Here is a 72089-nt window from a genome sequence, read left to right as displayed (position 1 = left end):
TGTTACTACTAATAAGGTTTTCTTAAATCCTGTATCTGGTATGACAGCCTAATTTCAGACTTATTTTGTTGTTTGTGAAATATTCTCTACTAGAGAAAAATCAGAAATCCTAAAACTTACTTAAATTCCAACTGGGTAATTTTGGGATGAAGAATGTAAGCTTGGGATTCTGTTTCTTCATCTAGTGAATTCAAGATTGAATTAGAAGATTCCCAAGACTGCTTTCTACCCCTATTGTCATTCAATGTTAAAATAAAGCAGAAAATGAAAAAATCTGCATGATATATTAGGGCTAAAACTTTGTAGATATCAAAAAGACAATGAAATATAAATATCTGGAAGAAACTTTAGTTGTAGTCTCCACAACCTCTAAGTCATCTAATAATATCTTGTTTTTTATCGTCCTGAATTGCACTGTGGTTTAGACTATTGCGATACTCAAATGCTATGTGAGGTCACTACCATCAACCCCAACAACAGTAATAGCATTAATAGCACCTTTTATCTTGGGCTTTCAAATCACTTTATAAACATCAATTAAGTCTCCAAACTCCTCTGTGCTAGTATTACTGTGCCATTTAACAGGTAGAAAACCCAGCCATATTCTTCTTTAAGCCACAAACCAAAGCTTTCTCACTTTAAATCAGTAGACTTCTCTAAGTTAATAATTAGTATGTGAGCAGAGACCTGGTGTTGTATTTAATGGAGGAGAATTTCTCTATGTGGTGCTTGTCATGCCTGAAGGTTTATGGAGCTAGTGTGGTGTCTGTGAATGTGTGTGGGTGTATATATGGAGTACGGCTGGGTATGATTATGAGTGTGTATGGTCTGTGGGAAAAACTGCAAATGTTTTTATCTGAGTAAATATAAATTTACTCAGTGCTTTGTAGATGCTCAAGTTTTCTTCTTTTCCCAATTTTTATTTTATCTTTATTTTTTAATTTATAGCTGCTTTACAAAACTTTGGCATTTCCTTCACTATCTTTTATGTTCTTTTCCGGTTTCTCTCCCATTCCCAGCTTTCTCTGCCAACCTCAGTGTCCTGCTCTCGAACATTTATGCTCACTCTACATACTCTCTCTGGTGCTCTGTGCCCCTTGCCATGGTTTCTTTGGTTCTCTGTATGCTGATATTACATAAAGCTGTTCCTCATCTCCACTCTCTTCCCTAAGTATCTCCACTGGCTCATGGACATCCCTGTATTTAGATGTTCCACTACTATCTGAAATTGAGCAAGTCTGAGGGTGCACTCATCAGCTCTCTCACCACTTCTTCCCTGCACCCTAAACTTCTTTTCTTCCTACCATTTTCTGCAGAGATTAACAAACCAGAAGCTAAACACAGAAATCCAGAACTTAAACTCCATTCCCCATTTCCTTTACCTTTGACACTCATTTAGACAGTCCTACTTGTAAGGTAAGATTTTATTTACAGTTTCTTTGAGTTCTTAAGTTCCTTTAAAACCCCACCACCATATCTTTGGAAGAGACCATGTTATCTCCTACCTATATCATGACACAGGTCTTTAGTATATTCTGGAGACTGATATTGGAGTGAGTTTTGTAAAACATTCACTTGGTCATGTCTCTGTTGCATAAAGCCCTTCAATGTTGCCTATTACTATTAGAATCAAGTCCAAACTTCATGTGATTTTTTTAAGATCCTGTATCATCTGACTTCTGCATCCTATGACCATCACTTATTCTTTTTTCAAATTCTAACAGCCATTAATGTGTGTGTGTATGTGTGTATGTGTGTATGTGTGTGTGTGTGTTGAGAGAGAGAGATTTCCTTAAATGTGCATGTTTCTCCCATGCTAGATTTTCTTTACCTTTACCTTACTCACATATTTTTCTGGGTCTCAGGTCAAAAGTCTCTTCCTGTCAGGAAAACCTCCCTTGTTTTTCAAGGCAGTTGTCTATGTACTCTCAGAGTTCACTGTGTATTGTTTATCACACAGCACCATTATCTTTGTTTATATGATTTTTCCCCTAGATTTTAAGTTCAGAGATGGAAGAAATGGGGTTTATTCTTGAAAAGCTATATCCTCAGTGCTGGTACTGTTCCTGACATATAATAGATGCTTTGTAAATATTTATTGAATGGTTGAGTAACTCTATGTGTGACCACACTGAACTTGTATAAGTTGGTGAGGTCACTGTTTTAGGTGAAGCTTGTTGAAATAAGAAAGAAATAAGGAAGATGGGTCAGATGCATGTTTTTCTAAATAATCCAAGAGCAATAGATCACTTACTTTAAACAATATATTTTAGTAGAAAAAAAATATTTATTATGTCTTTAAATCTCCTCTTGTATACCAAGTATGACTGAAATAATGGGGATGATTGTGTATGTGTGTGTGTGTGTGTGTGTGTGTGTATATATATATATATATATATATATATATATACATACATACATACACATATATAGTGAGGAAAACATTAGCATGCTCAACATAGATGCAGGCTTAGACTTCCTAATCCAAGCAAACCAAGTGACCATTTCCTAAAGCTAGCAGATGCCTATTCTGGGATCTGTCTCCTTGGGGACGGCCTGGGTCACTTTTAGTTCTGCAAATTTACTGGGGAATAAATATTTGAGAGAGATGAGAATTGAGTACAGATGTGAAGGTTGTGGCTTCCTACTTCACGCCAATGTATCTCATAGCAGTGACCCAGGAAGGAAGAGAAGGGCAGACAGTGGGGGAGAGGTGCCCAGGGATGGAAGTCAGCTGTGGATTGCTAAGGGTCTGAGGATTCTATCATATTTGTATCTGGTCAACAGGTCATCTTAAGTATATTTGTGAAGTTGGGAAGATTTATTTAACTTAATAGTTTTTCAATGTGCTATGCAGCATTTTACTACCAAAACATACTATCCAGATGTCCAATTATACACTTACACAGGCCCATAATTATGGGGGGTTATCCTGGTATTAAAAATAGTTATTTTCTAAAAAGATTTTTACTTTTTTGTAGGTTAGTATGATACTAATTACTGATAATTAATAATGGTTCCTTTGGTTCTCTGTATGCTGATATTACACAAATCTGTTTAATATCAGAGCCCCTTAAGGTTTTGATAACTGGCAGTAATATTTTGTTCCAACAGTAAAATATATTTCAGTTACACCTCAGGGCAAATCATGCTTTTCATCATAACACCAAAAAACCAGTATTGCATAGGTTGTATCTGTCTCTTGACTTAATGGTAATGAGAGTACTCCAGGAAAGTCCCTGATGTTGACTTTAATGGTAGGAAGGAGATGGAAAATAATTTAAATCCTAACCTGTGTTTTCTTTTTTTAAAAATTCCTCCTTTTATTATAGGGTTGTCATGTTTCAAAACAGTTATTATTTGGCATAATTTTATGGGGTTTTTCATATAAGAATGTTATATATTTATTAGACAATAAATATTTTTAGAGTATAGAATCTTACAAATATTAACTAATTTAGGGCTTTGAACACTATGATATAGGTTTTATTATCATCTCTATTGTACAGATAAGAAAACATGGGCCAAAAGAGGTCAAACAACTTGCTCAAAGTCATACCATATTCCTAGGAAACAGTAAGGATTCTAGCATGAACAGTCTAATTTTAGTGATGCTTCTCCTACACACTCCTCTATTGCCTGCAAAAGTGTTTACTTCTTAAAGACATGGATCATAGGATTTTATTTAAAAATTAAGAATGAAAAAAAATGCAATTTTCACAATTAATAGTCATTAAAAGAGCAATTACTAACTTAAAGGAACTTGAGTTTTGCATTGCTCAATTTAGATTTTGAAATCTTATGACATAGTGTCTTCAAACTTTTCTGAATATTATACTTTACAACCAAAGAGACAATATGTGTTGGTCAAGAAAGAGTACATGCTATTATATTGACTTAATTTTTTAAGAAAACCACATGAGTTATATTTTTAAAAAATTCATGATAATATAGCATTTCTTCAGGATTTCCTTTCTTAAAAAGCTATGATTAGAGATATAATGTTTTAATTTACAAAAAGCAATAGTTATTAGTGCAGGCAACTGAAACTCATATTATATATATATATATATATATATATATATATATATATATATATAAATGAATAAATGAATTTCAATGTCCTTGATAAAATGTATATATTTAGCTCAAAAAACAAATTTGAATGGGGCAAATAATATTGACACATGTTATTTCATAACAGGTGTGTACATTTTTGTTAAAAATTGGGGTAGTCCAGATTTATCCTTAATAAGACTATCTGTGCTATGAAGTGAGTTGTGTGATTTTCATTTTAGCTGTCTATATAAATTACTTCACATTTCCACAAAGATTTAAAATGCATATTATACAACTTTTAAATATAATTGATTCTAAAGGAATAATATGTAAAGATATGTAACAGGATTTTACCTACTTGATTATACAAAAAATCCATTTCACATTATATGACCTCATTTTGCAATCCAATAGCTAAAGAAAATATGTTATGAATTTCCAATACAACATAAATGGCATTTTATAATCTATAGAGTAAGAACTGTTCTTGAATGTTAACATGGTTTCCATATTTTCTCTCAGGATAAACACATAAGAATATTATTTGGCCTAGATCAGTTCCTTTTATATAAATTAGACTGGAAAATTGCATCAACTTTATTTAGAAATATCCACAAGAGAGATACTCTGATTATTGAGGTCATTGCTGTGACTACAGTAGTGACTTAAAAATCAGTCTCACAGTTAGGAACTTTGTATAGAAAGTAATTAAACATATCCAAAATTAGGAGAAATTATAGATGAAGACTAAGAATCACTGTGTTTCTAAAATCAATACTTAAGATAAAAATGTTACATTTTCTTTGAAAATGATCTTTGAGTGATATAAATATTCTACCCATGAAAAAGAGAACTAACTTTTCCAACATTGAATGAGGTATATTCATACTTCCCTGCCCTTGCTTGGGAAAAACAGGACAGAACTAATTTAAATGCAGGTTGTTACTCACCCTATTCCCCTCTCTCTCTCTCTCTCTCTCTCTCTCTATATATATATATATATATATATATATATATATATATCCATATATATGAATATATGAATATCTATCTATATTAATATATATGAATATGTATATCTATATATGTAGATATATATATGTAGATATATACATATATGTGTAGATATGTACATGTATATCTAATCTATCTATTTATTGAGAGAGAGACAAATTTCCTGAGGCCTCTTATATTTTCAGGTTCAATTATAATGTTAAGAGATGAATTTTAAAGGGGTAATTTTAAACCAATGGATCTCAATAAAATAATATTTCATATATACACACACAAACACTCACATATATATACACACACATGCAGGTATGTGAGTATGCATGCATGCATATTTATAGTGGGTTGTTGTCTTTTAATTTTGCTTACTAAAACTATGAACAAACAAAAGACAGAGATTACAGAAATTAAATATTAAATTATCAATATAAGGATATTAAACACCAGTAAGAAGGCCATAACTAGACAAAACAAAAATCCTCTTTGTGTAGTTCTATGCTTTTGTAAATTAGTAAATAGTGTTCAATTTCCTATTCTAAAATAAAAATGCATTTATTCCTTCTTGCTTTAACTCCTGAACTCTCTGCTTTATTAACCTATTCATTCATGCTATCTGCAAAAAGTCATTAAACATTATTATGTGCCAGGACCTTTATTAGACAACAGGATCCATGAGGGAAAAGAGAGATAATATTTTTACTCATGAAGCTTGCTTTCAGTGGGATCTCTTAGAAAATCACATTGGTCGTGATTTTTATAGATATATACTACATAAATATACATTTCAAATATGTCTACTTCTCCATTTCTTGCTGCCATCATTGTCTCCCATTTGGTTTTTTGCAAAGTTCTCTTAACTTGTCTTCACATTTCTATTTTGCAGCCCCGCTATGGCCCAAGTCTGCTGTTCTCAAAGTAGTCAGAGACATCGTTTTAAAACCTGTATTAGACCATGTCTTTTCCATGCTTAAAACCTGTGTCGGTTCTCACTTTCTATAATTGTTATGGGTTGGATATAAGATGTCCCCTAAAAGTGCTTGTGTTAATGCAATAAAGTTTGGAGGTGAAATGATTAGACTGTGAGAGTTATAACCTAATCAGCTCATCCTAGTTTGAATGTACTGACTGGATGGTAATGGTAGGCAGGTGGGGCATGGCTGATGGGAATGTGGTCTGGAAGGGTGTATCTTCCCTGTAACCTCTTCACCCCTTATCTCTCTGTGTTTCCTGGCCTCAGTTTGGGCCCAGAGCAATGGAGTCAGTCCACCATGGACTAAATCTCTAAAACCATGAGCTAAAATAAGCTTTTTCCTTCTCTAAGTTATTTTTGTCAGGAGTTTTTTTCACAGCAACACAAAGTTGAATAACACAATGGCCTTCTCTTTCTGTAGCAGCATTGGAGGCAGTGGGTGCTGGATATCTCATTTTCTTTATTTTATTTTATTTTTTTTTTTGTGGTGCTGGGGATTGAACCCAGGGCCTTGTGCATGCAAGGCAAGCACTCTACCAACTGAGCTATAGCCCCAGCCCTCTCATTTTCTTTAAAATCAACCATAGTGCTTGCTTTTCTGTTATTTGTAAATTCCACACTTACTCTTATTTCAGGATCTGTGAATTAGGTTTTCACTGCCTTTTCTTGGGTGTGTAGGAAACAAACAAACAAAAATCTTACGAAAACTTTGCAGGAAAATAATTATTGCACATAAAAATATACTAAATAGAAGGGGTGTTCTGGGATGGCTACTTCAGTATCTCCTTACAGTAACTCTTGCAATTTATATTCTAGTGGGGAAAAAGAAACAAGAAAGTCAATAAGGGAATAAAATATATTTTTTTTTGCTAAATAGCAGTAGACTTATGGAGAGAAAAGAAACAAGATGGGGTAGATTAAAGGAGTGCGTTCAATTTTAAATACTGGTGTAGCTGTGCTATTATTATCTAGTATTGCTACAGACTTTGAACAAAAGAGAAGTCCATATTTTTCATCTCTCAGTCTCATCTCACCACTTTCCTCTATATTGTAATCAATAGTTGGAATAAGGTTGAAAATGAAAGGATACATACATATAGGGTATCAATCAGTGTCTCTCACACATTCCTCCATCACCTTACGCCAACAATGTCAGCAACTTGTCCAGAGTAATAAGCATCTTATTCCATTTTTGTCCATTCAAACTTGCCACATTTCTTCTTCTTTTTTATTTCCAGTGCACTAATAATTGCAATCATTTCATGGTATTCAAAAGTTATGAAAATATTTAAAATATGGAACAAAAATAAATAACAACAAAGGAAGATTACACTTGGCCATAAGTAAATTTTCTTTTTCACAAGTAAGTATTCATTAACAAAAAGTGGTGGATCTCCATGTGAACCAGCTTACAAAACATGCAATAAATTAAAATGTGAGAAATAAGTTTTAATTGACTAAAAAAATTGTTTGTCTATAATTCTTTAAGAACATATCAATTGCAAAACTTATAACCCTAAGTGAAAAAAAAATTGGTATAAAAAATTTTGGTACAGAAAAATATTGGGGGATTGAACCCAGGGGCACTTTACCACTAAGCTACACCCCCAGTCCCTGCACCCTTTTTAAAAACTTTGAGACAAGGTCTCATTAAGTTGCTAAGGCTGGTTTCAAACTTGAGATCCTACTCAGCCTCCTGAGTTGCTGAAATTACAGGTTTGCACCACCACACCTGGCTTCCTAAGTAAACTTGCAAAGAATTTATTTCATAGGATTGCTGTTGACCATCGAATCCCATTTGGTCTATAGCATGAAGTCAGTGCACAATAATCGTATTTCATATTAGACAATATACATCAATCATTGCTTTCTTCTTATACTTCTAAAGTAGACTGGCCAGATTTTGCAATTGTTAAGCCAAAGATTTTAGTTTTCCAAAACAATTATTTTCCCTCTTAACCTCCCTACAACTTTACTCAAACCCACAAAGGCAAATGTTTACAAAAATTTCCTCACACCCATTTACCTAATTTATTCAATAGACATTAAGAAACATTAACACAATTTGGATCTGCAGGGTTTCTGCATCTGGCATTAAGCTCTTTTTTAAAAATTTAATTTCTAAGCCTTGGAATTATTCAGTGGCAGTGAGACCCTTTTTCTCTTTATGAAGATCCTGTCTGGAAACCATTTTTAAAATCTAATATGATCTGACCATTTAAAAGTATGAATAAAAGTGTGAAATTTCCTGTGTTCTTGTATTTCCATTTTCTTCTTGAAAAGTTAAACTCCACTCTCCTATTCTTCCTACATTATGTTAAAATTAAATTTAAAAGCTGGCTTTCTTAAATACATCATTTGCAAAAGGATTTGAAGCAAAGTATAAATGAAAACTATAGAAAACCTTCTCACCTAATCTTAGATGTATGTTCTGGTCCATATACTATTGGGTATTTCCTGTCTATAATGTATTTTCTTCCTGTCTTCTTCAAATTTGTATTCAAAAACATTTTAATTATTTGAATGGTTCCATTTTAAATTTCTTTGGTTCTTTCAGATTGCTGCTTTTATTACCAGTCTCCTCAACCTCTCTTTTTAATGTCACATTTTAAAGTTCTGGCTGCTTTGCTTCTAAACAAGAATAAGGATGAAAGATAGTTCAGATTATGGTTTTCATTCTGAGGATATCCTTGCATCATTGCACATTGGATTTAATATGAAAATTGTATTTGGAGTTGTTTGAATTGCAAAAATAGCAAGCCTAAATGCTTCAGTTTCTGGTAATTAGTTTTCAACCCAGACAGTCTGGATAGCTATATATTTACTACCTTGTAAAGAACTATCATAACAAGCCCTTAAGCATTATTTGAAAATTAATAAACTAAAGTAGGAGGAAACCCTCTCCTTTCCCATAGCAACATGGACTGAGTTATATTATTTTATTGCGAAATTTCACTTTTCAATTATAGGTTTACTAAATTAAGAGGCTTGAAAAGCATAAAAAACAATTATTAGTTTCTTAACACTGCAGATGACTAATGCAATGAGTTCAATTCGCTGTAAAGAAAAAGCAAACCTTTTTTTTTCTTTTTTTTTTTAAAGAAAATTCTTTCCCTTAATTGCCTGAGAATAAATCCTGATTCACAAATAAAACCTGTTTCTATTGTATTAATAGAATGTGTTACCTATTTAATGGGGATTCTCTGAGGTAAAAATAAATCTTGTAAAAAAAAAATCTTAATCTCATTTCAAGTCTACATTTTCTGAAAATGAAACTTGCAAGTAGAGCAATTTAATTGCTAAAACTTGCAACTATACAAAAGATTCAGTAATCTGGATTTTCACTAAGTAACAATTGCTATTGATGATTTTGTTAGATTTAAAAGCCAAAATTATGTATGAATTAGGTTAATTGCTTAGAATAGAGGAAGACAAAAACTATTTAACCTACTTCTTGCCATCACAGGGTAATGGTGGAGCACCAACGTTAACACTCCCTGGCAGAGAGGTATGTCTGTCATCTCTTTACTACAAGATTAAAGACTATGTCTCTGGGTCAAGCGGACTCAATGTGTGGCTGACTCAATGTATGTGTGTGTGTGTGTGTGTGTATGTGTCTATTAGAGTCTGGACAAAGAGCAACAATCACACTCTTCAGAGACTCAGAAAGAGTAAAGTGAAGAAAAACCCATTTTTCCCTCACATTGCTACCCTCCTGACACAACTTTATTTAAGTTAACATATTTATTCTGTTATTTGTATTCTTCCATGTTGCATTTGTACTCTTTAAAGTACTTTTTAAAAATGTTTAATTGCCTAGGTCCTTAAGCCATTAATTTAGTGGTGATAAAAAGAGAAAAGGGCATAACTTTAAAAAAAAAGAGGGAAAAGAAAAGAAAAATGAATGGAGCATATGAATTGTTGAGTAGAGGACTCTTTTTAATTTTAGTACTTTTTACTTTCAAAGCACTGTCTTCGTGTAGTCATAAGATGCTAAATGTCAATCAAAGAGTGAGAGACCCGTGTATATGTTCCCATTTTACTAGGAAAACCTGCTAAAGGAATGGAAAGTGAACAATCAATCAATCAATTCGAAACACTTTACTAAGAATCATAAAAGAGTCAGTTTGAACCTCAGTGAAGGATATGTACTAAAGGGTAAAGGCACTGCTCCAGAAAAGTCAAGAACTGTGTAAACTCCTGTATAATCCTAGTTATTCTGTACACCATCAATACAATATGTGCTCAGCTAGTGTCTGGTAAGTGAATCAGATGCATGAATGTATATTTCCATGGCAGTCAGAACTGGGAACAAAGGTTAAAAAACTGGTGCCCAGAGAGACTAATTAGATTCCCGGGTGTGTTTTGGCTTAGTTTATACATCTCTGATCTAGAATTGCAAAGCTTTTTGGTTCCCTTGCAAGATTTCCTCAGAGCTTAAACCATCAAGGTTTTGTCTCTCTTTGATGAAAAAAGATGAAGACCTTTGAGTTAGTAACAGGGATTCTCATCCTAGGCACTAGTGACATTTTGGGTTAGAAAATGATTGTTGTAGGAGGCATCCTGGGTATAGCAACATCCCTGGCCTTTCCCCATAACATACTCCCTTTGCATTCATGTGACAACTAAAAACATTTTCAGGCACTGCTAACTATAACATGGGGGTCAAAATGTCCCCCAATCAAGAAACACTTAGTTAGATATCAAACTGAAGGGGTGTCGATACATATGTCAAAGACAATGCTGGATTAGAGAGATGTTGGCAAACTTGCAGATTGGAAATTGGACACAGCCTTGGCATTGCTTGGAATTACCCACTGATTTAACTTTACTTATTCAAACTTCAAAGGTTCAAACTTGTATGTGATGATAATACTATGGTTTTCTACAACCACTGATTTTTGATAGAGCCTATAAGGGTAAGGAAACAGTTTTAACAAAGTGAGGTCTTAAAATGCAGCTTTCTGCACACGGCGATACCTGGATAGTACTCATATGCTACTAGCTTATTTTGCTCCCTACTCACATGTTGTTCCTGACAAATTATTTTTAAGCATGACTAAATTATGCATTACCCAGGATCACCATTATTTATGTAAGTGAGGTTTACCACTAACATTCCAATATAGATTTTTTTTTGACTGGGGACTTCAATAAAGCTTCTAAGAATAGAAATATATTCCTAGAATTAAGTAACTAATATGGGGCACACCATAATGGTAGAAAAGTAGTACAGTGATTGAACCTTTAAACCTAAAGGGAGCCTTTAATAATAGTAAATTTGATGAAATAGTATTTACAATAATGACATGTACCGTTACATTTTGTGTATACCCCTCAGTTAGAATATCTTAAAAAGAGTCAAATGGATTAAGCTGCTAGACCTTGACAAATTTCCCCCAAAGGTTGTCTGCCTCATGTATTTTATTTAAATAAAAATTAGGTAGTACTATGTAAAAAGTATACAAGCATAAAATTAAGCATCATTCAAAATTTATGTTCATAGATTCAGAAAAATAAATACCATATAAGATGGTAATTTTAATCTATCTTTATTTTTCTCATACCTTCTCTCTACCCGTTCTGTCAATGAGAGTATATTCCCTGTAGCCTGTCCTCTGATGCTGTGTCCAATGTCAATTTAAATGACTTAAGTGATAACTTCAAGTACAGTACAATTCTTCCTTTGGGAAGCTATTCCATTGACTAATATTAAGTGGGTTACTTTCGGTATGTTAATTAGCTGCTTTACTCAGCATGGACTATTTATGTACAATGTACCCTTCATCCAGGAATTGACATCTGAGAAAAAGCCAAAGATGAAGTTTAGGAGTTTTTCACATTCTACCTGCTGAGTTTTGGTGACTACTTAAAATCTTTGCTTCCCACTCCCCACCCAGTTATATTTGTTTTAACATTGAAAGTTAATCATAATTTTCACCAATTTGATAGATAGGTTTTCAAGTAAAAACAACAACTAAAACTTCCCACTAAATATATATGTATTAACAATGAAGCCAGTTTTGACTTTGGAGAGCTAGAAGCACAAGAATAAAACATATACTATTGCTAAATTTTCTTTTTCCCTTTTTCTCAAGAGTTAGAAAATAATATTTAATAAAGAATCCATGGAAGACATAAGATATTTGGTCAGAAATGATAAAATGGCCACTCCTGAAAGAAATTATTTCTAAAGCTTATTTAAAAACATAAAAACAGTTTTCAACTCATCAACTTAGCGAGGCCCTAAGCAACTTAAGAGCCTATCTCAAAATAAAGAATTAAAAGGTCTGGGATGTAGCTTAGTGTTTGAGTGTCCCTGGATTCAATCCCTGGTACCAAACATACAAACAAAAAGAAAAACAACCAACCAAACAAACATCAAAACAGTTCTCCACACTAGGGAAGCTCTTCACTTTGAGGTTAATAAAAAATATGTTTAATATTTAATGCTAAAATTGGTTCTAATCAAAAACCTCAGACCTGCACGTAACTCAAGTCAACTGTTGCAGTAGTTTCCTTACAAATAGAGTAGGTAAGCCAGAATATTCACCTTTCTTATCTCACTGTAGGAATATACTTTCTTTCAGGCTTTCTTTTAGAAAGTGTTATTTAAGTTGAAATATAATTTCAAACCATAGTAAGCTCAACTATGGAAATCAGTTTTGGGTAAATAGTCACCCAAGTAGTCTCAAGATAGTTTTTGACTACAATATGAAGTGATTCAACTATAAAATTAATGTTCATAGATGCTTTCTATTTAATGGTAAGTATTATATTTATTGACACAAGGTCAATGTATTATGATATAATTTTTGTTTTTTGCATCAAACAAGTAATGAAAAAGGAATTAACTGTGTTTGGTTTATAACAATTACTGTAGAAAAAACAATTAAATTTGATCTTACAGTACCTGGTAATCAAATCTGCACTTTCAATACCATACATTTGCTCTTAGATGTCCCAAAACTGTCCACCTAAGCATGCACTAGATAGACTAGAGAAGGCTGAGCCATGTGGCAAATAGCCACTTAAGAGGTGCTATTTGAATACTGAGGGGAAGGTATGGTAGATCTGAGCATGGAGGGTGCCCAGAAACCAGATTGCTGAAGATGCAAAGAGATGAACCAGAAAACTGACTTTACAACAAGCAGCAGGAATCTAAATCAGACTATAGAGAGAAGACTATAAGGGAGAACAAGTGACCTGGGATCTCATGCTCAATAGCTATCATCACATGATGGCTAATTTTACATTTCCCTCAGTAGTTAATTTCAGATAGAACAACTGAAGACAAATCTTGACCAATCAATTTCACATTTCAGATCCAACAACTTTAAATTGGTTTAAACTGGGATAAGTGCAAGTAGCCTCTATGTAATAGAGAAATAGCACAATATAAATGCAATTTCTGGAAGAAAAGCCAGAGATACGTCAGTCCATTTCATTATGAACCAAGCTTGGGAAAGAAAGTGATGTGTGAGCTAACGAACTCACAAATAATTACACTGGACATTTTTATGCTGCCACCAGACCTTTTGTAAGGCTATATAAACTGATCTTAATTTTGTTATACTGACCCCTAAAGGCACTTCCTATTGTAAAATAGTCTATTAAGGATTGGTCTATATTTTGGAAAGCAATAATAATAAGTTCATTACGGCTTTTTGCAGTTCAGGCACTAATTTAGATTGTGTAATCCTCTTAAGATTTTAATGGGTAAAAGCTATTTTAAGAATTTTTGCAAGCAAACTATATAGGTATGCTTCAAAAGGTACTTCTCTTTCAGGCCTTTTAAAATATAAATAAGATATTTATGTTAAATTGATTCATGTTAAAAATGTAACACACCCAGTCAGAAAGCTTTAACAAGACAGAAGCCTGTGTAAGGTAGAGATATTACCCAACCTTAGCTCCATGGTCTTGAATTTAAAAGCCAAATATAGACTATCTCTTATAAATATATAACATTAATATTATTAAAGAAAGTGATATTTACTGTGAAAATAAATAAAAGGGATTAAAAATCTCTATACCTTTGTAATAAAATCTTATTGAATTCATTTTTTTTTTTTTTTGGTTCCAGGGATAGAAACCATGAGAGCTTAACCACTTAGTAACATCACAAGCCTTTTAATTTTTTTTTTTTTGATAGATGGTCTCACTAAGTTGCTAAGGGCCTTGCTAAGTTGCTGAGACTGGCTTTGAATTTGCAATCTTCCTGCCTCAGCCTCCCAAGCCACTGGGAATTATAGGTGTGTCTGTCTAAATGCATATTTTTGAGCATAATTTTAATATGACAATATGTACTGTCATATATTATAAAAACATTTTCAAACTGACTAGCATTATGTTGTAAGGATGCCTTGATTCATTTAACCCATATGCTATTTTTGAACATTTTTTATAATTTTCTTTTGCTGTTAATAATGAATGTTTCAAGGAACATTCTTGCATCCTTGGTGGAAAGAAGAATATATGAGGACAAGCTCTAGCTTCAAATCAATCATGAAGCATGAGTTCCAGGAGCCCCTTAAATTATAACTATGTATGATTTTTAGGTTTGGCTAATTTGGAAGTGGAAATTCTATCTAATTTCTTAAACTTCAAATTCAATTACTAAAGAGGTACTTTTCTCATACGGTTGTTTATGCTCTTTTACAAATTGCCAGTGTAAATCCTAGATCTTTATTTTATTGAGCTCATCTTTTTTTTCATACTGATTTGCTTTACTTCTTTATAAGTTAAAGAATATGTATAGAACATACATTTATATATTTAAGCTCCAGGAAGGCAAGCATTGTTGTTTCTTTTGTAATTTGCTATCTCCCCACATCCCAAAACAGTGCCTAGTATATGTTAACTATTTACTAAAACCCCCAAATCTTTATTGAATGAATGAATAAATCGAAAAAGAGAAAATTCTATTAACAGAATAATGGTGCAAATATTTTTAAAATGATTATGACCTTTGGATATTCAAACTTTCTATTATTATTATTTTGGGTATCGGGGATTGAACTCAGGGGCACTCAACCACTGAGCCACATCCCCAGCTCTATTTTGTTTTTATTTAGAGACAGGGTCTCACTGAATTGCTTAGCACCTTGCTAAATTGCCGCGGCTGGCCTGGAACTCGCAATCCTCCTGCCCCAGCCTCCTAAGCACCTGGGATTATCTGAGTGCACCACTGCTCCCAGCCCAAACTTTACATTATGGTTATTGCATTTGCATGACCCCATCCCTGTGGTCATTATCAGTAAGTAAATGGTAAGTTTTAGGTGCATTTGAATTGGTTTATTGTTACCAGTGGAATGTTTTCAGTTGAGGATCAAATGGTAAAAGTAACTAAATTCTTAGAGAAAAAGCAAAGATAAAGGGAACACAAACTTAAATATTTTTATTGAAAACCCACTAATTTTGGAGAAAACACTATGCTTGGTTCTATTAGAAAAGAGATTAGTAATGAATTTAAAAATCAGCTCTTCCTTTTTTAAGTGATCATGTCTAATTTATTCAAATAAAAGATTTATAGAGAAATTCAAAGTCAATAAACCTATGTATACTATAAATATTTAAAGATACACTGTTTTTAGCAAGAGTCCAGCCTGGAAGTAAGAAAGAACTGCACAGCTTTGTAACAGAAGGAATTTATCATGCAGAATAGATTGTTCGGGTCAAAGAAATGCTGAGAAGTCAACCAGTGAGACAATTCAGACGTTATCAACCAAACCATATCAACCATAGAAAGTTTGAGGAAATAGAAGCCAGGATCATCCCATGGGAAGTGAGAGCCCAAGGACAGAGTCAATCATTTGAAATTAAGTCCATAACAGGAATGTGACCCTGCTGCCAGTGGAGATGCCACAGGAAGGAGAAAAAAAGGGAATTGTGCCCAGTATTGCCCCACCCTTATCATCCAATTTCTACTAGTATCTTCCATTGGCTCAATCTACCTAGAAATCAAAATTCAAGGGAATCTGGAAACTCTCCCTGGAATACAAATCAAAGCATAGTGGGGAAAGGAGAGGATCTAAGAGTAACTGACAATTGATGGACACAGATCTTAACTCTCAAGGCATCAGAGTCTACAGGCCATTGAGAAAAGAGATTTTCTTGGGGCATCAGCAGATAAGAGATTCTTGTACAGCATAAAGTTGGTAGAAATCTGTTTAGGAAGGCTACAGAAGTACAGAGTTGGCAATAAGCAATCAAGACATGTTGAAGAGTTGGATTCACTGGAAGTTTTAGCTAAGACTTTGGTGGCTCTGTGTGGCACTACACTGTCTGGGGACATTCATTAAACACTATAGCTACCTGAATCCTCATCTTGCTTGCTCTTAAAACCAGTGAGAACATAGTCTGAATATTAATTTTTTTTTCTCTATTAATTTGAAATATTGAAAATAGTTTGCTGTCCTGCATATAGTACACCTGGGCTGGAAGCTCCATCCTGTTTTCTGTAAATGGTGTTTAAATCTTTCTGATCATAACCAAGAACATCCCATAATAGGTTTTCCCTGATTCCTGGTTTTCACTTTCATTTTTCACTGGTATTATGTTTGGAACACATGATATGAAATGTAAAACCTCTTCTCCTGGCCTTGTCCCACTCCCCACTCTAAGGTGATTTTCTAGTAATTCAGCCACTTATGGAAGCTCACACACATTATGCTTCTGTACTTTGGCCTCCTTATTTAACGTACTCCAACCTTTTCTTTCCTGGCAAGCTTCTATGAAACATTCTTGATTCAAATCACATATGATTTTGTTCCCTGAACTTATAGTTTAAGTTCAATTTTCTGTGCCATAATAGTAACCTCTGTTAGTCTTGGTCACCTTCATTAAAACTCTCCTCCTACAGTATTATAATGGTGTTATTGTCTATCACAACTTGTCTTTAGAGGTCCCCAAGGGCTTGAACTATATAGCACATCAACTTTTCATCTTAGAATTGAGTGTTAAGTGTAAATTCCCAACAAATAAATGTTTGTTGGATTGAACTTAGTCTGGACTTGAATTCTAGCTTCACCAGTTTAAAATGTGGAACTACTTGTTTAACTACACATCACACATTGAGTTAAAATGCTATCTCAACACTCTGTCTCTGCACTTTAGATTTAGGTTATCAAAACCTACCCAAAGCATACCTAAATTCTCCAGGTATCCTCGGGCTTTGAAAAATTTGATTTCTTTCCCCACCCCCCGCCTTTTTTTGTGTTTTGTTTTGAGAGACGAGCAGATACAGGAATTGAAACCATGTGTGTTTTACAAGGACTGAGCTACATTCCTGGTCTTTTCTTTTTCTTTTTCTCTCCTTTTTTAAATTTCCAGACACAGTTTCACCAATTTGCGAAAGTTGAACTTGAATTTGTGATCCTCTTGCTTTAGCCTCCCAAGTTGCTGAGATTATCAGTGTGTTCCACTCTGCCTAGCTAAAAATGCACAACACACTATTATTGACTATAACAAATATGCATTATAATAGAGCTCTAAAACAACACTAAGTGTGTTCCCCTCATCTAAGTGAAGCTTTATACCTTCTGAGCATCATCTTACTCTCCCTTCATCCTCAGCCTATGATAACCACCATTTTATCTCTGCTTCTAAGAGTCTGAATGATTTAAATTCTACATACATGTGATATCATGAAATATTTGTCTTTTTATGCCTGTTTTATTTCACTTAGCATAGTGCCCTCCATCAATGTTGTTACAAATGATAGGATTTCCTTCTTTTCATGAGTGAATAGTATTCCGTCATGTATCTTACCACTTTTACTTTATCCATTCATCTGCAGGTGGCTACCTAGGTTGGTTCCACAACTTAGCTATTGCAATTAGATCTGCAATGAACATGGAAGTGCTTACAATAATCTAAATTACTCAAAAGACAGTAAAATAAATGACTTTATTATCATAAATACATAGAACCTCAGAATTTAAAAGAATATTAAGACTCAACTAGATCAACATGATATCTGTTGCTGAAACTTAATGTGTTATAACTAAATGGCTATTTTGTGGATGTTATGCCTCTGATGTAACTGATATTTATTAAATTTTTACTGTAGCCAGATCTTGTTTTAAGTTATTTACATGTATGAATTTATGTGCTTTTTAAAAATTACATGTGATAAAAACAACTAGTATCTCCGTTTTATAGAAATGGGACCCTAAAGAGGTTAAGAACTCCTCAGGGACACAGAGTTCACAAATGCTAAATCCAAAATTCATTTATAAATAGTCTGTATCCAGAGATTCTAATGACTAGGCTATGGGCCCTCCCAATAGATTCCAGTAACATGATGCACTTCTTTAAATAATTCCTGTGACAGGAACTCACCTATTTGACATATAGTTGTTGCATCCAATCTGTATTTTGGACCCTATCAGACTGTATACTGGGTTCTGGTACATCCACCTATAATGAGATGAAAATCTTCCCTCTCAGAGAACCTGTGGTGTGGTAAGGAAAAAGGGCAGATAAGTTAAAGTTTGATACATAATGTTCAAAAAATATTTGGTGAACGAATTAATTACCATGATAGTGGTAATACAGAAGTAGTTATGGCAATTAAGGGAGGATATCTCAATAGGAATCAGGCAGTGGGTAACCAGTAAAGCCTTCCTGGGCATAATGAAGGAAGGTATACTCGATGAAGAGTCGGTAATAATTGAGAAGATCTGGAAGTACGAGACAAGCTCACACACTTCAGGAAAAAGACATCATATGAAAAAGTAGTGAAAATAAGTGGCTCAGTGTTCATCTCTGAGGCTAGAAATAAGTCTGGGGCCTCAGGGTGAAGGGCTTTGGATGTTAAGCTGTGAACTGTGAGCTATAGCATGACAGTCCTGGGAACCACTTAAGGTTTGAAAGTCAGCTGGTGACATGATCAAAATGGCATTTTAGAAAGGTCATTCTGACAACAGTGAGGAAGGTAAATTAAAAGGTTCAGACTATATAGAACAAGAGGCTACTGCACAAAGTATAAGTGAAACAGAAAGGAGAGGATAAGAGAGATGCCCTCAGAGGTATTAGTCAGTTCTACTCAATCAGACCTTCTGTTTTCACAGAACAATTATGTACTTTCATAACACTGAATTTTCATTATTGATTATTGTTGACTTTTTGCTTTTATTTTTTATTGTTGTTATTTTTCATTATTTAAAAAAAAATTTTTGGCAGTACTAGGGATTGGACCCAGGGACACCTTACTACTGACCTGCATCCTCAGCCCTATTAATTTATTGTTCATTTATTTTGATTTTGAGACAGACTGTCCAGGCTCACTTTGAACTTAGGCTCCTCTTGCCTCAGCCTCATGTGTTGCTGGGATTATAGGCATATGCCACCATGCCCAGGTGAAGCATCACCATCTCTCTTCTGTGGTAGTATGTTACATAACATGTGCTAAATAAATGATTTTTGAATCAATGAAAGAATATCTTAGTGAGTGAGTAGATACAGAGGGAAAAAAGAAGGGAATACAAAATAACTCTTAATGATTTTGGCCAGGACAACATGGTGCCGCACTCTTGGATTGTCAGTACAGGAAGAGATGGAGGTTCCAGTGCAAGATTGAAAAGTTAAATTTAGGCAGTGGCATGATGCACAGACATTTCTACAAGTCAGCTTGATACAGAAAGTGGTGTCTGGAATATTTCTGGCTTGCAAACTGAGAGTCATCCGTGCAGAGATGGGAGTGGACGCTTTGAGTTTTGATGAGGTCCCCTAGAGAGAGTATTTACATAGAATATAAGTAGACAATATAATATAATGTGAGATAGAGAGCATACAGTGCAGAAACCAGAACACAAGAAGAAGATAGGATAGAAAAAAAAACAACAGATAAAGAAAGGAGTCTAGGAGAGAAGGGTAACGGAAGCCCAAAGGAAATGGGATTTCAGGGAGGAAAGGGTATTCAGCAGTGACAACTGTTATGGAGAGTTGAAACGTGATAAGCACCTGGTAATACTGAGGGAAAGGAAGATGTTTGTCAAAACAGAAGCAGTGAAGTAGTAGAAGCAGAAGACAGATTGAGGTGGGTTGAACAATGACTGGGACCTAAGGAAATGCCAACTAACTTTTTCAAGAAGTTTCAGGATGTTCATCTAAAGAGGAAGCAATAAATGCTAGGTAGAGAAGGATATGTATGTTCAAGGGAGACTTTGGTCTGGAACCTCTCTTGGGGCTGAATTGTTGCGGGACAAGAGAATAAAAAGAAGAGTAATAGCAACTCAGTCACTGAAAAGATAGCCCGTGGAGTCTACACTACATAGCAAAGGAAGTAAAATCAGACTAAGAGGAAGATAGTATACACAACAAGAGAAAAGCATGAAAGATTTGAATCAGGCAGTGAGATGTTTAAATTCTGACAATCTGGGTAAGGTACTAAGAGTAATATATTAACCAAATATATTTTGGGGATGTGCCAGATCAACAATAGGAGTGAGAAATATTTACAGTGACCTTGGAAACACATTTCTGAAATCCAAAAGAGGAGACAGAAGCTAAAACTAAGAAAAGCAAAGGGCTGAAGGACTACTCGTTGGACTACTCAGCTATGTATATATTAAAATCATTCTGGTCAACTGTGAAACTGTACCAAAATTCTCATAAAATATGGATGAGAACCCACAAAGGTGACAAGAACAGACAGTGCCAAATGACAGAAGCTTCAAAGAGGTGCTTTAAAGACAAAGAGTAACTCTAACTCTAAATGGCCCTGGAGATTCATAGAGCAAACCCAAGTCTTGGCCGTGTGGCACAGGATGTGGAAGAATTGTCCCCTGACACAGGAAAGTGGGATACGGGAGAAGTTTGCTTAGAATCAATGTCAGATTTTAATGAGACAAAGAGAGCAGTGAGTGAAGAGCATAGGTTATGCATCAGGATTTTTGGAGAACAGAGTAGAAAGTATTATTGACAGAGCAGAAGAGCAATGGGTCCATCTGGAAGCTGTGGAGGGGAGAGGATGGTAGAGCACACTAAAACGAGTGACCAAGGGGCTCACATTTGGGGTTGAGGCCAAACTTGATGGAGGATAAGAGGCAGTTTGAGATTTTTGACTGCAAGGGCTGAATAAGAAGTCTTGTATGCAGATGTTTCAAACAAAGGCTTAGAATGTAACCATGGCCAGGTATAACTGGCTTCTGTCTTCGGGTAAATAATAGCTTTTTGTCTTAAGACAGTTCATCCCCCTTGATTAATTGATTGCTAGAAATAGCTTTTACATTTTATTCACCCAAGTTTCATGGGTTGGTCTCCTCCCACCCCTCTCTTCTACTGTGAAGACAGGTATTACGTACATCAGAGTCCTTTTTCTCTTTAGAATGCACATGCCTAACACATGACTGCTCATTCTTCAAGTGGTTCAGCTTACTTCAGTTTCTAATACATTTTTAACATAGTAAATAGAAACACATCCAGGACTTAAAGTGTGCTCTAGCAAGCACATTGGAGAGTAAAACCAATATTTAAATGGTGTATGTTTACTACATGCCATGCAATGTATGCTAGGACATATGTCTTATTTCACTTAATCCTCAGAGTAACCCTGCTAAATAAATAACACTACTATCCCTGTTTTCCAGAGGAAATCAATGAGCCTCAGAAAGACAAATTAAAATTTCAAAAGTCACACAGCTAATATGAATGTGAGCTATTTATCATGCACTTCACCATCCTATTCATTCTTTTATATTTTTTAAAAAATTTCTTGAAGGTGAAAGATTTATACAATGAAAACTACAGAACCCTAAAAAGAGAAATAGAAGAAGATCTTAGAAGATGGAAAAATATACCCTATTCATGGATAGGCAGAACTAACATCATCAAAATGGTGATATTACCAAAAGTTCTTTATAGATTTAATGCAATGCCAATCAAAATCCCAATGGCATTTCTTGTAGAAATAGATAAAGCAATCATGAAATTCATATGGAAAAATAAAAGACCCAGAATAGCAAAAGCAATTCTAAGCAGGAAGTGTGAATCAGGCGGTATAGCGATACCAGATTTCAAACTATATTACAGAGCAATAGTAACAAAAACAGCATGGTACTGGTACCAAAACAGGCGGGTGGACCAATGGTACAGAATAGAGGACACAGAGACTAATCCACAAAGCTACAACTACCTTATATTTGATAAAGGAGCTAAAAGCATGCAATGGAAGGATAGCATCTTCAACAAATGGTGTTGGGAAAACTGGAAATTCATATGCAACAAAATGAAACTGAATCCCCTCCTCTCACCATGCACAAAAGTTAACTCAAAGTGGATCAAGGAGCTAGATATCAAATCAGAGACTCTGCGTCTGATAGAAGAAAAAGTTGGCTCCGATCTACATATTGTGGGGTTGGGCTCCAAATTCCTTAACAGGACACCCATAGCACAAGAGTTAATAACAAGAATCAACAAATGGGACTTACTTAAACTGAAAAGTTTTTTTCTCAGCAAGAGAAACAATAAGAGAGGTAAATAGGGAGCCTACATCATGGGAACAAATTTTTACTCCTCACACTTCAGATAGAGCCCTAATATCCAGAGTATATAAAGAACTCAAAAAATTAAACAATAAGATAACAAATAACCCAATCAACAAATGGGCCAAGGACCTGAACAGACACTTCTCAGAGGAGGACATACAATCAATCAACAAGTACATGAAAAAATGCTCACCATCTCTAGCAGTCAGAGAAATGCAAATCAAAACCACCCTAAGATACCATCTCACTCCAGTAAGATTGGCAGCCATTATGAAATCAAACAACAACAAGTGCTGGCGAGGATGTGGGGAAAAGGGTACTCTTGTACATTGCTGGTGGGACTGCAAACTGGTGTGGCCAATTTGGAAAGTAGTATGGAGATTCCTAGGAAAGCTGGGAATGGAACCACCATTTGACCCAGCTATTGCCCTTCTCGGACTATTCCCTGAAGACCTTAAAAGAGCGTACTACAGGGATACTGCCACATCGATGTTCATAGCAGCACAATTCACAGTTGCTAGACTGTGGATCCAACCCAGATGCCCTTCAATAGATGAATGGATAAAAAAATGTGGCATTTGTACACCATGGAGTATTACGCAGCACTAAAAAATGACAAAATCATGGAATTTGCAGGGAAATGGATGGCACTAGAGAAGATTATGCTTAATGAAGCTAGCCAATCCCTAAAAAACAAATACCAAATGTCTTCATTGATATAATGAGAGCAACTAAGAACAGAGCAGGGAGGAAGAGCAGGAAGAAAAGATTAACATTAAACAGAGACATGAGGTGGGAGGGAAAGGGAGAGAAAAGGGAAATTGCATGGTAATGGAGGGAGACCCTCATTGTTATACAAAATTACATATAAGAGGTTGTGAGGGGAATGGGAAAATAAACAAGGAGAGAAATGAATTACAGTAGATGGGGTAGAGAGAGAAGATGGGAGGGGAGGGGAGGGGGGATAGTAGAGGATAGGAAAGGTAGCAGAATACAACAGTTACTAATAGGGCATTATGTAAAAATGTGGATGTGTAACCGATGTGATTCTGCAATCTGTATTTGGGGTAAAATTGGGAGTCCATAACCAACTTGAATCTAATGTATGAAATATGATATGTCAAGAGCTTTGTAATGTTTTGAACAACCAATAAAAAAAATTTCTTGATGCATTATAATTATACATATGAAGCTATTCATCCTTCAAGTGTTTCAACTTAATTTATAGTGCACTCGTCATGTAGTCTATAGAAATGAATCCAATACCTAAAGTGTGTCCTAACAAGCAGCAATAAAAAACAACATTAACTGAACACCTACTATGTGCCTAGCACAATGTCTGTCGTGTATGTGTACCAACACTTGAGGATCAGTGGTTAAAGCACATACTCTCCTGTCTGGGATTGTGGATTGGAGCTCATGTTCTGTCGCATACTAGTTGTTTGGCTTTGGAAAAATTAATTTACTTTCCTGGGGCTCACTGTTTTCCACTGGAATGTGGGGTTTAGAATGATATTTATTTATCAGGGTTGCTTTGAGGGTTAAATGAAATAAGACAGATTTCCTGCTATGCATTGCATGAAACATGGAATACACATAATAAATGATAATTATCATTATTTCTGTTTATACACATGAGAAATTTGGCTTTGAGATACTAGGAGAAAATTAAGATGGAAATCCAGATTATTTAAGTCTAATTCACATTGTATCATATTGTTCCACATTCTAAATTTTGATGTTAATCTTTCTAATACTGAAACCTGACATGATTGACTGTTGATTAATGCTAACCAGACTGTCAGCCATAGATCCCATGACTTTTTATCCACTACTACTATTAAGCATGACTTCTTTAGGCTCCATTTATGAGAATTTGCTATTGTATCACCTAGACTTCATGATAAGAACAACAGCAAAGATGATAACTATGAAAATTTAAAAAATTAAAAACAAAATATGTCACAAAAGTTAGCAATAACCGAAATAAATTGGAACTGATTAGAGAGTAAAAACACAAGGTAAATATAGACTGTTAATTATATATTTAAAAGCATTAATACATCTGACAGGATGAAGAAATTCCGAAAAATTCACTTTTTTGGGAGATAAAATTGACTATATTTGTTTGTGGTACTGGGGATATAACCTAGAGGCACTCTACCATTGAGCTATATCCCAACCAATTTATTTATTTATTTATTTGTTTAGAAGCAGGATCTTGTTAAGTTTCTGAGGCTGGCCTCAAATTTGAGATCCTCCTGCCTCAGCTTCTTGAGTAGCTGGGATTAGAGGTGTGCACAATTGTGCCCAGCCAATGTTGACTTGTGTGACAATATGTTGAGGTGATAGTTGGATTGACTTTTATTTGAGTACTTCAAAATCATCTTTTCCTTTTCATCCTGAGTACTTCAAAATCATCTCTTTTTCTATCCTAGATCACCAAAGGAGCTAAAAGAAGTCTACATTTAAAGAACTAGAAATGAGTATATTCAACTTTATGTGACAAGTCCAAAGATTTGCTAATTCATTAGAAAAATTGTCAAAATTATAATAATGCCAGGGTCTGAGTCCAGAGGAAAAGTGTTATCTGGAAGTGATTTAGGTATGACTGACCTGTCATTGTGCATGAATTAGAAGAAAATTAGTCTGTGTGTATCCAAAGATCTGATATTAGCAATGAATTTTCTGCAGTGCACTCTTAGGCATAGTGGCTGACCTAAGGGACTATCTTGAAACTCATAATAAAATAAAATCTTGCCTGAAAGAGAATCTTATTTTACTGGAAGCTCAGGAAGAACTTGAGAGAATGATCATCAATGTTCTATGAAGAATAGTAATCCAGTAAGATAAAAAGCAATGGTGGACTTTTCTTCGTTGACCACTGTTAATCCATTAGCAATTTAATTCTTTTAAAATGTAACTTGTTCAAAACACTTTAAGCCTGTCATTTTTTTTTAATCAGTGCTCATCAGAGTCCATCAATCATTGTCAAAAATTGTCAATCACAGTCAAATGAGGGCATTTGCAGAACTAATGGATAAGAACTTTTTGACCTCATGTTTTTCATAACCTTAAAAACCACATGCAAAGGAACAGAACTTAGACTCCATTCTCTATTACTGGTAACTTTAGGCAATTTTTAAATGAATTTTTGATGCATAGCATCAGATTTGTTTAATGGTTTATATTTTAAGAAATTAAAAGTATGGATGTAGTGTTAAATTATACATATTAAAGACTTGAGACCTGGGGTTTTACTCTGTGCTTCATTGTTACACCTGACCAGAGACAATTCCTTTAACTCTTCTGTTGTTTATTCTCTAAAATGAATAAATAGTATCTTATCTGTCTAATGAGAGGACTGGGAAAATCATATCATGTATTATCATGAAACTTTTGCTGTAAAACTTTTATGTAATTGAAATGCACAAAAACAAACTAAATCCAAAACAAAATAAGATAAAAAAGACTAAAACTATTTAAGTATATTTCCTCTAAGACATAGATCTCTACTGTCTATATTTTAAGTTAGTATATTTTAATTGCCTAACACAAGCCCTTTCAGATTTTAGGAGAGCTAAGCAATAAGGTCATAGGTAGTCCCCAGAATTTCTAGTGGAGAATAATTATGGCAATTGTGAGTTTTGAAGTAGCATCTTCATTTGGTAATTTTCTAAAATCTAGTTCCATACTGAATAAAGATCCCAAATTGCCAAATTATGAAGAAAATTATTTTTCCCTGATACTAGCTAGTCTTGGGTTGTAGCTTATGGCCATTTTCACTAATACTGTGTATGCTTTTCTACAATGGATACCCCTAAATATTGAGATTTATCTGCTAAATTTTATAGTACACAAGTTAACTCCACCTGTTATTTAAATTACTCAACAAAATTCTATCTTCTCTGCTTTTAAATATCTTTGTGTATTTGTATTACTTCTGCTTATAGAATTATTAGGGTTAGGCATCCAATTTTGTACACATCCAAAATTAAGAAAATAGCCATTCTTGCTGGGCATGGTGGGAGACTGAGGCAAGAGGATCACAAATTCAAGTTCACCCCCTTCAACTCAGTGAGACCCTCAGCAACTTAGCGAGACTCTGTATCAAAATGAAAAATAAAAAGGACTGGGGATGTGGCTCAGTGCTAAAGCACCCCTTGGTTCAATCTCCAGTACTCAGAAAAGATTTTTTTTAAAAGTAAAAAAAATAAATAAAAAGAAAAATTTAAAAAAAACAATTATTTCAACTTCAGACAAATCCAAGGGTAATCTAAACATTTTAGTTAGGAAATTCATAAATGACTTAGGTTCTTGCTAACATTAAAAGTTCATTTCAGAAGGAAAAGTTAAATTTGAGTGGCTGTTCTGTGTCAGATACTTAAACAGTTATGGCCCTTAAGGTTGCCATTATGAGTAGGTTCATCTTTTTCTTTAATGTTTAGGTTGGCACTGCAATAATCATTTGTTGAAAGAAAGGAAGGAAGGAAGGAAAGAAAGGAGGGAGGGAGGAGAGAGGGAGGGAGGGAAGGAGGGAGAGAGGGAGGAAGGAAGGAAGGAAGGAAGGATAGGAGGAAGGAAGGAAGGAAGGAAGGAATGCTGTTAGGTTGACAGAGCTCTGAAAACACAAATGGAAATAAATGGGCAAAGATTCTAGAAACTATACAAAATAGAGGTCACCATTCCTTCTTCTTGGGTTCTATAACACATGCAAAAATACAGGTTACTCCACACCACATTGGACAAATGTCCTACTGCCCCAAGTGAGTTTGACTCCTGTCCTTAGACAAAAGTCAAGGAAGCACATATTAGGATAACATAAGGGGTTATTGGAGAACAATATGTTAGTTGCATGAATTAAATATTTTAAAAATCACTTTCAAGGTTAAAATGCTTAAATATTTAATTATGTGAAATAAAATGATAATTGATGAAAAAAATTGTTAAAAACATAGTCAAAACAGTATATTTTATTTTATTCTAATTATTCTTATTAATGCCTAAGAAATACAAAGGCAAAATAAACTAACACTACTTTCTCGCTTTCTAGAAAATTGTTATGTTAAACATGTGATCTGCAAGTCAAATCTGGAGCCATGGTATTTTATTATTATAAATAATGCTATTATAGATATAATTTTAATTATAAATCATGAAAATAACAGCCAAATTAAAATAGAATTTAAGTATATTACATGTATACTATTTGTGAAAAAATAGTTTATATGTCAAATTGTGTTAAGTACTTAAAAAAAATGTAACCACTGATCCTTTGTTGACCTCATATATCACTTTTACCAGCGTGACTCATAAAGACAATGCAAAATTAATGAAAGAAAGGAAAATATGACAATATATGTGTCATTTTTGTTTAATTATATTCTTAACCTTACTATCTTCTCATGTTTTCTTTCTAAAATATAATATGTGCAATTGTGGTTTCTTTTTTTCTCTGTACTTCAAAGTATTTAATAGTTTTTAATAAAATATAAGGGACATAAAGTATATCAAATATATCAGATTGTATTCCTGTCAGATTCATAAACCATTCCAATTATTTTAAGAGAAAAACATTAAGAGCAAACATTGTTGATCAATTACTGAACAACTGAAAAGGTAAAAAGGGTACAGGAGGTTATCACAGAAATGGTAACCCCAAGAAGCAGCTTCCACCCTTAGCAGTGGGGACAAAGGAAAGAGGGAGTATTATTGGATCTTGGAGAAGAGGCTCCATGGAGCTGAAGTTTTATCATTAGGTATGAGGTTAGCTATAGGTATAGCCCTTTGAGGAAAATTGGTTACTTAGACAGTGAGTGTGGTTGTCTCTAAATTAGGAGGGATTCTGTGGAGCTAGAGAACTATCCTATGAAGAAAGGATATGAACTAATTCATATTTCAGTCTCTAAGAGGGCTTTATAAAGTTACTCTTGGGAGTGTTAGAACAACTACAAACTGGAATTAACTAATAATAATGGAACAAACTGTTATTGTCAGGCTATAATTGACAGGAGCTGAAAGTAAACAGGAAGCAAACGAAGAGTATGATTCCTATCTCTTCCTTCTCCCGCAAGTTCTCTCTGGTACCTGTGAATAATAGTCTAACAGAAAGTCAGTTAGTAAAACTAACATATGGTATGTACAGTTCCACCCCTAGAAACAAAGTATAGAATATGGGTAGGTAGGAAACTTGAACCCAAGGTAGCAAATACCTGCGGACATGCACCATAAGAATGTCTAAAATAAAAGCTAACTGAGTAGAGGTGGCGGTTTCTTGTCAACCCTTTCAATGATATTCGGACATACACACGTGAGTGCATCTAGGAGCTGTAATGAACAACATGATTAGGTAGACCCAGGCTCAAGAAGACCCATGATAAATAGATATAGGAATAACAAACAAGATTATAGTTGGTTGAGATAAAAAATTAGGTAAGGAAATATCCATGCTTTAATAGCAGGCTTTAATGTAAGAGCAATATTTCTGTTTTTAACACTCTTCCAGAACTTTGCTAGTTCCCATCAAGAGGTAGACTCTATTTTCCCTCCCACTAAAACTGGATTGGCCTTTGCAGTTGTCATGATGAATACAATGTAAAGTAAGGGACACTGAGCACAATTTATGATCTATGACTAAGTCATAAAGTGATTGTAGGTTCTTCTTGACCATCTATCTTAGGATGCTGGCCCTTGAATTCAATCACCATGTGGTGGCAGTACCAAGCCACCTGAGGGGGGTTTGATGTACCTGGTCAGCTGTAAGCCTCCACTAAAATCTCAAGTAATAGTAATGGCCAGTGTCAACTTCTAGATGTATAATTGAGTAAGCAAGATGATCCCAGCTCCCAGACTTTGAGCTACCCTAGCGGAGTAGTGATCAGCGCTCTCTCTCAAGTGTATGCACACACACACACACACACACATACTGATTTTTTTAAGCAACTAAGTTTTGGGGTGGTTTGTTATACAATCATAGTTGTTAGTACAGGAGTCTGATACAAGGAGTTGTGTGCTGGCATAACAAAACCTAAAGGTAGAGTTGGGACCAGGCAGTAGGGAAAAGTTGGAAGAATGTTGGAAGAGTGTTAGTGAAAGCCTAAAGGGTTTTTCTTGACCAAAGTCTGACTGCTCCTGAAGAGGCTGTCAGTGAAGATTTAAACAAAAGCAAGAAAAATGTTATTGGAACCTACATAAAAGAGAACCCTTATTAAGGGAATAGAAAGTTTAGCAACACCATGGCTGTGAAGTCACATGGAAAACAGAAAAGGTATCTGTTAAATTGATTGATCTAACTAAGGAAGTTTCCAGGCAGAACACTGAAAATCCATGTGGCTTCTACTTGTCATCTATAGTAAGTGAGAGGAAAAAAAGTACAGATGAAGAAAGAACTATTCAGTTTTAAGCAAAATTCAGAGAAAATATAAAGAAAGCCCAACCCCATGGAGTTAAAAAATTAAGACCCTTTCTCATATCTAATCACATGATTTGAAAAATTTGTTTCAGAAACAAAATCAAGTAAAGGATTGGACCATAGATTATTCATTAAGACCTCAGAAAGATGTGTGAGGATGCTTCAGAAAATGTCTTAGCCAGACAAAAGATCCTGTAAAGGTGTACCTCACTGACCTTCCTGCATTAACAATAGACTTTTTTTTTTTTTTTTTTTTTTTTAATTTTTTATTGTGGGTTGTTCAAAACATTACAAATTTCTTGACATATCATATTCCACACTTTGATTCTAGTGGGTTATGAACTCCCACCTTCACCCCATACACAGATTGCAGATTCACATCAGTTACACATCCATTGATTTACAAATTGCCATACTAGTGTCTGTTGTGCTCCGCTGCCTTTCCCATCATCCACCCTCCCCCCTCCCCACCTCTCCCCTCCCCTCCCCTCCTCTCTCTCTACCCCCTCCACTGTATAACCCTGAGGGTCTCCTTCCATTACCGTGCAATTTACCTTCTCTCTCCCTTTCCCTCCCACCTCTCATCCCTGTTAAATGTTAATCTTCTTCTCCTGCTCTTCGTCCCTACTCTGTTCTTAGTTACTTTCCTTATATCAAAGAAGACATTTGGCATTTGTTTTTTAGGGATTGGCTAGCTTCACTTAGCATAATCTGCTCTAATGCCATCCATTTCCCTGTAAATTCTATGATTTTGTCATTTTTTAATGCAGAGTAATACTCCATTGTGTATAAATGCCACATTTTTTTTATCCATTCGTCTATTGAAGGGCATCTAGGTTGGTTCCACAGTCTAGCTATTGTGAACTGTGCTGCTATGAACATCGATGTAGCAGTGTCCCTGTAGCATGCTCTTTTTAGGTCTTTAGGGAATAGACCAAGAAGGGGAATAGCTGGGTCAAATGGTGGCTCCATTCCCAGCTTTCCAAGAAATCTCCATACTGCTTTCCAAATTGGCTGCACCAATCTGCAGTCCCACCAGCAATGTACAAGTGTACCCTTTTCCCCACATCCTCGCCAGCACTTGTTGTTGTTTGACTTCCTAATGGCTGCCAATCTTACTGGAGTGAGATGGTATCTTAGGGTGGTTTTGATTTGCATTTCTCTGACAGCTAGAGATGTTGAGCATTTTTTCATGTACTTGTTGATTGACTGTATGTCCTCCTCTGTGAAGTGTCTGTTCAGGTCCTTGGCCCATTTGTTGATTGGGTTGTTTGTTCTCTTATTGTCTAATTTTTTGAGTTCTTTGTATACTCTGGATATTAGGGCTCTATCTGAAGTGTGAGGAGTAAAGATTTGTTCCCAGGATGTAGGGTCCCTATTTACCTCTCTTATTGTTTCTTTTGCTGAGAAAAAACTTCTTAGTTTGAGTAAGTCCCATTTGTTGATTCTAGTTATTAACTTTTGTGCTATGGGTGTCCTATTGAGGAATTTGGAGCCCGACCCCACCGACTGTAGATCGTAGCCAACTTTTTCTTCTATCAGACGGCGCGTCTCTGATTTGATATCAAGTTCCTTGATCCATTTTGAATTCACTTTTGTGCATGGCGAGAGAAAGGGATTCAGTTTCATTTTGTTGCATATGGATTTCCAGTTTTCCCAGCACCATTTGTTGAAGATGCTATCCTTCCTCCATTGCATGCTTTTAGCCCCTTTAGACTTTTTAAGGACAAGTATCAATGTCCGCCAACATTCCTACAGGAAGCTAAGACAGAAAAGAGTTTATCTCAATGAGGTATGTGGATTGTACATTTTGTCTAATGGAGTAAATTTCAGAAACAATCACAGGAATATTAAGAAGGTTTAAAGAGAACTTCACTGGTAGAAATGTCATTAGGTGGGATTAATAGAGACAGAAAATGAAAAGATGTCTCCTGCCCTTCTTGGACTATTCCCTGAAGACCTTAAAAGAGCGTACTACAGGGATACTGCTACATTGATGTTCATAGCAGCACAATTCACAATTGTTAGACTGTGGAACCAACCCAGATGCCCTTCAATAGATGAATGGATAAAAAAAAATGTGGCATTTATACACCATGGAGTATTACGCAACACTAAAAAATGACAAAATCATAGAATTTGCAGGGAAATGGATGGCACTAGAGCAGATTATGCTTAGTGAAGCTAGCCAATCCCTAAAAAACAAATACCAAATGTCTTCTTTGATATAATGAGAGCAACTAAGAACAGAGCAGGGAGGAAGAGCAGGAAGAAAAGATTAACATTAAACAGAGACATGAGGTGGGAGGGAAAGGGAGAGAAAAGGGAAATTGCATGGTAATGGAGGGAGACCCTCATTGTTATACAAAATTACATATAAGAGGTTGTGAGGGGAATGGGAAAATAAACAAGGAGAGAAATGAATTACAGTGGATGGGGTAGAGAGAGAAGATGGGAGGGGAGGGAGGGGGATAGTAGAGGATAGGAAAGGTAGCAGAATACAACAGTTACTAATAGGGCATTATGTAAAAATGTGGATGTGTAACCAATGTGATTCTGCAATCTGTATTTGGGGTAAAATTGGGAGTTCATAACCAACTTGAATCTAATGTATGAAATATGATATGTCAAGAGCTTTATAATGTTTTGAACAACCAATAAAAAAATAAATTTAAAAAAAAGAAAAGATGTCTCCAAAGAAACATATTCCCATTTTACCATGGGCAGGAAGAGATTGAGGGAACTACTCAGTTGTAAAATCTAGCTACTTTTTATAGAAAATGAAGAATGTCACCAAAGTCAGAACTAAGGTTCCAAACAGCAGAGCCAAGAGCCATGAGGGATCATTTCCGGGCAGCAGTATGGAGTCCTAGCACAGGGACTAGCAATATCTAGCCAGCTGGATTTCTAAATTTCTGTGAATCACCACATGCTATATGGCTCCCTGTCCACTTTTTGAATGTTTTTTGTAGTGTTTATCTGTGTCTGTCTCATCACCATACAATGACTGGGGATTGGGGGAGAGGAGATATATTATCTATTTCACAGGCTTTCAGACTGGAAACTGTATTCAAAGGGCTGCCCTTGAAGAATTGTACCTAAAGAACTTCATCTCTATCAGGACTTGTAGATGAAAAGACCCTGGATCTTGAGTATAAGCCTGATTTCTGTAACAGGATTTTAAGGGCTTCTTAAAGGAGGGTGAGAGTGTGTATTGGATGTGGGCAGACTGTAAAAATGGTATTTTCCAAAAATAGTCACAGCAGTATTTTTAGTCCCAAAGGCTCTTTCAGAGCATTTCCAGTACTCCTTCAAAAGACAAATCTATTTTTTCTCCCATTAAAATGAAACAGAACTTCATGGCTGCCACCATGCACAGAATACAGTGGGAGTGAGGCTGAGTGGCTTCTGAAGATAGGTCCTTCAAGCAGTTTGGTTCCTACCTGCATCCCTCCTCCCCCTCTCAGGATGCTTCCCCAGTTATCAGATCCTGAAGAAACTCAGGCCACATGGCAAGGTGATCTGGCTGACAGGTTCAGCAAAATTTCTGACAGCCAACATTCACCTCCAGACAGATTAGTGAAAAAGCGTTCAAATGATTTCAGCCCCCAACCTGGGAACCATCACAGCTGATACTGAAAGACTCACAGGTGAGCTGTGCATGCTGATCCCTGCCCAACTTCAGACTTAATGAGCAATAATACACAAATAGCCATAGATTTAAGTGACTGGATTTCTGGCTGGTTTATTTCACAGAGGGGGAGTTGTAGTAACATGTATTAAGTATTTGCAGAAAAAAAACTAAAGTAGAGGAATGAACAAAAATGAAAAAAAAAGATGATTATTCAAAGGACAGTGCAAGATCAAAAGCAAGGCGAGATGATTAATCATAAAAGATCTGGAGCGTTTCTTTCTTAAGGGGGACATGAGAGTTGATAATATAAGGTAGTTAAATAGGAAAATAGTCTTAAAAGACACTTTTTCTTTTTAGATTTAGGTTTATGGAACACTGAAAACCTTCAACTCTTTAAAAACTGTTTTAAATCTATTTCGCATACTTTATTCATGGTGATAAATATTTCTTACCTTTTTCAATTTTACCGTGTTCCTGGTCTACTGCATATTTTAATTCAAAATTTTAATGTTTTTTTAAAAGGCTAAATAAGATAAGCATAGTTTGCTTTAAAAGGCAAAAAACTTCTAAGCAGTCCACCCCAAATTAATCATCATGCCCCCTTTTCTCATATTTCTTTCCTTAATGGTTTAGAGATTAGCAGTCACATTACCATTATGTATGAATACTACTAAGCATAAATAAGTGGGACAGGTTGCCCTGCAAACAAATTTCATTAAAGTACCTAGATTAACACATTTTAAAGGTCTCTTTAATGAATCTTTGTCCTTGTGATACAACATAAGCAAGAATAGGGCAAACTAAGTTGTAGAATTTTACATCTCCATCTCTAGCTTCAAACAATTAAGGGAGTTATAAATAAGCTCTACTATCTTCATCCCACTCAAAAATAATGAATGAGCCATCCTCATGAATCACAAGATTATTGCATCAACCCATCACCGTCCCAAGATCATGAAAGCAAGACTTAAAACCAGCATTATATTTTGGAATAAATCATGGACTTGGTAACTATTTCAGAATTGTAAACGTTATGATTTTTAGAGTTATAGCATAATTCATATATCAAACCATGGCATCTATGAACCCCATCATAGATTCACTAGAGCTTTTCAATTTTTAGAACAATCCTTTGTGAGTTTAGATTTTTAAAAATTGCTGCAAGAAGTGATCAAACAAGAATGTTTGAAAATTTTGAAAGATTCTGTAGTGAAAATCACACTAATAAAGAAATATAAATGAGAAGACTTAATGTTTTTACAATTATGAATCACATTCCAGTAATAATTATGACATTATTACTGCTGAAACAAAATTTTTAGTTTTTATTGACAAAATATAACAGGTTAGAAAAGGTAACCAGGATAAATAGGATCTTTACTAATCTGACAGCTTTCTTTATATTGTATGTGGATATAGACATGCAATTGAATTAATGAATATTTAAAACACGTATTTCCTAATAATTTAATATCCATTTTATATTATCAGAGAATTCTTTTAAAAATGGTTAATATTATCATAATTTCTATAACATTGATATTAGTATAGGATCTATGTTTAAAGCATTATTATGAGATACTGGAATTAATTTCAAGCTGTAGAAGGATTAAGGGAGAAGTAAACTTTTTTTCTCTAATTTGAACTTTCTTCTTCATGGCTGGTTAAGACCATTTTTGTGTCTTCATTCCTATATCATCAGGAAAAGCTGTGCATGATGATTCATCTAAAAAGTTATGTATTGTTTTTGGAGAATCCATATATACCTTCAGTAATCATTCTAATTTTCACATTTTAGATGAGATAGGTAAAGCGTTAAGCTCATGGCACACACATCCTTTTTTATCTGTTTTGATATCTCAAGTAAACTGATATAAAAAGTTTCCAAATGTCAGAATCAGAATGGGACTTTTTGTTCTATAATTCATTTTTATTAATATTTTAAATTTGATTTCTCATTGGTTCCAAATTTGGTTTCTCATACACAGAAATTCATAATATATAATTGTCATAGACATAATATACCACCTCCATTCCACAAGATGCCTAAATCTAATGCTGACCAACATTTTGTGAGGTTGCATCTTTTCCTCAAAGAGAAAAGGATTCCCTATAGAACAAAAGGTTTTTTAAAATCCAATGAAATTAATAGAAAGTTTCAGTTAAGTTTCTCAGAATAATCAGAAATATGAATTTTTCACACACGAAATAGAGTGAAACTGGAGAACTTATTGATGTGTTCATAAAATGTGTTTTGCTTTCCTTCTATAAGAATGCAGCAATGAAAATTCAAACACAAAATAGAAAAACCAGACCTAAATTTAGCATTTAATATAATTTATAAGAAACCCTATTTAAAGGTGCATTCTATAACTTTACCTATTTCAAGATTTCCTTTCTTTCAATTTCTAGCACTCCTGAACTACTTCAGCTCACAGTCCAATTTGCTATTACTTTCTCTCTTTACTTTCTTTACTCTACCAATCCTTTGTCTTTTTCTGGAAAAAAATCAAAATAAGAACATCACCACTGCTGCCACAAAAATATGTGTGTGTGTGCACTCATATATACACACATACACACACACACACACAAAGGTGTTCATTACTCAGTCATTAAACTCTTGGGATTCAAAAATTATTTATAATCTATTTTCTTATTACAAATGGTAATTTTCATATCATAAAATACAAATATGTTACAACATATCTTCTGAATTTGAAAGAAGCTCTGAAGTGCATTTTCTGTAGGATTGACAGATTCTATTCTGTTAAAGTGGAAAGAAGAATTTTCTTACATGAATCCTACTATTAATAGGATTACTCACAAAGAAATCATTTGTGACCAAATTCCAGATATGATCAACTAAAATGGCAAATAGAATCAGAGCTAAAATTCTGAGTAGTGCCATTCTATGGGGGGGGGGGGGAACCCACAAATAACCAAACATAATGTCTTCCAAAAATCTAGGTTTGCAGTATTTCTCTTTTATTTGTTTATAAGTTTGATTACTAGTTTTTTTCAGAGAAACAAACAAACAAACAAATAAAAACCATCTGGATTAACCAGTGTTTAAATCACTATATGCCACAAAATGCCCCACAGTCTATGGCAAAATTTTTAATTGCCTTTTATCATTTACATTTTTATGTCATTAACTATTGCTTAGAAAAGAAGAGAAAGAAAAAGAGAGTGAGAGAGAAGAAAAGAAAGAAAAGACAAGACTTGGTGATTTAGTTCAATTCAGGAATCTTATATTGAATAACTGTGATGTGCCAAACTGAGATAAGTAAAGGATTACAAAAATAACAAGAATACAATCTTTTCCTTCTTTCTTGCAATATTTTTTCTCTTATATCACCCAACTCACTAAGATCCTGGAATTTTGCAAGATATTTGAAATGTATTAGCATTCATAACCAACCCTTTGGGACTCATATTCTAATGGTAGTGAAGGGTGTAAAATAAGCAGAACTAAATAAATTATATAACATGTCAGAATCCTAGAAAGGAAAAGGGAAATAAGAAACATAGTGGGGGAAAGCAGGGTCGGTGGCAAAACTCAGATAGAATGTGGGTTAGGTTCCAGACCCCTACAACAAAGACCGTAACTCAATAAAGCAAGTTGTACTAATATTTTTGGTTTACCAGTGAATGTAAAAGTTATAATTTCACAGTACTATTGTCTACTAAGTGTGCAACAGCATTAAAAATGTAAACACTTGATGAAATAATATGCATGCTTTAATTAAACAATGCTTTATTGCCAAGAAAATGATAATGACCATTGCCTTCAGTAGCTCATAATCTCTTTGCTGGTGGAGGGTCTTGCCTTAAAGTTGATGGCTGCTGATTGATCAGGATGGTGTTTGCTGAAGGTTGGATGGGTGTGGCAATTGACTAAAATAAGACAACAATAAAGTTTGCTGCACTGGTTGACACAAAAGATTTCTGTATAGTATGCCATGCAGTTTGATAGTGTTTTACCAATAGAAAATTGAAGTCAGTTTTTCAAAGCTTGCCACTGGTTTATGAAATAAATTTATGCCATATTCTAAATCCTTTGTTGTCATTTTGACAATGTTTATAGCATCTTCACCAAGAATAAATTTCATCCCAAGGAGCAAAAAAATTATCATTCATGGAAGCAATCCTAATTGGTTAAATTTTTATCATGAGATTGCAGCAAACTTTATTTCAGACTCTGCTTCTAATTCTAGTTCCTTTGCTATTTCTACCACATTTGCAGTTACTTCTTCCTCTGAAGTTTTGAACCTTTCAAAATCCTCCATCACAGTTGGAATTGACTCCTTCCACTACTCTGTCAATGTTGATATGTTGACCTTTTCCCATGAATCATGAATGTTCTCAATGATATCTAGGATGGTGAATCCTTTTCAGAGAATTTTCTGTTTGCTATGTCCAGATTCAGAAGAAGAATCAGTCTCTTTGGCAGCTACAGTTTTATGAAATATATTTCTTAAATAATAAGACATGAAGGTCAAAGTTTCTCCTTGATCCATGGGCTGCAGAATAGATGTTGTATTAGTAGGCATGAAAACAACATTAGTCTCATTGTACATATCCATCAGAGCTCTTGGGTGACCAGGCACACTTTTAATGAGCACTAATATTTTGAAAAAAAATCTTTTTCTCTGAGCAGTAAGTCTCAACAGTAGGCTTATAATGTTAATTGAAACATACTGTATACAGATGTGCTGCTATTTAAGCTTGGTCATTTTATCTGTAGACAAAGGCAGACTAGATTTAGTGTAATTCTTAAGGGTCCTAAGATTTTTTGAACAGTAAATGAACATTGGCTGTGACTTAAAGTCACTGGAGGCATTAGTCCCTAATAAAAAAGCCAACTTCTTTTTGAAACCAGGTATGACTTCCCTCTGGCTTTGAAAGTCCTAGATGACATCTTCTTCCAATAGAAGGCTGTTTCAACTATACTGAAAACTGTTGTTCACTGTAGTTACCTTCAACAACTAGACCTTCCAGACAACTTGCTGCAGCTTCTATATCAGCATTTGCTGCTTTGCTTTGTAGTTTTATGTATAAAGATGACTTTTTTTCTTTAAATGTCACTACCAAATGTCTGCTGGCTTCAAATTTTTATTCTAGAGCTTCCTCATCCCTCTCTGTGTAAAAAGGATTAAACACAGTTAGGGCCTTGCTCAGGATTAGGCTTTGATTTAAAGAAATGTTGTGGCTGATTTGATCTTCTAAATCTTTCTCCATGTAAGCAATAGGCTGATTTGCTTTCTTATCATTTGTGTTCCCTGGAGTAGCACTTTTAATTTCCTTCAAAAAACTTTGCCTTTGCATTGACAACTTGGCTAAATGTTTGGTGCAAGGGGTTTAGATTTGGCCTATCTCAGCTTTGGCTGTGCCTTCTTCAATAGGCGTAATAGTTTTTAGCTTTAAATTTAAAGTGAGTGGCATGTGACTCTTTCACTTGAACACTTAGAGATAATTGTAGGTATTGATTGGACTAATTTCAATATTGTATCTCAGCATATAAAAAGGCACAAAGAAAGGGAGAGAGACGGAGGAATAGCCAGTTAGTGGAGAATTCAGAACACACGTAGTTATTGCTTAAGTTCAGTCATACTTGGGCATTTTTCATGGTGTCCCCAAAACAATTATAGTAGTGACATCAAAATCACTGGTCACAGATCACCATAACAGATATAATAATAATTGAAAAGTTTGAAATATTGGGAGAAATATCAAAATGTGACACAGACATGAAATGAGCAGATGCTGTTCAACAAACGGCACCATAGACTTGTTTAATGCAGGTTTGTTGCCACAAACCTTTAATTTGTAAAAAATGTGTAAACACCTTCACATATATGTTGAATGGAGGAGAAGGTAGATGTTGGAATTGCAAATTTAAATAGATTGGTGAAGGCAGAAGTATCTATCAAGAAGTTGGCCAACACTTGAAAGAAGCGGGAAAGAGATGGGTTTCCATTCCTGGGGAAAGATTGCTACAAATTGAAGAAAAAAAAAAAGGTAGAAGCAGGCCCTGTGGCACATGCCTGTAAACTCAGCAGCTCAGGAGGCTGAGACAGGAGGATCTGGAGTTCAAAGCCAGCCTCAGCAACAGCAAGGCACTAAGCAACTCAGTGAAACTCTGTCTCTAAATAAAATACATAAGAAGGCTGGGGATGTGGTTCAGTGATTGAGTGCCCCAGAGTTCAAGCCCCTATACCTACAAAACAAAACAAAACAAAAAACAGAGTAGAGACCCTAAAGAGGAAAATTTGTTGATATTTTTGAGAGCATCACCAGGCTAGAGGAAAGTGGGTCAGAGAAGAATAGCAGGAAGTTAAGAAAGAATGGAACAAGAAGGGCGGGTCATATAAAGCCCAGTAGGAATCTGGCTTTTACTCTGGGTGGTCTGGAGAATTATTGAAAGGTTTGGCTGCAGGATAATGAGGATCTCACATTTTGAAAATATCTCTTTAGCTTCTGTCTTCAGAATACAAGGATAAAAGTTTAAGTAAGAAAATTATCATGAGAAATGATGGTGGTTTAGGCCAGTGAGGAGTCAACTGTTGGTATAAAGATGTTGTCTAACTTCTTTCTGGCCCATTGGATTTTAGATCAGCATGTTGGGAAACAAGACTGGTCTGTGTTTCATGGGTTGATAGCAATATATTAGAGCATATCCTGGTTGTATAAACGTATTTGTATGAGCACAATTCTATTTATGTCTTTTCTAGCAATAGAAAATATTGTCATTACAGTGATTTATTTTCATTGAATGCTAAGTTAATACTGTTTTTTAGTTTATCACTCTCTTGTTCTTTTAGTTTGTCTCCCAGTTCTCTTATTCTGTAAAGCCTCTTTACCCTACCCTATCGTACTTATTTCCTCCCAATTACACATTCAATCTCTGCCATGTTATTTTGAGTATGTGCTTTATTTGTTTTTCCTGTTTAGTCTCCATCTAGCCCAAGCAATAGGAAAATACTTCCACCCATTGTAATCCCCTCATCCTGCAGGATAATTAGGACATCAGCTTATAAGAAACAAGGAAAATTAAAAATTATTTTCTAATTCTCAGTAACAGGTTTTATCAAAGACACAGTAGCATACACACACACACACACACACAAAATGGGTTTTGGAGATTCAAGTTAGATGGGCAGAGAACAAAAGTCTCCTGAGCTTTGAGCTTTGGATGAGAGAAATGAGGACATTTATTTATTTTCTTATACATTAAAAGACAGAACTAAAAATGGGAAAATTTGGTAGCAGTAAATCTTTCAAAGTTTATCCTTCTATCTAGCAGAGACATTTTTCCCTCTCATCAGACACAAATAACATAAAGATGGTTTAGTTTCTGTTTGTTTTATGGTTTTAAAATTCTGAAAGAGAATTTATAAGGGCAAGTTAACTTATTAAAATGTTCTGAGTCCTTTGAAGAAAAGATATTTTTATTAGATATATGTTCAAGGCATTCTTTCTCTCTTTGCAGTTTTCTCTCTCATAAAAGATATTCTCTTTCAAATGGACTTAAACTATCAAATGTGTTTTCACTTACATTTACTTCATCTCCTTGAACATGCTAGGACTCATCTGAAATAATGACCCCTTTGTTAAAACTTAATCTCTTCAAAAATAATAAAACCAAGAAATTCTAACAAACCAAATATATGTAATACTATAATATCTGAATTGGTCTTGCTATTGATTCATAATTTTTTATAATTGAGCCACCCCCCCACCCACCCACTCTGCCCTTCACCATATCTCAATACACACACACTGGATATGATCATATACTTCAAAAGTATGTCTACGTGTGTTTTAGCCAAAGTCTAAAGTGCAGACAATTAGCTGGCCCACTCCCCTGCCAAGGCTTGAAATAAATCTCTATTCCAGATATTCGGAAGACAGCAACACCCCTTGTCCTCAACATTTGATTCCTTAAATAGTACCCCAGTGGCCTCAAAGAGTCAATGCACTTCTTTAAGCCTAATTTATTCTCAGAATATGACCTAGGTGCTGGGGAGGATAGAACACATTATCTGATGTTCAGATTGCTCAACTGTACCCTAGAGAATCAAAACATTAAGAAGCATATGGTATGAATATTGTTCTGGTGAAGGCACATTGTTCCACTTTGGAATTTAAAACAAGCAATGCAGCAATTGGTATTAACTAACTCAGACCCTTTCTTCCAACTCAAATGACTATAAAATTTTAGAAAGCAATTTGCTAGATTATATATTCTAAAGGTTTTTTGTCTTCCATATCAGAGTCAATGACTATACCAAGAAAAAAAAAATCTTGTTAATAAAGATAAATACAGACCATTTTTAAACACACATACACACACACACACACTTTTCAGTTTTGCCTTAGCCCCATTTTGATGGTGGCAATGACAATGTTCTGAAGCAAAGACTCTTAGCTGCTGGCTGATGCTGAAGTTAAATGCACATGACAGAGCTACCAGCACTGATGGATGGCTCCCGACCTGCTGTGCTGACAAAAGCCTGGGATATTTGCAATGGTTGGTTATCAGTGAAAATGGGCATTACCTGACTTGGCATTTGAGCACTTTGCAGAACCTGATGTGATGGTCAGCACTGAACCCTGAAGACATGATGCTAGCAGGGTTAATAGATGGGAGAATCTGTCTGTCCACTCTAGTGACATGTTATTTACTGAATCCTAGAAATAGGCCTTTTGATAAACATACTTGGAAAGTAAAATTTTTAATTTTTTTAAAACATTTTTTTCAGTTGGGAATAATAGTCAACACACAGATTCTTACTGGTTTCTAACATTTTTTTTATGAGATCTTAGAACATGAAAAACCTTTCAAAAATCTCCTGGTTTCCACATTTATATTTCTGCCAAACTACTATAAATTTATATTTTGACGTTCATTTGCCTCATAGGCATTATTATTTTTCTCAGTCTGTCTATAAATAGAATTATGATTTTGCATGCTAGTTTCATTGGGTTTATTTTTATGTATTTATTTATATTCAACCTACTTAAAAATATAAACTGCTTTAAAGTCTTTGTGGGAAAAAAAAACTCACAAAAAACAAAAACAAAACAAAATCAAATAAAACACCAAGGATCCTGGCATAGTGGATAAAACAAGAATCAAAGTAAAAAGACAAAAGTATTTCAAAAATAATGCTGAAGGCACTGCAATTAAAAACAAATTTAAATCTGGGATTCCAAGTAGCTCAAGCAACAAGGAAAATATTCAAGATTACAGACCTCATTTCATCTTGAAGCAAGCATATCAGTCCATCAGAAGAAATCAGCTTTTTCATGTCCCACAGTTCTGAAAATAAAATTTCCAAGTGGTTTTGGTTCGTTTAAAATAAGGACTATGGAATAAAATGTTGCCCAATGATCACAGTAGAAGTTTGTATATAAATTACAATAGTATCCATCACATGGCTCTTTCTTTTATTTGACTTTAGCAGGAGGCAGGAACATGATAAGCCAGATCCATCTGAATGAATAGAGAGAAATTATGTAGTTATGTAGAATTTTGGCAACCTGACCTAAAATGGGGCTCAAATCTCAGTAAAATTCTAAGAAATAAAATAAGCCAAAGGTCTACTAAAAGGTCATTTCTAATTATATTGCAAATCTAAGCAATTTTAATTTACAAATAATTTTTAGTAACTTCAATAAACTTTCAGGCTACTTCTTGAATAAATAGTAAGTAATAACAAGCAATAAACAATACAATAAATAAAAATAAAAAAATATATCTGAAAGTTGTTTTAGAGTTTCTATCAATGTATAGGGGAAATTTATATGCTTTCAAAACTCTGGTTAAAGCTGTCTATTGGCAGAGCAGGAGAAACTAGAAACCCTGAGCTAGTTGCTGCTAGGTTATGATAATGAGTTGTAAATAAGAATGACATTCTTTCAGGAATACCATTGGTAAAGTAGGGGCAGAGATAACTTCTTATTCAAAAGAAGCATGGATACTCTAGGGATTCCTTAATTTTATAATATATAATCAAGCAAGTAAGTAAACACGAGAGGAAATTGGGTGTAACTGTTGAAATGTCTTTGCATAATTGTGAATTAGCGTTTGCAATGAAAAATATACAATTGCCATATTTTGTATATCAAAAGAAATCGGAATATTAGCAAAATCATATGCTTCTATCTATGATTGATTTTACTTCCTCAATCATATATATTGCAAAAATATAAAATTAATATTTATCTCTCATAATATATGTACAATTATAGGAAAAGTGTGTTATAATTTTACTGAGAAATTATGACTTGTTTAGAAGCAATGTTATAACAAAGAACATCTTTTACCCGCATAACTTAATAACCTACTTCACCCCTGCTGGGCTGCTGCTTTTGCTGTAAGAAAAAATATAGACAGAAAAATAGATTGCAAAAAAACAGATTGATTGATTATACTTACACAAACCTTAAGGGGAAAGATTAAAAAAAATAAATACATAAATTTGCCTGAAATAATATATTTTTGTCAGAACTAAACTCTATTTTTTGGATCCTATTAAAAGGTGATCTAACATTATACAAATTGCATATTTTAAAGCAACATTTTCCAAATTGGTGGCCTGAATCACAAGAAGTATACTAAAAGAAGTTGTTCTTTGCTCAAGTCTAAGAAAATACATTTTACAGAAACAGAACCTGGTTGTTTTACTCAACTATTTCTATATGTCTTTCAGGTGATAATACTTTGTAACTATTCTGGAAGGGTCATATGCTGAATTTGCTCTGCATATTTGATTAAGGAAAACTTTCTTAATTGAATGCATATGCTTCTTGGGTTACAGTTCAGGAAGTGTTTTCCTAGGGAGTCAACCAAAGAAATCCAAATTCACAATGAGGAATGATATCATTGAGATAATGATTGTAATACTTTCAAACAAAGGCATTATATGACCTATGAAAAGAGTAGAGTTTTTTGTATTGGTCAAAAATATCCATCTGAATAAGTCTCATTATTTAATTAAAACCCAAAGTCAAACCACATTAAATTTAATGATATAGACGGAATATCCTTTAGTTTTAATGTAGGAAACACAGAATCATTTTAATATATTCTAGCAATCTAACTTTCTGATGAACACTCATATCTTGAGATAAATAAATTCCTAAGAATTATTTTTTATCTCCATGAAACAGTACTTATAAGATATTTGAAATTTCACTAATAAGCTAAAATTTGGCTCTATAATTTGACTTTAGAATTTGAATTTAGAACTATATGATTCATGAGATTAGTATTTAATCTCCATATGATTTTAGTATTTTAAATGTTTTCTTCTTCTATATTAATTATACTTTATGAAAATGTGAATTTAATTTATGCAAAATATTACTGTTATTACAAAAACAAATGAGTATCTTTTTCATGCCACATAGACTGACCCCTAAACTCAAGCCAAGCACTTCATCTGGGATCAATATTACTGGAAGAAGTCTTTGTGCTTAACTTATTGTGGCAAAACAGCAAGATTATAGAAATGGATGAGATAAATTGATATGGAATAAAATTAATCAGAATCTAAAAATTCAGACAGTATTAGATTGTTAAATCTAAGTTTCTTCACAGTCTATAAGAAATGTAATCTTTGAATGTAAGGATGCATTAAAAACGTACGTCTACTAGGAATCATTTTTTCCCCATTGCTAGCAAATGTTTTTAAATAAAAGTGAGGAAATACAAGCCTCATAGAAAGACAAGGTATTCCTTTATTTTGTTTTGTTTCAATACATTATCTTGTTTATTCAAGGCATTCAGTGTCAAAAATCTGATGGAATCATAATAGCCAGCCAGATCCTTTCCTGCATTTGGCTGATTCCTAGGCCACTGTTAAATGGAACTTGTTTGGGACCCAGTGGTTCACGAGTCTTTGTGAGTGCTCTCTCTCTTGACAGCCAGCACCTCAGAACTGCCCTTATCTGAGGGGTCAAGTTTCCATCCTGGGATGCTGGATCTGATGAGGCCTCACAGCAGATCCTTTGGCAGCTTGTCGGCTGTCCTTCATTCCTTCAGTTCCCACTGGTCCAGGAAACTACCCTTCTCAGTTTGACCTCAGTGTGTCAGCCACATTATCTCATCATATTGTTGGGCAGGCTAGGTATTAAAATTCAACTGGGACCCGGAGATGGGCTTTGAATTTGTGTAGGCATAAAGGAGAATAGGTAAATTTTCATGATTCTTGGTAATTACATTGAACTTGTTTATTATAATGTAAGGAATATACACTGAAAATTTGTAGGTAAAACAAGAAAAATAAAAACAAATGAATTTACTTTATGATTCCTCTTTAAAAATAATGACCAATAAAATGTAGGTAGAAGTAGCTTTAGTAGTAGCTATAAGAAGAAACATTTTTAAATAATGAGGTCCTTTATTCCCTGGGACAAATATATTATTCAGATACCAACTATATCTTAATGCAATGTTTTCCATTTAAAATTACTAGGTATTAATAAAGTAAATGAATGAAGCATTGGCTCCTTGTTTCCTAAACATTCATGTAATATTTAAAATAATAATACTAATATATATTCAGTAAAAAAAATTCTTTGAAATTATTTTAAAGATTAAAAAAGAAAAGCCTTTCTCTTCTCCTTTTCTCCACTGCAAGATAACTAAAATAGGGTGAATGTTATGAACTTCATGATTCACAACAGTAGTAAAAGATTCTGAAAGTTGGTCTCAAGTTCAATTTTATTTCACATTTAAATATCCAGTACCCGAGGATGTTGATATCTGTTTTACTGCTTTCTTACCAAACGGTTTCAACTCTAGCAATTGAGTAAAATGTATCTCAGATGCATGTATCTAATGAAATCAAATAAACAAGAATATATGTGTGTGTGTATGTATATATATATATATATGTGTGTGTGTGTGTGTGTGTGTGTGTGTGCGTGTGTGTGTATATATATATATTAAAATGTGTGTATACACACACACACACATATGTAAAGTTATGCATGGTCTTTAAGTACATATAATAAATTGATTAAAAATTAAATTGTTAATAATATTATTTATATCTCAAATATATATGCATTAAAATATAAGGGAAACTATTACAGCTAAAGAATTCCAAGGAATGTTCCCAGAACTTGCCAAATCCTAGATAAATTAATAGATATACATAACAAAAAGGAACATGCAAAACTGTCTTTACATGATTGCTCTACTGTAATAGAAATTTCCAGTTTAAATGAATGATTTATGACTTTTTTGTCCAGCTCTTAGAGGTCTTAAAGAGGCCTCGTGATTCAACGCTGATGTCCCTGCCTCCGCATGGAATGTCCTTTCTTTCTCTACCACCGAATTGCTACATCTCTTTCAAGGCCCTTTTCAAAAGCTCTTTTCCAGGGAGCTTTCCCCACCGTTCAAGTCAGAATTAATTACTTCTTCCTATGGGCTCTCAAAGCACTTTGAACCTCTAAATGGCAATTACTTTATTCTGCCTTGTACTATTTACATGTTTAAATATGTCTGCCTCACAAGACTTCAGGATCCTCGAAGACAACATCTTAATCAGCTTTTTTTTCCCCTCCCATCTCACCGGATTTCTTCCCAACATGTGTACTCTTATACTTTGGGAAATGGTTACCAGTTACACAATAGGTGCCTAATAACTTTGGGTTTAAAAGAAAGCTGCATTGAAATTATTGTCTTTTTAGTGTTCCTTCCAGTCAAACTCTGGCTGTAATGGTGTCTTTCTAAGTTGATCATTTTATTCCTTTGACAAGAAGTCAAGCAATGTTAAAACTGTCTATGTGTGGTATTTTTCCGATATTCTTTGGACTCCTAAATGCACCCTTTAATATATCATACCTGTAGAATGTCTAAAAATGTCACTTGGATAACTACCTTTTCCATGTGCTTTACTAAGATTAACCTTTTGAGTCATATAAATCAAATATTCAAGGAAAGAGAAAAAAGCTGAAATGGATGTCACCTTTGTCTCTTTACTTTGTGAAACTTTTAACTTGAATACTGCATTGTTGGTGATATTTTAAACTTTTCACTGCATTTGGAAGGTTCTAAGGTATTTCTCCCCGTAGAGTTAAGAACAAACATTGGCCACTCAGATGTCCTTTAATTAGTTGACGTGCACTTTTCAGTTAGAAAAATTTGTTTACCAAGATCTAAAAATTATCTGAAGGAGTATAAATATTGAATATTAGTACTGAAAATAGAACTACATTTTTTCACTTGTAACCAGCATCCCAGTCACTAGACCATGTAACAAAACAAATGATGACTTGAGGATCTATACAGAACATATTAATTAAACCTCATTGGTCTAGGGAATTGCATTCATTCAATGTAAATGAAGTTCTCCACTTATTTTAATATTGCACTTAATATTATCATTTCATAAATTTTACTTAGTTTTAATCAACTGATTTTCTATGATGGGATGAATATCTGATCTCATATTATAGATAGAAGAAACTGAGGTTCAGACTTTTAACATTTAAAAAAATCCTTTTATTCTTTCCTATTCCAGAATCTTTGCTCATAGTTAAACTTAGTAACAGAAAAGAAATGTTGGAGACATGAGTGGGTGAAACTTAGAAGAAATTTAGAAGAGCTTGCCTTCAAATTGATTGCTATTTAATTATATATATGCATATATATACATACATATATGTAAAATCATTTGGCACGTGCTGGAATTAATTTTTAGATATTTTTCTTATTTATTTCAACTTCATGAAGTATACACACTATTGTCCATATATTTCTAATATCTTTATTTCTTATATGTATGCTTACCTTTTTGCATCTGAATATATATGACAAGGCATTAAATTGAGTTTAAATAAAAGAAGAGCAAATTTTAAAAATTACTAGTAATTATATGTTACTTAATTTTATTTGAATATCATTAAAGCCAGTGTTTATATTTTAACATATAATCTAAATAAAGTATGAAATTGCACCAGAAGTTACCATTGGAAGGATTTGTAAAATTCTTGAGGAAGTTGTACTATACAAAGGGGGCACAAAGCAATAATGTACTAGTACAAGTTCATCTCTGGATTCAAATTTCAAAATATGGATTGTCTGAATCTGTAGCAATTGAGAAGTAATAAGATAAGGAATGATAAACTAAGAGAACACATTAGAAGATTAAAGTTTCCATTTAGTTTACATATTCAATATCATCATTCATATTTAGGAGGAAACATAAATTTAGGGAAAGTATGAATAGTATGCAGGTTTATGGCCACTTAAAAACTAAAAGTGATGACTTTTTCATAGACAAAATATTTTAGAGTCTAGATAATTAAACTTGTTTGAATGAGGAAAGAATTAGGGTCTTCTCAGTTTACAATGTTAGCATCTTTCACATTTCAGTTTGCAAAGTAAGTTTTGCATATATGACATTGTCTTCTAAAATAATAGTATAAGTACACTGATGAAATCAAAGAACTTGATAGTTCAATGTGGGCAAATGCTCTGTGCCTGCAGCTTTCAAAAGAAGAGTGAAATGTGTTCTGTGTGCAGTGAGTTCAAATTTGGTTTTGACAATAAGAAGTCTTGTTGAACCCATATCAACTTACTTTAATTTTAACAAAAATAAAAGAGTTCAAAATTGGAGCATTAGGTTCTTAATTATACTATGTGTTAGCTTGTTCCTTAGGAAAAAGAAATATATTATCATTATTATAATTATTACTAAGAAACATTTTACTCAAGTGCTTACAATGAAGGTCTAATGATAACTACCAGAGATAAGATGCCAAAAGTTTCATATTAGAATCTTTTCTTACAGGATCTTACAATTAACAGAATTTACATTAATTATAACAAATCCAAATGAAAAATAAACCTCAACAGACCAGATAAAATCTCAATATTTACAACATATTCTTATAAGTGATCAATGTAAAACTAATGAAACTCTGAACTGGCATATAACAGTGCCAATAAGTAAAATATGAATAAGTTAAGATACTTCAGAAAAAGGACTGTACTCTCTTTCAAAATGGAGAAGTTGTATTCTCATCAAAACATCAGGGAAAAAAATCTAGAATTTACCATGACTACAAAAGTGTCCCAGAGTAGAACTTTTATCTTTGAAATCTTCCCCATACTGAGGATTTAAATGGAATTTGAAAAGAAAAATATGTAACAATACAATAAATCAAACATTCAGATGATTTTTGCATGTTGGAAAATTTCAATTATAACATTCAGTGATGGTCATGCTGATAAATTATTCAGACAGGTAGTGAAAAAAAAATCTCTTTACCTCTTAATCTACAAATTGATATTTGAAGAACCTATCATCTTTGTAAGTTTTAACTAAAATTTTAATTAATTTTGATAAATAAAGTAAAGCTAGATAACTGTCTTTGAAAGATTCTTAAAAATTCTTTAACATATGTAAATATTTTAGATATATTTCTATATATACATATATATGCATATAGTGTTAAGTATATGGTTTATAATCAATACATTTTTGTTGGTTGAAAATTCTAGGAAGTCTCTATCATTTACATCATTTTAGATTTATCACATACAACACCCACTTAAAAGTTTTAAAGGTTCTTATTTTTCTGGACATTTTGAAATCTTATTTGACTTGGTGGAAATATCTCATCTTCCAAAGAAACAAAAACACTATGATAATTAATAGACTTATAGAAGCCATAATAAAAATTGTTCCTAAACCAGTACATGTTATCCCGAAGTCCCAGTGACCATTGCCCATTTTCTCCTAGGTCTGTAAAAATAACTTATGTTCAGCCATAAAGTTTATTTTTATTACTGAACCCAAGTCAAAGTCTCATCCTGGGGTTCAAGTTCTCAAAGATGGGCAGATTTAATATATTTGTCACCACCTTGATATTGCTTAACTTCAGATGAAAGTGATGGCTGGTAAGTCTGTGAATTGAGGACAAACCCCGAGTTGTTAATGTTAATATGCTGTTCAAGAAACCCCAAGTATTTATTTTGGTTCTATGTTGCAATATGTCTTGCTAGGCTCATGTTAATTAATTTTGACAATGGCCTCTTTTTCTCCGATTTATTCAATTATTTTAGTCAATGACCTGATGTATTATTATTATTGTTTTTAGAAAAATAAATAGAATGTGATGAAATTCCTGTATAATCCTTTTGTTTCTGCTGGATAATTTTGTAGGAAAACTATCTAGAATTATTTCAGGTACAAGATTCTACTTTCTTTAAAGCAAAAAGAAAACTATAAAAGTTGTATGCTCCCATAAATGGATTTTTTTTTGAAGATCAACTAAGCCAGGATGAATTTAATACATATCAGGTGATAAGTCCAGAGTTTGCATTTAAAAATGAATTTGCAATTGTCTTTTGTCTCTATTTCCTAATTCATTTTTAGGGCTTTAAAGATCTGTTGTAACAGGACTCTTGTTACATTTAATAAGTGCCATGTTGATTGGCGTTCTCTAAGTAGGCTTTTCAGTTTGCCTGTGGGGAAATTTAATATAAAAACATTCAACATTCTTTTATTAGTGTTTTTTACTATTCCCAGTCCCATCAGACCTTTGGTGCAAGCAGTGTATTATTGAAAAGCTTATCTGTAAGAAGTGAGCCAAGGGGAAATTCAGCCTTTATTAATATTGACATCATGTTCCCACACAATGGCTGTCTAAAGAAACTTTTCAATTGGATTTCAACTGCTTTGATGCAATATAAATGGAAACAACTGAATGCATGGTTTAGCACAGAATGGTGAATGATGCTGTATACTATACACCCAAACAGAAAGTCAGAGTTTAGAGGTATTTCAGGGCTATGTTATTATTCTCAATTTATGCTGGTTAGCAGAATGTTAAGTTATGTTAATTTGATAGTTCTTGAATACTTATGTTTTCTTTGGGTTCTCTCCTCTTCAATTGACAGTTTGAATAAAAAGGACAATTAATGTATTTTCAAGATGAAAATTATATTTAAGAAGTAGGATAAGACTTAAGTCAGGCAATAAGTTATGATTCAGGACACAATTAAGCTAGGATTGATTTCTATATTTATTATCATGAAGTATCAATATCCAGAAAACAGTAAGAAGTATAGAGAGAACTCAGGTCAATCTGTTGAACCTACTTAGTCTGAGGTATGTTACTTTCTTATATTAGGTAAAGGGTCAATGAAGCAAATGGCTTTTTCTAGAAAACTCAATTGCAGGTCAAAATGATCCTGGTGAAGTTTTTAAATTATTTATTTTATTTTATTTTTTATTTTTCTAGTTCTAAGGAATTTAACCCAGAGATACTCTGTCTCTGGGCTACATTCCCCACCCCTGCTTTCTAATAAGACAGGGTTTTGCTAATTCTCCCAGGGTGGTCTTAAACTTGCGATTCTCCTGAGAAATATATATTTGTCACTTCACTACAGAACCATTCTAGAGTAAAATGTACAACTATTAGCACAACCAGTAAACCAGTACCCAAGCAAAAAGCAAAGAAGTCTTTAAAATTAGAAGCCATTGAGTTTGCTCAGAACTTCAAATATAATTTATCATAGAATAAATTCTTGAATCAATGAATACTATCACTTCTTTGGTTAAACAGTCCAAATCTGACATCTAGAACATCTCTTTAAAGTCACCATTTTCCTGGAAACACTCTAATTTTGAGGAGTCTAGAGTTATATTTAGCTTTTGAGGAGTAGTCTTTCAAAAATATGGCTATGAAACAGATTGATTTAGAGGAGCATTATAATTAGCTGCTGAATATGTTAGAAGGATAGATTATTCTACATGAATCACAGAGCTCACTTTAAGTGTCATTCCCCATTCTAAACTGCCAGCTTAATTTCTTCTCATTTTTCACAAGATCCATTTTTTTCTATTGTGCCAATAATAAAGGTGTAGTTGTCATAAAATAGGCATACATTTGTGAAATAATAAATTATAAACTGTTTTGTTTCAATTTTTAAAATAACTAAGTCATGATTACTTGATTTGATAATAACCCTGAAAACCCACCCAGAAAATGGCCTCATTTAAAAAACTTATATCCACATTTAGTAGCTTTATGAGCCTCTGGCAAACATTTTTAGACTAATGGGGAAAAATCTACAACATAAAATAGCACAAAATCATGAAAATAGTTTTTGAATGTGAGAAAATTAATATATAAAGAACAACTATAATAATACTGATGACCAATATTTAAGAAAAAATTTAAGATGATACATATAAATCAATGTATGCCTTTAAAATAATTCCAAAAGTTAATGATTTGAAAGCAAAATATGAAAATGTCATTAGTTCTCAAAACCACTCAAAATTTGTCAGTTAAAAGTAATAGCTGTGAATTTTATAGAAGTCTCCACATTACTACACAATCTTGAAACTGCCTTTGTAAGAATCATATTAGCCAAATCATATAATCTTTATGTCCTATCACAAGTATAAGATAAAAATAAAAATTTAAAGTACATATTACTGGGCATGGTGGCTCATACCTGTCATAAAAGTAGATGAGGAGGCTGAGGCAGGAGGATTGCACATTCTAAGCCAGCCTCAGCAGCTTAGCAAGGACCTAAGAAACTTAGTGAGACCCTGACTCAAAATAAAATGTATAAAATATATAGAAACAAAGGGCTGGGGATATGGCTCAGAGTTTCAATCCCCACTACCAAAAAATAAATACATGAAGTTGCATTATTACTACTACTGCATGTGATGTGTTGGATGCACAAGGGATGTTCAGTATTTTATTTGAATACTTAATACAAATAACAAAGAAGTCCTTTATTGTTTCTTAGGAACAATGTGCCTATTTTCTTTCTTGGTGGTGTGTGGGGGGGGTATTTTCACATTAAAGAGAGAGAGAGAGAGAGAGAGAGAGAGAGAGAGAGAGAGAGAGAGAGGTGTTTCCCAAAGTTAATTATATTGGAACAGCTAATAGGAAATAAAGGGACTTGTTACTAAAATGATGAGGTGCTAGAACCCAGACTGACAACCAATGCAGAAGCAGCATTGCTGTAATAGATTCATGTTGATGTCGGCTTTTGTGTTGCTGTCAATGAATCAGTAAGTTGGAGAAAGAAGTGAAGGGAGGTGGAGCACTGAAGAAATTCAGCATAGATGCACACAAAAGTACAGATCCTATTGTGTTGCTAAAATGTGGGTACAGAGTGCTAAGGGTCATTGCCTGAGCTCCCCTCTAAGAGCAATTTGAGGACTTGTTACCTGGCATTGCTGCCCCAAGTTTTATTGAGTCTGGGTTCATGTAAGAATCCTTCTTTCTACCAAGTTCATCCATAAAAAAAATCACATTTTTATTACATTTTTGTGGTCTAACTGCTGATGTTGCTAGTCCAAGAAACACACTTTGAGTAGTACTGAATTAAAGAATGGTGTTGAGATATATATACACACATACACACACACACACACACACACATATATATAAATATATATATATATATATTCAATAATATTTTGCCTTTATTAGATGGGGAACTCCTTCACCAAGGAGCTATTAAAAATATTGATGTTACATTAATGTTTCCCTGATTCTTAGAGCTACCTATCATATATAAAGAATATAATCACTATATATAACATGCTATATCAAAAATTCTCTGTCTAATCATCCTTCCAAGTGGCAAACCTATATTTAGAGAAAAATGGAGACAGACATAGTACTTCAATTCTTATGTATGTTATATAGGTCATTCAGGAACCTGAATGTAGGTATAATCTACTTCAGCCCTGGAGCTATATACAGTCTCCTAAAAATAATCAATCAAAATATGCTTTATTCCCCAATCATTTGTAGAACCTATACCACTATAGGAAACCATCTCTAGTTGTTGTAAAAACTCTGTTAAATAATCTCCATTTAAATGACTCCTTAGAATAACTGGCATTCCGTATCCCTTTGATAAAATTCAGGGGACCCTGACAACTGTAGGGAAACTTCTGGAATTTCCAGTTCATTTCTGCTCCTTCCAGGTAAGCCGTTACTTATACAAAATCAGAATCAGTTGTTTGTTCTTAAATCTATTTAGTGAGTTGTATTTATTATTGTAATAATGTAATTTAGTGAGATATTGCATAACGTTTTGCATATTAGAAAAATATAGTAAGGTTTAATAAAATATTAAGTTGGGCCAAGAGTTGTAAAAAAATAATAAAATCTAGAAGCATTTTTGTAATTATATTGCTTTGTAAATGATTTCTAAATTGTGGTTTTTACACTACAGAAAGTCATAGGAAATGCATTATGAGGATGGTTGATGAAAGAAGGATTACGTTGGATTTCTAGGGAATCAATCCATTTTCAAAGAAAATGCTTTTTCCCTGAAAAGATTTATTAATAAACCTGCACTCGGATGTAAGCTAAAATATAATGATCAAGATACTTCTGCTTTATCATCATCATCATCATCATTATCATCACCACCACCCTCATCATCACCATCATCACCATTATCATCATTCTCTGCTTTAACTTACTGTAGTGAAGACATTAATTGAGGAGCCAGATAAGTCCTGTCCTTCTTCCATAGTAAAAGAGTTGTAGCTAGCATGTCTGATTAGGTACCACATTTCCTATTTCCTCCACCCTGTTACAGTTAGGTGTGGCCATGTGACTAAATTTTTACCTATAGCATATGAGCACAAGGGATGGATGACCATTCCAGCCCCAGGCCTTAAAACATTGCTGAGCGACCACTATTTCAGAACTTGTGTCTGGGTTCTTGCTCCTCTGTGCCTTTCCCTTCACAAGAGCAAGAATGAGAATGTGCCTGAGACAGAGTTCATGGAAATTATAAAGATGCCCTTGGCGACATAAGAAAAAAAATGGGGGAAACATTCCATACATAGAAAGGAAGTCCTGAGACTTAAAAAAATTACACTTGGTTCTTTAAGCAATTAATGTTGAATGTTGTTGTTGTAGCAACTTAACTTTTTACCCTAATGCTCTTTTTTATTATTATTATTATATAAAATACTGCTTCTGAGTGTGACTGAGAAGAGGATTTCCAGTATATGTTAAGAACTCTACAAAGGTGGCCTCTAATTTTAACTGTAGGTGAATGGTTTCACGTTTTTCATTTCTCACATTTTTATTACATTTTTGTGGTCTACAAGAGTCCTTCTCTTAACGTAAAATTATTAAAGCAAATAAAACTAAACATATTCCTGTAATAGAACATCAAAAACAACTAAAAAATGTTAGTACAGTGATTTTTATATTAAAGATTTTCTTTAGGAATAATTATCATGTGTCCATGCAACAGATGTAAAATGTTTATAACTAATGATACAATTAAAGTTCATTATTTTAAAGTCATTAAAAAATTTAAAACTTTGACATTAAAGTTGATTATTTTTTCTAGAATATTTGGGTACTGCTTAGACAAAACTATTTTATGGAGTATCACATGATTCAGACAATATAATATAATACAATGAATTTTACTGTAGTTAACTGCATTAGTAGACCTTATTACAGATGGAAATTCTTGTTGCTAGAATTTCCAGTGAAAATGTGGGGGTCTGTTCCAGTGGTGTTAAAAAACAAAAGAAGAATAAAATAGCAGGTGGCTTTTATATATAAAAGACTGCAAAATTAACTTTGTGTTTGCTTTTCAAATTTTAATAAACTCATTAGTCAAGCAAAACATATTTATTGAACCTCAATAAATATCAATGCCACCAGAATGGGAAATGTAATATATTTTTGATAGTGGTACCAAAAGTCTTCTTAAGGAAAGGATTCTCTTTAAATAAAAAAAAAAAGAAAGAAAAATGTCTTGAATCTACACCCAGAGATGTAAATGAGATTTGAGAAGGAAACAAAGGGAATGTGTGTGATAAACTGATTTTTACTGAATGAGGAATGAGCTGAGGTTGTTTTTTTTTTTTTTTTTTTTTTTTGGTTCTACTTGGAGGAAGAGCAGGTAGTGACAGGATGAGAGGACCTGGAGAAGGACAGGAAGGCCAGGGAAGCTGTAGGACAATGGGAAATAAAGGCACTAAGGGAAATTTTTAAGAATATGGATGCCTAACATTTAATTGGAAGGTTTTGTATTTGGGATGTAAGAAATCTCTCTTTCTTTATTTTTATACAAGACATTTTATTTATTTTTTTATTGATTTAAAAAAATGACAGCAGAATGCATTACAATTCTTATTACACATATATACCACAATTTTCATATCTCTGTTTGTATATAAAGTATTTTGACACCCAATTCATGTCTTCATACATGTACTTTGGATAATGCTGTCAAATATCTTCTCTGTTTTTCCTAACTTCTCTCCTCAAACCCAACACAAATTTTGAAAGTTACTACTCTCATGTGTTTGCATATGTTATTGTTTCAGTTTTTGGTTATTGGTGTGTACATGGGTTTGTGTGTTTGCAATTCAAGGAAGGGCTGAATTTTATAGCTGGATTATTAGTTGAATATGGGATAAATAGCATACACAAGGAATTTGGGGAAGGGGCAGAAATGAAGGCAGATATACAATTTCTTGGAACTTCGTATTCACTTGAAGGAAGAATTTGACTTCCATAAACCATTAAACTTGGAGACTAAATCCAATATTAAATAGGTCATACTGGGATGTGTTGGACATAGTTTTTGCCTTCATGAAACTCAGGCAGACGTGACAGAAGTGCAAATCAGAGTGCAGAGGTACTTGATTAGTGATTAACTATAAACCTCTTTTGCAGTGCAGTGTGATCACATGACCAGTTCTAGACAACAGTCCATGAAAGAACTTTTATCTCCTGTTCCCAAACTAAAACATATAAAATTTAGTGCACAAATATAGCTGTATCTTCATCATAAAGGCCACGTGTTTCAGACAGTGTGGCTACCAGATCCAAGGTGTAGGAGCCCAAGTCTTCCTGTGGAGAGGGCTCATCTGAAGAGACTCTAAGACCACAACTCACTTAGCATGAGAGAGAAATAAATTAGCATACGTTATACCACCAAGATTTTAAGAGAAACCTACCCTAAAAAAAAAAAAAAAGTATAGTTCTATGGGCACCAACATGTAAATCTAAATGAGGTATTTAGAGAACAAGAAGGGAAATTGAATTCTGTTGGTAGAAAGGAGTGTCAGAAAAAGATTTTTCATGACTTAACTTTCAGTGAACCAGAAACTAAAGTAAGCATTATGGACTGATGAACACAATATTTGATTAATAAAAAAATTTTTTAAGTTACTTTTGGTCCATTTGCTTAAGCTGCAAAAGCTAACAGGTGATCTACAGGATAGAGATAAGGTGACCAAATATTTTCCAGGATAGTCTCAAAAGATCTTCATAAAAGTTAGGGAAGAAAATTTATATTAAATGTTTCAAAACTTTTTTTCACTGGATTTCATTTATATCCCTCCATTCTTAGATTCTACCATATGTATATTTTATTAAAAAAATTAATATATGCAAATATGTTTTTAATAAATCAAATAAAATTTGTAAATGTATAATTTTAGATGTATGGTCTATATTTCCACATTCAAGTGTGTATATGAAACATTTATTATTAATATTTAGAGGAAGTGTGGCATAATTAGTAACATTGATTTAAGAGGTCAGAGATCTGGGATCTCTTTCACATTCTGTCACTGATTCAGTTAATGACTTGAACAAGGCAGTTATTTTATCTCTTTGAGCTTGAATTTCTCACACTGTAAAACATTTTATTTTTACATATTATTTCATAATGATTCCATTCTAAATTCCACTTTGGGAAGAATGATCATGAAACAGGTTATTTTGTTCTCTGAACCTTATTGTCACTTCTACTTTTGAGACAATGTCAGGGGTGTTGAGAGAATAAAAAAGAAATCATGTTTTATTTGTGTTGTCCATAAGACAATAGGTTTGCATCATTTTTTCCCTGACAGTGGGGAATAAAGTGATAAAAAACAGGTTACAGAATGGCATGACAAGTGTGCCACATAAGAATTTTGATAATGTCCTTTCTGTCTCTGGCTTTATGTCCTGCCTTTTCCATCCCCTTCACAGTTGGAGTTCTAGAAAAAGCAATGGCATGTAGTTTTCTTAATATCCCAGATCACTGTGTGTGCTTTTCCTTCTGACTGGGTTTCATCTTGCTTTTGGTTCATTCTTCAAATCCAGGCTCCACTATCAGCTGCTCTCTGTCTTCTCTCTCCTTCTAATAGAGTTAGTCATTTCCTTTTTCTACACTACGGATTAAATCTAAAGCCAGTTTCATTATCTGTTTACTTGTCTTCTCATATTGTAGTTGTTGAGTATAATTGAATAAAATAATTAAATTCTGTTATAAAAAAAGAAACAAGTTGTGGTAGTTAATATAATCACTTATAGCCATTTCTATGATGCACCCAAACACTTATTATGGTCAATCTCTATGAATGGATCAGAATTTCATTTCTATTACTCCTGATTATAGCCATCAGAACTTTGTATCAAACACTGGAATAGATTTTATGTTATCAATTCCACCAGAATTGCATCCAAGAATTTATTTGTTCATCTAGAAAACAATTTTTAATTCCCAGGAACATATATTGGTCATATTTTAATGTAAAGAAATGAAAACTTTTTGAAATAAGTGATAGTTTATTTGAAGTAGAAGCAAATAGCAATTTTCTCCTTTTGCAGTGAATCTTGGCCTTGAAGGTTTTACTCTTAATAAGGTTTGTGAAAAAGATGATTAATTATGGGAGCCAATGTAGCACAACATATTGGCCATTTGCTGCTTTTCATACTCAGCTCCATAGCTGGTGCTCTACTTTCTACACCACAAAGGCAACTATATAGAACCTTGCGAGAATGTACCTCCAAAACATATCTTCAAGGTGTTGCTACACACCTTCTGTAAAACCTAAAAATACCCTTAAGAAAGAGTTTTTCTCTGAGTGGGGCAGCAAGACAGAGAGGAAGGAATGGAAGATGATGTGGAGCTTTAAGTAAACTTCTCATATTGGAAAGCATAGAAGATTAAAGAAACTTTCCTAATAAAAAAATTGTATCTTAATTACTGTGGGCAGCTTTTGTGAATTTTTCATTTTTAGTAAACAAGTACTTACCCATTCAATTTTGGTTAACTATCAATTCAATTCGTCTTGAATTGGTTCTCCACTGTATATATGAGACCATGGAGTACCTAACTTCAGCCTTCCTTCCTACTGAGAGGGTTGACCAGACTGGGATGAGTTTGGATCCCAGAATATTCTTATTAAAGAACATTATTATTAAAAATGTTTCAGGCTCCATCCAGCACATGAAATGTGGTGTCTAAAAGATGGGTTCTAGAAAAATTCCTGCTATTAAGGAATTTGTGTTTTTTTTTTTTGGCTTTTAAATTTATTCTTCCTTTTGACTACCATTTTCCCTGTCTTATTATGATGAATTTTTCCCCTAAATTAACCAGAGTTTCTATTGCTTACAACCAAAATACACTTGCAGCATAATGGAATGGAATAGCATGTACTTCAGTAAGCTTCTGCTCTGACTTTGTCACTTTTAGCCATGTGGTCTCAGTCAGTCAGTTAATTTACCTAAGCCTAAGCCCTATGTCCCTAACTGCAAATGAAAGTAAAAATGTTCAACTTCCTATGATTGTCTATCTTCTTAAGTTAAATAATATATTTAAAGTACCTCATTCTATTTGAGGGAATGTACTCACAAAATATTAGAAAAATAAGAAAGAGGAAATCTGTTTTCTTCTTTTCCCCTTCTCTATAATTTGATTTCAAACTTAAATTTGCTAAAGACAATGTGGCTGAGTTTCCTGTGTTTCTTCAACTCAGCTTGTCCTTTATTTAGCTAAAGTTGCCACACAAAATTGTTTTGCTTCCATAAATTTAGACTCTTGAAGGAGACCATACTGTGGATGGTTACTTATATATTTGATTTTGTTTTAATGAGATTTTTCAAAAGACATTCTCCGTAAGTCATATCTTCTAGTTATTGAAAGCCCAAGCAAATTAGCAAATGAAAAGAATATTCTGAACCTAATGATCTCTAAGCTGCCCCCTCCCCATATTAACACTTTAGTTCTAGATGTAAAATTGGCTCTTGTCTTATAAAATGTCATCCCCTCCCTCATTTTCCTACATTCTCAATCATTTTGACTTGGGAAATGAATTAGGGAAATTTTTTTTAAGTGACTAAGATATTTTTAATGGGTTGTGAGACTTTGAACAATAGGTGTTATTCAAGGGCAGAAAAATATCTTTGAATTTAGGCTTTTTAATCGACAATTCAAAGTTCTTTGAATATAGTGAAAGGCTGCTATGTGGCCTTTATTGTTCGGAGTCTGGTATTTTTTTTTTTTTTATAAATGTTTCATAAACCTATGGAACACGGGCATGATTGTTAGTTTTCATGATGAATTCCTTTTGGAATGGTGCAAATGCATCTGTATTTTTTAGGTTAGAGTGACATATGGAAAAGAAAAAAAGAGGTCCTTGGAAGGGCAGTGACAAGAGGGAAATGAGAACTTGGGCCTTCTTGTTTAAGCTGAGAATGAAATTTTAAATCATTGCCCTGGGTGATTGGAGTCATTTTCTGTATGTTTTTAAATCAAACGTTAACTATGTCTACTCCAGAATAAAATTTCCAATTCTTTTGATTCAGTTTATATTTTAATACTTCAATCACTTGCAATTTTAAGTTTGAAGATCTCTGAAATCTAAAATGAGCATTCCTTAATTATCATTACTTTTAACATGTCTTTTGTACTCTTGGTATGAAGGAGAATAATAAAAACTGTCAAATTTTGAAAGCAATATGCATCTCAAAGTTTAATGTGTTTATAATTTGTCAACTCTTTATTAAATAAATATCATACCATATAAAATATTAATGGTTATTTTAAATGTCTGAATTTGTATTAGAATAATGCCTAGAACCAAGGGCTTTTGCAACAAAAATTTTGATCTAAAAGTTTTAGTGATGATTAAAATAAGTAAAGTAATGAGTTTGTAAATCAAATTAGATATCCAAAGCAAGGGACACAGACTAACTGCAAAGTAAATCTCATTCTAAACAATGCTGCCAACCTAGAGAAAAGACACATGAAAAGAAAGGAAATTACTGAAGCTATTACACTCACAACACACCCAGCTGGGAGTCCAGCTGCTACAGGAAGCTGGTGGTTCTTGATCTTTGGGAGTTCCTAATTAGAATACAAGTTAGAAATATAACAGAAAACATAAAAGAAAAAGGAATTTAATATTAGTCTTAGCTCTTGTTTTGCCTCTTGAAATGTTAGCAAAGAGACTTTTGCCTAGCTAAGTAAGCAATAAATAATTTTTATAACTCCTGACTTCTGATACCAATTATACTTTATCAAAGATTCCAATATTCTGGCACATATTTATCCCTACTTTCAGATAGGCATGCCTACCAATAGCTTGTGAACTGTATACTGCATTTTTAAGCTGCTGTGTATGAATCAAATGGTGTGCACTTAGGATGCATTTATATATTCCTTAAAAAGCAGATTTTTCTTCCATTTGGCTCTCACTACACACTTCTCCAAGGGTTTTTGCAATAGATGAGCCTTCACAGGATTATAAATCATAGCATGCTAAAATAACTGCTATAGAAATTGAATACATGGTATAATATTTTGCAAAGTGATAATCACCTATATCCTGAAAGCATATAAATATAGGACTAATTTATATTTTTATTTTAAGAAACCCAAATAAATATGTGCCCATATATTTTGTCATTTATGGTATTTCAAATTATTCCTTTCGGGTTTATAGGACTAATATGACCTTCCCAAGGTCTATGCGAACAAAAGGAAAAGAGCCAAAGCAATTATCCAGAAACTAAAATTAAACAAAGCCAAAAATGTAACAATTCCTACTTCTATGCAATTGTCTGGTTATTTCAGGTAAATCATATTTAGGTTCAAATTTAAGTGGATTATCGTTTTCATTCTCCATTTCTTATTGTTAGTGAATCTTATTTTTCAAAGTTGATCAGTATGCAAGACAATGCATTCTCTGATTGATCAGTATGCAGGGTTGGATTACTCCAGAGAACATTTGGGCATTTTCACTATGTCCTGTGGATTAACCTGCGGAGTATGCATTTTGGAGGGCAGGTACTGAGGGAAGAAACAAAAATGACCTAATGGTTTGACACTGTGAAAGTTTGATCAACTCCCCAAGAGGAGGTCGAACCATCTTATGAAATCATTTGCCATATGACAATGATCCTACACACCTTTGAAAATAAATATATCTTATTGACATGGTAGAGTAATAAAACTGATTGAGCAAAAAATAGTAGCATTCATTTTTAGTTTTGTAATTATACAATGATATTTACATTTGTTCAGAAATGTTCATTTTCTTACAGTAGTGACCTTCAATGTTTATGTGATATTTTCTTCAATGTTTATGTGATATTTTTAGGAGAGAGTTTTTCAGTATCTACTGCATTATGTTCCATGATAGAAAATTTAGAATTTTTTTTTTGTGTGTGTGTGTGTGTGACATGTAGTGGAATTCTTGCTTCAAAATACCTTTCTCACGCTATCTATCTTTCTTTGTGGACTCTTACCATTGTCCAAAATCCACACGTTAGTTAATATGATACATAAGAAGGCAGTTGAAGATCTCTGCAAAATGTAGCACTTTTCCAAGAATAGTTTTCAAAAATCATGTACTACAAAAAGAAGAAAGAATGAAAAGAAAGGTATGAAACAAGGAAATACTTTATTAGTAATTCTGCATAGTTTCCAAGAATTAAGTGGAAGTAAAGTACTCTCAGCTCTACGTTGAATCTTATTTAAAGATCTTTGAAAAATTCTTGTTTTTTCTTTTTTTTTTTGGTTAGCTTGAATCTTTGAAATTGGATAACCTCAATAAAATTGAAGGGGAAATATGCTCAATAGGGAGGGTTTTATTCTTATAGAAGAATGAATTATGATATGCTTATATAGAAAACACATTGTGAAGTTTTATAAAATGTAAATTGATTTAAGAGTGCTGTACAAAAGAAACCGGGAGGGCAGGTAGAGTGAATATTAAAACGTTGCAAATTTGCTTTGTGAAACAAATGCACAAAGGAGAGACTCCTTTATAACAAAATGACATTGATTTGATTTAAGTATATTTAATCAACAATTATTGAACCCTTGCAGCTGATGCACCCAATTGAAGAAGGAAGGGTGTATGAAGAACAACGTCTTTTTCTAGGCTACCCAGTGTGGGCTTCAAAGCAGGACCTAGGTAAAAAGGAATTGCCTTAATTGTAAGCGGAACAAAAATGATTTATCTGCCTCTAGTCTCCATTTCCATTGTGCAGAAATCCCTTTCAGAAGCAAATAAGCAATCTAAAGAAAAGCTGACACATTAACCCACCATTAACATCAACTTGGACATTAACATTTGTTTTATCATATTAACTAATGTGTGTATTTTGGACAATGGTAAGAGTCCACAAAGAAATACATTAATATAGAAAACAGGAAGATGTTGAAAGGGGTTCTGGAAAAACATGGTAGAAATTTTTCTATTACTGAAAATTTGAAATTATTGAAAATTTGATATATTTGGCTCCCTTGAAAAAACTCCAAGACTAGAATCACAATTATTTCATTTCACTCCTTTACAGTTTGATGGAACAGAAAGTCTATGGAGTTATTTTAAGCAATGATATGTTTATTGTCTGAATACATTTGGAAATAAAGAATCAAGCCCTTGAACTTAGCAGGTCTTGGAAAAACAAACAACAAAGGGACCAGAAAAATAGACCAAGCAGAGACAAAGTATCAGCTGGAGCTACAATAGAGTTGAGCTTGACTGATACAAGAATTAGTACTGGTGGTAGTGGGCATCATTCAAAACCCCGCAGTCCTTTCTGGTGTCTCAGCAGCAAGAAAGCACAGCCACTCTAGAGTCTGCTGCAGGTGAGATTCTCTGTTCCATTCCAGGGGCTCTTCTCTGGAAATGTGCTGTCTTTTTTTCACACTTGTACCCTCTGCTTTTGTTCCAGAGCTTCTATCTACTTCTGTGTTCTGCTTCCTCATATGTGGTTCACTGAGACCCTGGTCCTTCATCAGGAATCCTCTACATAAGGACTTCTATTGGTATACCCTTTTAATTACCTGTCCCACTATTAGTGCCTTGGATTCTCTTTGTCATTCTAAACTCCTATACATTTAGCCAGAATCTCCATCCTTTCTGAGTAGAGCCATCCATAATAGCTGATCATATAGTCAGCCATTTCTTTAGATAACTTTTAGCCAGGCAAATAACATTCATGGGTACCTGAGAGGTAAATCTACTGGGAGAATAATTGTTTATTTGTTGAATATGATTGAGTCTTAGATGGAGACTTAAATTAGTCATGATAAGTCTTTTTAAAAATTATTTTAGTTGTAGATGGACACAGTACCTTTATTTTATTCATTTTTTTTGTTTGTTCTAATTAGTTATATATAACAGTAGAATGCATTTTGACACATCATACATAAATGGAGTACAGCTTCTTACTTTTCTAGTTGTACATGATGTAGAATCACACTGGTCATGTAATCATATATGCACATAGGATAATAATGTCAGATTCATTTGACTTATTCATTTATTTTTACATGGTGCTGAGGATCAAACCCAGTGCCTCCCATGTTGTAGACAAGTGCTCTGCCACTGAGTTACAACCCCAGCATCAATAAGTCTTAAATGTTATAATCAAGGTCCCTAAGAGCTGATATACATGTTTAATGATATTGAAAATGAAACATGATTGGCAGTTCATATGAAGTAGGAAAGTTTATCTTAAATCCTAAATATGATTTTCTTATCCTTCAAAAAGCCTAAACTGACTTGTAATTTTTAGCTTTGACATATGAAGAACTTGAAAGTCATTACCCCCATCCTCACAGGAAATAAAAATGAGCAAAGTGAAAAATTGATTGTTGTGCTCTGACTCTGCAGAGAGCTGAGCTAGCAAGGCAAGCTGATACCTTCCTATCTGGAGAGAGGTACACCTAGAACTGCATCTGAGATCTACTGACATGGAATGGAAGCTTCTGGAGCCATAAACTGGAAGGAAAAATTATAGTAAATTTTGACAATTTCCCCCCAGTTGGGAATGACTGTAAACTGTTTTTCATTTTTATGAGTGTAAAAGAATATCAGCAAGACAATGAATTTATTCCAGGTTAGGCTTATGAGGAAAGAATTTCTTCTCAGAGTTACAACTTTGTTCAAAGTGATCATTGGATTGATAATAGTGCTCCAAATTGTGAAAACTTGTGAAGTTCTGCATTAAAATTATAATAGTGGTAACTACAGAAATACATTAAATGAATATTCTAAACTTAAAATGGAAATTTTGAATAATTGCAATTATAATAAATACAGATATAAACAACTATTGTCTAGAATTATAAATGGATCATGGAACAATGTAAGATGTGAATGATAAGAAGATACCACACATTCAGGGGGAAAAAAACAATTAGATAAAAAATAAGAAAGGACATTTTTCCTGGGCATAATACCATGATGATTTTCTAGTAAGACTATATTAGAAGTGACTGTCAAAATTCTTCTATATATTATTTATCACTGGTAACATAAACTAATTATTTGTGATTTGTATGATTTTCAATACACAGTGAGTATTCCATCACTTTCAATTTAAGTAAATGTGTTGATTTAGGTAGCACTTATAATGTAGAATAATTTCAGGATTTGCTATTTAATATTTAATAGTTAAAGAAATTGTTCTTTAGATTTTTTTATGTGTTGGGACTTCATGAGACAATGAAGAAATAATAGGGTCTGACTTCAAAGTACTCACAGGCTGTGATGATATATAGCATTTTAATTCTTTTGATTTTAAGTAAGAAAAAAAACCAACAATTCTCAGACCTAAACTGGCTTAAACAAAAGGGGATTTAGCATGTGGATATTTCTTTGCTGCACAATGTATATTTGGTGTAATCTGATTTGGAAGTAAAGCAAGCTCACCAGGACTGAGTAGTTGGTATTCTTTCCTGAGGTGACATCCCTTTTTGGGCTCCAGCAATTCCAAACTCTCACAGAAACTACAGCTGTCCTAAATATCATATTCCCTCATCACCAAGCCCAGCAGAAGTGAGTCCATATTCCATACTTCCCAGTCAAAGCTTAAAATTCTCTTCAATTGGTCCATCAATGTTTTTAGGAAGATGCCATGAGTATGTGCCTTAGGCTTAGGTTTTCTTCGTCATCCCTGATGAAAGGTTAGGATAAAATTATTATTTTATGAGGAAGATGGGATAAATTGATGGTCTCAATTTGATCAGAGCCCATTCCCTAGAGCTGAGGGTGAGGTAAATCTTATTCTACACTTTTGACAGGGAAATTCAGAGCTTAGTTAGTAAAACAAGTTTACTCCTAAGATTATAAAGAGAAGACTGAAAATGTAATCTATTTAGTACTGTGATAAATATAAACACAGGTGCTATGGTAAGGCAATATATGAAACTTGATTCACCTGATTATGCTCGGGAAGTCATCTTGAGGTGAAAATTAAAAGAGAGGTACATATTTGGTGACTTAATGTTTGGAATGGGAGAAACTTCCAGAAAGAGAAGGCAACATGAACAAAGACATAAACCCAAATGAGGAATAGTGAACTGTGCTCACAGGAACACATTCTGATTATGATTATGCCACAGAACAGAATTATAGCAACGAGTGGGGTGATGAACCTGGAGGTATTTTAAAATTTCTAGATTATTGTAGGCACAGTCATGCAATAACAATTATTTCTGTGGATATTATAGAGCCAATGAGCAATGCTCAAAAATGGAACATAATCAAGTTTGATTTTTAATAAAATACTTTAGTTCTTACTATAGTGTGGAGAATGGCATAATGATGATCAAGACTAATGGAAGGCAGTTAGCACCCTGTAATAGTCTGGATAAAATACTCAAAAGGAGGTAGAGGCAGAATTGGGGAACTATTTAGGAGATCAATTTTACTGAATATGGAAGTTAACTGGATGAGGGAATGAGGGACAGGAGTTGGTGGGACATAAACAATCTGTACTAGGTTTCTACCTTGGTTGTCTTAGCTTGGGAGTTGGCAAACCTAAAAATCTGTGGTTTTTAAGCATTGGGAAACTTAATTCCCAATGCAACCATGTTGAGAGGTGGGGTCTAATGGGAGGTATTTAGGTCACAAGGGAGCTACCTACATGAATTTTAATGTTGATTATAGAAGAATTTGAGGCTGGAGTTCAAACCCTTCCCCCATTCTGTCTTGCCTATCTTTCTTGCATCATGGGATGATGCAGTAAAAAGTCTCTTGCCAGATGCAGAACCCTCAATCTTGGACTTCTTAATCTCCAGAATTTTAAAAAGACAAATCTCTATTTTTTTATGAATTATACAGTCTTGGGTATTCTATTATAGCAGCATAAAATGGAATAAAAAAAAGGAGGTATGGAGTCCCCTGTTGTTTGCTGTGATAAAAAACATCTGCAGAAAATTCAATAGGGTCTGTACATAGAGGGTAGTTAGGTACAGGTAGTTAGGTATAAAGTGTATCTAGTTGAGAGACAATGTAGATTCTTCAGGGTGAAGATGGTTTTCAAATAATAAATATAATTACTGAGTGTAATAAGGAGTGAATCTACCAAAGAACTCTGGGAACACTTTCACCTTCACAAAGCTCTGTTCTAGATGCTGAATATACAGAAGAAAATGATATAGGCCTGGTTTTTGTTCTCCTGGGATTCCCAAGGAAGGTGGAGAAGAAGCGGATGAAGAGATATTTAGAATACTCACTTTATCTGAAAAGTGAAATCAAAACTATGAAGCTTTTGCTTATCAAACATGGCAAGCAAAGCTCTTTGAAAAATATGTCTTATTACATTTAGCGCTTTGTGAGCACATTCTTCAATTTACTGTGACAACATAAAACCCAGAAAAGAGAGAATCAGGGGGAAAAAAAAGAGTATCTGTACTAAACACTCACATACATGATCAAATCTTATTTTCCATGATCAATATTATCATAGAGATATCCATATCATTATATACACCTGTAGTTTAGATATTCCTAATATGTTCAATTTATGAGTATGACACTGAATCTTAGAGACATTCAGTGACTTTCCTACTGTTACTTATTTAGCCTTTGAAGAAACAAGAAAAATAACCATGCTCTTCTAAAATCATATATTCTAATATTTTCTTTAGTCTTTACCAGCTCACTGCTTTACTTAAAGGAGCCAACACTGAAGATATTTGTGTTTATTTTTATTTGTAAAAGTTTAAAATAGCAGCACAGAACTATATGTATAATTTTTATTTGTCTTTTAACAAATAGCAAAGAAAGTAGATGTTTCCACATTTCCAGGTAGGAAGCATGCATTGTAGGGGAAGCTGTTATAAAGCTGTGTACCAAAATCATGGAGTATTTAACATTACTCCTAGTTGTTTTATTTTCAACCTGCTCATTTGCTTGGAAGAGAGAAATATCAGTGAACTCATTGTTTGGAGTGTTACTATGCTATAGATTGACTCGAGAGCAAATTTCTACAGTCCCTGCCCTTGTTTTTGTGTTGCTTTTTGCAAATGACTTGCCTCCCTACACAAAAATCCAGAAAACAGAATCAGGAAAAAAAGACCTCAGGAAAAAAAACAGACCTCAAAGACCCTGTGTATCTGCTTATAATGCAGAATATAGATCTCTAAATATATTGTTTTTTGCAAGGATAACAAGTAAATAATGATGGCTTTACTATTTGAATATGAGTTTCTTTCAATAAAATTTGGAGATCAATAAACAAGAAGAGGGAATATTTTTTCCTCTGTGACATCTTATTATTACATCAATTTTTGTTTGCCACAATTTGTTACTGAACCTAATAGAAACCAGAACCTGTGCATTAGTCAGCTTTATGTTGCTGTGACCAAATATCTGATAGAACAACTGAGCAGAGGAAAGTTTATTTTGGGATCATGGTTTCAAGGTTCAGTCCATGGTCAGCTGACTTCATTACTCTGGGCCCGAGGTGAGGCAGAGCACCTGAGGCAGAGGAAGAGACCGAGGAAAGACGGACCCTTTCAGGTCATTTTCCAGTAAATATCTCCTTCAGCCATGCCTCACCTGTCTATAGTTACCACCTAGTTAGTTGATTCAAACTAAGATGGACTTACTAGGCCACAGCTCTAATAATCTAATCATATTGTCGCATTTACACAGGAGCTTTGTGAGGACACCTCATATTCAAACTATAACAGCCTATAAGGTTCTGGAAGTTGGGAAGATTTGGTGAGCCAAAGTGGAAAATAAAGACTGTAGTGATATAGTGTGCATGTGTGTGTGCCCATAGAGCACATGTACATGTGAGTGTAAGTATTTAGGGGATAGGTGGGAACTGCTTAAGTCCAAACAACTACATTTTTGTCATCATTTTACCTACTTAAAATGACTATAAAGGACAATGCTATTCTAGTACCTAACTTAAAACTTCAAAGGTTTAACGTATTTGAGAAACCACCGTGCACCATATTGGAGATGAATTTGGAAAGAATTACCAACTTCATTAAGAATATTCTCTCAGTAGTCACTTCAGCAATTTATACAACACAGCATGAACAGGTTAAATGGATTGAACTTTGGAGTCAGAGAGACTAGAATTCAACTTCTAGATTTATCATCATAGGCTCTATGATCTTGGAGAACTAAGTTCTCTGAGTCTTAGTTTCCTCAAAAAAAAAAAAAAAAACAAAACATGAATTATACTTGCTGTAAATCTGAATAGGCTAATTACTTGATGAATAATCCTCAAGTTTTAGTTTCTTAAAATAATAATTCAATTTTTCATTCACTTAAGGTACTGGCATGGAAATTTCTGGTGGAGAGAAATCCTGATTATTTTTTCCCTAAGTGGTAACTCAGCGAATCAAGCTCCATCTGAACTGTTACAAATTGTGACTCCACTCTCCCCCACATCATTACAGCCCACTGGGTTGGGGGGTGGTGTGAGATGGCAATTGTCTTAGATCCTCGAGAAAAAAGAGAATCAAAAAGATGTATATCAGATTCTGAGAACTGGCTTGTGGGACTGGAGGTCCAGTCTACTATGTGTTTTGATGAGCTGGAGGACCAGGAAAACCAGTGTCATGATTCTGTTCAAGTTTGAAGATTTGGTCAGTAGATGGCCCAAGTCCTGGAGTCTAAAGTGTGAAGGCCCAAGAATCAGGAGCTCTGATGTCTGAGGACAAAAAAAAGGACATTCCAATTTAAGAAAAAAAGAGAGAGAATTTACCTTTCCTCCATCTGTTTGCTTTATTCTGGCCCTCAATGGATTGCATGTTGCCCACCCACATTGGTGAACATAGATCTCCTTTCCTTTGTTCACTGATTTTTATGCTAAACTTGTTCAGAAACACTCTCATAGAGACATCCAGAAATAATATTTTATCATCTCTCAGAACACCCCGTAGTCCAGTAGACACATAAAATTAACCATCACAGTACTTTACAGGATTTTGTAGAACATAACTAGAATGGGAAAACACAACTTCTATCCAGTTCCATTGGCCAGAACTCAGTCACAAAATGTCTTCCAAATGAGGAGGCCAAGAAATGTGTTGTAACTCCTCAGCAGAACAATTGCTGGAATTAGGGAAAGGCAAGTCAAGTTCTTGGGATGCTCAATGTCAGGTACCACTCACTCTCAAGGTCATGTCAGTGCAGAGTCATGCAAATGCAGGGTTGGTATTCAGAGAAACCTGAGAGCCCCTTACATTCGTAGCCCTATGTGCCTTGCTTGCTTTATTCTAGTCCTGGCTCAAAGTAGTTTGAAGAGGAGGTAGATAATCTTTTCTACATCCATCTACCTAACAGGACTACTGTGAAAATAAATAGAATGTTCAGTGCTGATGCTTGCCTACATCATCACACATAGGAACAAAAATTAATTCCTTTTTCTCTCCTACAAAGCTGTAATAATTATATTTCCACAATTTAAAAAACCTTAGCAAATATTTTTGTAACTAGCAGTATGCCAATGTTATAATTATAAATTATTTTTAAATAAAATCTTAAAATTAAATAATTTAAAAATTCATGGCAGCTTTTATTTCAGGAACTAATACAGTCAGCAGCAGGCTATAAGCTAGTCAAAGGAGCCTACAAACCCAGAGATGTTCTGCAACTTAACTTCTTTGAAAATAAGTTTTGGTTTGTACATCTTGATTTCCTAACGGTTGTTAGATGCACAGCGTTTCCTTCAACCACTGCTCCCTTAAAATTCAGCGAGGCATTCTTAGGGCGTGCTTTCCCATAATGAACCCATTATAGTAATCGTTACAGAAAAGAAAAGACAAGAATGACTGTGGTGTAATCTTCAAAATGTTTACATGGCTCTAATGTTGGTCATTGTAGGGATACAGCCAACAAGCTCATGAAGCAGTAAACATGCATTCTGTATTTAGAGAAGTAGTTTAACTTTCAGGATAGCCAATTCCAACTTCAG

The sequence above is a fragment of the Marmota monax genome, unplaced genomic scaffold, assembly GCF_021218885.2.
Source record: "Marmota monax isolate L192 unplaced genomic scaffold, Marmota_monax_Labrador192_F-V1.1 WCK01_AAM20220418_F8-fsc00049, whole genome shotgun sequence".
NCBI lineage: Eukaryota > Metazoa > Chordata > Mammalia > Rodentia > Sciuridae > Marmota > Marmota monax.
This window is presented reverse-complemented; position numbering follows the sequence as displayed.